The sequence below is a fragment of the Schistocerca serialis genome, chromosome 3 (genome assembly GCF_023864345.2).
Source record: "Schistocerca serialis cubense isolate TAMUIC-IGC-003099 chromosome 3, iqSchSeri2.2, whole genome shotgun sequence".
NCBI classification, from domain to species: Eukaryota; Metazoa; Arthropoda; class Insecta; order Orthoptera; family Acrididae; genus Schistocerca; species Schistocerca serialis.
Window position 1 is genome coordinate 169742208 of NC_064640.1, and position 72089 is coordinate 169814296.

Sequence of the window (72089 nt, forward strand, 5' to 3'; positions counted from 1 at the left end):
TTGGTCCCGTTCTTGCAGGATCTTTTTCCGGCCGCAGCGATGTCGGAGATCTGATGTTTTACCGGATTTCTGATATTCACGGCACACTCGTGAAATGGTCATACGGGAAAATCCCTACTTCATCGCTACCTCGCAGATGCTGTGTCCCATCTCTCGTGCGGCGACTATAAGATCACGTTCAGACTCACTTAAATCTTGATAACCCGCCATTATAGCAGCAGTAATCGATCGAACAACTGCGCCAGACATTTGTTGTCTTATGTACGCGTTGCCGATCGCATCGCCGTATTCTGCCTGTTTACATATCTCTGTATTTGAATACGCAAGCCTATACCATTTCCTTTAGCGGTTCAGTGTATCTTGTCTGGAGTATTCCAAACAAACACAGCTTCCTACGTTTTGTTGACAACAGTGCCTTCCTTGAACTTGCTAAAAACATCATTTATCCGCTTCCCACCTTCGCGCCATAAAAAAAGGTCGTGCTGGAGTCCTTACGCGACGGGAGGTCGTATGTATGTTGCATGTGGGGCGGCCGGAGTCAAATGGTTCAAATGGCTCTGAGCACTATGCGACTTAACTTCTGAGGTCATCAGTCGCCTAGAACTTAGAACTAATTAAACCTAACTAACCTAAGGACATCACACACATCCATGCCCGAGGCGGGATTCGAACCTGCAACCGGAGCGGTCGCTCAGCTCCACACTGTAGCGCCTAGAACCGCACGGCCACTACGGCCGGCTAGGAGGCCGGAGTCAGTTGTGGCATCTCAGAGAAATGTCTGGTCTGGCTACGTGACCTTGCTGTTCGCCTGAATGCTGGCAGCATCTCGAACATGCTTCCAAAGTGGTTTCGTACTTGCATAAACCGTGCAATTCCAAATAAACGTGTAAATCATGTTAATTAAGTACCACCGTCACTGGTACTTGCATGCATTTCATTACTGGATGTTGATTACTTCATCTATTTCGATGTGTCTTTATATTCTGATTTTATTAGTTACAGATCAGTTTTGGAAAAAATGGTCCCGTAGAAAAGGGTTGACAAAAACAGGGAAACGCTGAGAGAAATTCGTGCTTGGACATTAATGCGAAAGCTATCCAAGCCGTCTGGTCGCGTTCTTCTATTAGACCACGAATGGCACCTGTGCAATGTTCTCAGTGTGTTGCAAGTGTCGGTCATGATAAAAACAGTGTTCTGTGTAGTTGTGAGACCATTATGTCGGAGCTAACTAAATACGAATGTTGCTAGTTGTTAGTGGCGGGTGCTTCCTTAATCCAGATGGCAGAGTTGTTTGGTGTTTATAGAGGCACCAAATCGCAGACTTATACCGCATACAGGAAAAGTTTCTGCTGACAGAAACACGGTTACTGAAAAGGATTGTGACGAAAATTAAGCCGACAACACCCTGCAAAATTGACTGCTACAGAACTAAATATCACACTTCAAAAACATGTCAGCATCAAAACAACACGAAGGGAGCTCCAGAATCTGGGAATTTCAGGGTGAGCTGTAATTCCAAAACTACTCTTCGGTGATGCGACTGCCTCTAAAGTAAAACGTGGCGCTGAAACTATAAAACCCTGACTGTGGAGCAATGAAAGAAAGTCGTTGGGTTGGATGAGTCTTGTTGCACACTGTTTCCAACTTCTGGCTGAGTTTCCGTCCCAAGAGTGAAACGTGGCGGGGGTTCGGTAATGATTTTGACAGACATAACGTGGTATTCCATAAGCCCCATGGTTGGTACTCTGCAAGGTCACATTAATGCCAACAATTATATGGCTATTTTTGCTGATGAGGTTCGTCCCATGGTATAATCATTGTTCTCCAGTGATGATGCTGTGTTTCAAGACTGGAGGGTCCCATGTTTACACAGTGCATATACTCCACGTCTGGTTTTGCACGCGCAGGGGTGAATTGTATCTTCCCTGGCCACCACAGTTAGCAGATCACAATACTGTTGAGCCTTTGAGGTCTATCATCGTTATCTGAAATTGCAACTATTTTGCAGGAATGGTATAATATTCCCTTGAAAATCATACAGGATCTGTATTTATCCATTCCGAGATGACTGGAAGCTAGTTTGAATGACAAAACCTTTCCCACAGTGTAATAGCCGTGGTAATGTGATTTGTATTTGGTGTTTCTATGTTTTTACTTTGGAAATTTGTGGTAAGGTTCTATAGGACCAAACTGCTGAGGTCATCGGTCCCTAGGCTTACACACCAATTAATGTAACTTAAACTAACTTACACTAAGGACAACACATACACCCATGCCCGAGGGAGGACTCGAACCTCTGACGGGGGGAGCCACGCGAACCATGGCAAGGCGCCTCAGACCGCGTGGCTACCCCACGCGGCTCTATGTTTTTGTCCACTCCTAACTTTTTTTTTTTTTTTTTTTTTTGAGTCATCAGTCTTCAGACTGGTTTGATGCGGCCCACCACGAATTTTTCTCCTGTGCCAACCACTTCATCTCAGAGTAGCATAGCAAAAATCGTGCCAGAGCACAGGAACCCCGGAGTAGAATTTTACAAAACTTTCCCACCAGTTGTCAGGAAAGTTTTCGTGGAGATAGAGTGGGGGGGGGGGGGGGGGAGGGGGAGAAATAACGTTACGGACACTTATTCTCTGAAAAGGTATCCTGAAGAATCGTACTCGTTTACAGAAGAAAAAAAAAAAGAATGACGTATGTCTCAGGCCTATAATGTTGTTACGGGCACAATCGAAAATCATAGCAGAAGATTAAAACAAACCCTTCTAGATATTCAAGTGCCAGAAAAGTCACGTAGTATACCAAAGAAAAGCATTATAGGTGTAATTTGTTCATGGCTTTTTTCCCATGGCAGCAACAGGCAGAAACATTACGGCTACTGAACGTCGATTTTTAGAGAAATCTTTCGATAAAGTCTGCCATCAGTACCTAAGGACTGTATTACAGCGTTCTAGATTTCCACAAGTGACAATAGATTTACTGCTACCAGATCAATACTAAATGGGTTCAAAAGTGCAAATAAACGGATATATTATGGAATCAATTTCAAAAATGGCTCTAAGCACTATGGGACTTAACATCTCAGCTCATCAGCACCCTAGACTTAGAACTACTTAAACCTAACTAACTTAAGGCCATCACACACATCCATGCCCGAGGCAGGATTCGAACCTGCGACCGTAGAAGCAGCGCGGTTCCAGACTGAAGCGCCTAGAACAGCTCGGTCACAGCGGACGGCAGCAATTTCAATCCAATGTTCGGTCAAACAGAGTAGTTGTTACATCGGAGTTTGGCAATTGTGCAGCAAGGCGGACAATACTTCGTATAGATTTTCTGTCGATAATATTACGAAACATCTATTTGAATATGCTTCAAGAGAGTAACTACATTGTATCTTAACGTGCATATTGCTATTCCACAGTCCTTACGAAATCGATACAGTGTATCGAATAGACTTAGGAAGGCCCCTACGGACATTAGTCGATTTGTTCTTCATCTTCAAGGACATTGTCTTCTTCCTTACGTTTTTTCTCCACCCCTGAAAATAGTGGCCAATGTCAGGCGTCATACAATGGTTGATCGATTTTCCTTTCTCTCGCTGTAAATCGTCGTAATCCTGAATTTTATAAAATGGAATGTCACTTCAGACGTCTAAGACAATGCATGGTTTCACACAGATATACCATATCTGCCAAACACCTTACTTGAGTGTGACTACATACACCTATTCGACATCACTAGAACCCTTAAGACCTATTATCCAGTGACTTGCGCTCCTCCTTCCTCACACGGGCTTCGGTCCAGCTACGGCCCTGCACTGCCACACTGATAGAGATGCCGACTGCTTCCTCTATCGACGCTGACTGCCTGCTACACAGGTGAAGTACGTAAGGCAAGGGAAATCACGACATGGAAAGGGATAGGAAGGGAGTGGAACATAAAGGAAGGCAGGGCGTTGTGAAGCACACTTACAAGGGGAGGCCGTCAATTGTGAAATTCAGATTCGATTCATACTGTGCATAATAAAAGCTCATGGCCAGAGGTGTAATGTGGCAAAGCACCAAGATGCACTTCTCAGCCGTTGTCGAGAAAATCGACAGTTAAAAGAAACCGTTGCGGTGAAATACTCTCTAGGATTAATAATTTTCTGCAGCGTCGTGGCGCAGCGGTAAGCGCTCGGGTTCGTAATCCGAAGGTCACCGGATCGAATCTCGCGCTATGCAACTTTTATTTGTTTTTTTTGTAATTCAAATGTGTACACACACACACACACACACACATATATATATATATATATATATATATATATATATATATATATATATATAAACAGGTGCGTCATTCCCTGTTGGTATCCTACATTGAACTAATGTAGATAGGAGAAGCGATCAATCACTAAATGCCTATAGAACTGCATTGCGTGACAAAATTAAGCATTTGAAAGGAGAAGAAAGGGAGCAGATGGAAGAATTATTGTGGGAGTTTAACGATTTGTTTTTCCCACAGGGACGGTTACCAGCAACTCCATTAGTTCAATATAGGATACCAACAGGGAATGACGCACCTGTTTTTATATATATATATATATATATATATATATATATATATATATATATATATATATATATATCCAATCCATCGTCCACCACCAATTGTCTTCTCCGATTTTTGCCGATATGATACGATACGCGTGGTATGCATCAAACCTGACGAACGATAGAACAATTTTTCAGAATGTCAATCGGGTGTGTGTCCCAACAGATAATTTAAAAAGCAATTGTTCTTGTAAAAACGCATCGTTTATCAGATGTGCTCGATGTCATGCTGTTTTCTGCTTTCCATGTTTCTATGATAACTATCACTCTGGTTCGTGCGATACTCCAGCTACTTCTGGTCGCTAATTGTTAATTATGTGCGATTGTATACCGAACTTTTCAATAAATTGTATCCACTTGAATACTATTTGTGATATTGTGTTTTATTTCAAGTTTTATTTTTCCACGACGAACGACTTTCAACAACTTATTATATGCATAATTGTTGCAACTGATTGCCGGGAATTATATATACACTCCTGGAAATGGAAAAAAGAACACATTGACACCGGTGTGTCAGACCCACCATACTTGCTCCAGACACTGCGAGAGGGCTGTACAAGCAATGATCACACGCACGGCACAGCGGACACACCAGGAACCGCGGTGTTGGCCGTCGAATGGCGCTAGCTGCGCAGCATTAGTGCACCGCCGCCGTCAGTGTCAGCCAGTTTGCCGTGGCATACGGAGCTCCATCGCAGTCTTTAACACTGGTAGCATGCCGCGACAGCGTGGACGTGAACCGTATGTGCAGTTGACGGACTTTGAGCGAGGGCGTATAGTGGGAATGCGGGAGGCCGGGTGGACGTACCGCCGAATTGCTCAACACGTGGGGCGTGAGGTCTCCACAGTACATCGATGTTGTCGCCAGTGGTCGGCGGAAGGTGCACGTGCCCGTCGACCTGGGACTGGACCGCAGCGACGCACGGATGCACCCCAAGACCGTAGGATCCTTCGCAGTGCCGTAGGGGGCCGCACCGCCACTTCCCAGCAAATTAGGGACACTGTTGCTCCTGGGGTATCGGCGAGGACCATTCGCAACCGTCTCCATGAAGCTGGGCTACGGTCCCGCACACCGTTAGGCCGTCTTCCGCTCACGCCCCAACATCGTGCAGCCCGCCTCCAGTGGTGTCGCGACAGGCGTGAATGGAGGGACGAATGGAGACGTGTCGTCTTCAGCGATGAGAGTCGCTTCTGCCTTGGTGCCAATGATAGTCCTATGCGTGTTTGGCGCCTTGCAGGTGAGCGCCACAATCAGGACTGCATACGACCGAGGCACACAGGGCCAACACCCGGCATCATGGTGTGGGGAGCGATCTCCTACACTGGCCGTACACCACTGGTGATCGTCGAGGGGACACTGAATAGTGCACGGTACATCCAAACCGTCATCGAACCCATCGTTCTACCATTCCTAGACCGGCAAGGGAACTTGCTGTTCCAACAGGACAATGCACGTCCGCATGTATCCCGTGCCACCCAACGTGCTCTAGAAGGCGTAAGTCAACTACCCTGGCCAGCAAGATCTCCGGATCTGTCCCCCATTGAGCATGTTTGGGACTGGACGAAGCGTCGTCTCACGCGGTCTGCACGTCCAGTACGAACGCTGGTCCAACTGAGGCGCCAGGTGGAAATGGCATGGCAAGCCGTTCCACAGGACTACATCCAGCATCTCTACGATCGTCTCCATGGGAGAATAGCAGCCTGCATTGCTGCGAAAGGTGGATATACACTGTACTAGTGCCGACATTGTGCATGCTCTGTTGCCTGTGTCTATGTGCCTGTGGTTCTGTCAGTGTGATCATGTGATGTATCTGACCCCAGGAATGTGTCAATAAAGTTTCCCCTTCCTGGGACAATGAATTCACGGTGTTCTTATTTCAATTTCCAGGAGTGTATATATATATATATATATATATATATATATATATATTACAAAAACAAATAATAAAAAAACTTGCATGGCGCGAGATTCGATCCGCCGGCCTTTTTTTTTTTTTTTTTTTTTTTTTTTTGAAAGATTCGGCCGATTTTGAAAAAAAAAAGCACACGAGCAGTATCCGAACACGGTTCCCGCAGTATTATTTTTTACGACCACTATTTTTTTTTTTTTGTAGACGCTACCCTTTTTTTTCCAAAAGAAAACAAAGACTCCAATTCTACTGGTTTCTCCGTCCAGTAAACAAAAATGAGTCTCCTTCGTCTTGTTGGCGAAGAAGCAATCTTTTGGAACAAAAAAAAGTTTCTCAAAGCCAATTAAATTTCTTTTTCCTTTAAGAACAAATTATGAGGAATAAATAAGGAAAAGCTTTTTAAATCGTCGTGCGACTTGTAGTTAAAGTCCAGTTCTTACAGGAGCTCCTGAAGTGTATCCGCCTACAGCATGCCAGCTGTGTCTTCTCATGGCGTAAGCGTGGGTTCTGGGTAGCAGATCTATTCAGTTCGGTTCGGTTTATACAGTTTTCAGCTTCTCAGGGCTTGGACGTTCCAGCTACTAGGTGGGTCATCGAAAGTGCTCCGTAAGAAATTGGAAAAATATTGTTTGTAGCGTGGGTTGCAGGACGCAGTGTCGTTCGTTGAGATAAGTCCAATATCCTAGCGTAGACTTGTCGCCAGAAGTAAAAAGATAGCGGATCGTGTGGCCACAGATCCAATTCACAGAGTTAGTTTTGGCGGAGGGGTAGAAAGTCTTATCGGGGTACAAAAGCATGTGGACGTCGATCTGAGCCGGTGTCTGGCGAGTAAGAAACGCCAAAATTCGCCGCGCAAGTGTCCAGACGTCTAGCGCTGTGCCACAGTGGAACCGGTGGACATCCGTGTCATCCACTCCACAGTAGGTGCAGAGGGATGAATCGGCGAGATGGATGCGGTGCAGACGATCTCAGTTAACTTGTTTGCCATTCACGGTGATGTACCACGCTGATTGAACGTCTGGTTCGAGAAAACGCGCATGGATCGCCTTCCATATGTGTCGCCACACGTACTGTGGATACTTACGTTCGATGGGGTTGGACGGGCGGCACTGTTGTAACAATTCGGAGACTGTTTTCGTGAGGTACAAACGTGTAAGTGGTAAGGACCGGTAGATATAACTGAACTCCAGGAAAAATCGTTGGATGTAATAAAAGGGGTTTCGAATGGTCGATACCAGTACTGGGGCGGACAAGGAGGCCGGTGCAAAGTTGTGAAGCAGGAGGCTAGTAAGGCTCTGCGGGCAACGATGCCAAAGTTTTAGTTGGGAGCTGACGTATAGTGCCTTGACACGAGTCGGCACGTGGATGAGTCCCACCCCGCCACGATCTCGCGGCAGTGCAAGGGATTCATACTGCACCTTGAATAGCATCCCCGAGCTGACGAAGGAGCCGAAAGCCATCAACAGTCGTCGCGCCAGGAGATTTGGGACTGGTAGTACTTGAGCCACGTGTGGTATACGGGAAGCATGATACATGTTCACGTATTGCGCGCGTTGGATAACGTCGAGAGCTCGTAGCCGGTAATCTGCGAGATTTGCTCTGATTGTCTGTAGCAAGCGTCTACCATTGATAATCGCTGAGCGGCGCAGGTCTGCTGTGAAATCAAGTCCAAGACACCGTATGGTGGCGGCGACACTAAGGGGGGCAGCGCATCTCTCCGGCAAGCCCTCACCAATGAGCAGGACCTTGGATTTTGACACGTTGAGGCAGCTTCCCGACGCTTCTCCGTAAGTCGCCACCCATATCAGTGCTGCTCGTACTTCATCTTCACTGCGCAGATATAGTACTATGTCGTCTGCGTAGGCTGTACAACAAAAACGGTGGCCGTGCACAGCCATGCCTTCCAAACGTTGGCGCACGCCCTGGAGCAGGGGTTCCAAGGCGAAAGCATACAAAATCGTGGAAAGAGGGCATTCTTGTCGTACAGATCGTGCGATGACCAGGGACGGTGTAAGACGACCATTGTACATGATTTTAGAGGTTGCATTACTCAACAGGCGCATAACCACTGTGACAATACCGCCAGGAAAACCCATATGCTGAAGAACTGTCCGTAAATAGAAGTGGTCAACACGGTCGAAAGCCTGGCTAAAGTCCAGTGAAGCCAAGGCGCCAGGGAGACGCTGATGATGCGCTAATGCTATCATGTCTCTGTAACGGCAAAGGGCCGTACGGATGTTGGTGTCGCCTCGTAGGGAAGTCTGGTCGCAGGATGTGACGTAACGTGCGACCTTCTTGAGTCGCGATGCCAGTAGCCGGGTGAATATTTTCATGTCGCTGTTGAGCAAAGTAATTGGTCGATAGTCCTGGACCCTCGATAACCCGCGCGGTTTATGTACGGGGATAATAATTCCTTCTAGAAAGGCGCTCGGGACCACTGTCATCGGTGACATCAGCTCTTGTGCGATTGCCGTCCACGTGGAAGCCAACAAATAGTAAAAACTTTTGTAAAATTCGATGGGTATACCGTCAGGTCCAGGAGATCTGTTATCGGAACCCGCCTTGATAGCGTCAACCACTTCATCTGTGGTTACGTCGTCTTGGAGGTCATGCACTGCATCCTCCGGAAGCGTGTTCGTAGTAAGCTGAGCGACTTCTGTGACCAGTGCTGCAGAATGCGGTACGGCTGCGTAGAGCCCGGCAAAATGAGCATGGAGAGCACGACCGATGCTTTGTTGGGTGTCGTGCCGGCGCCCTTCCACATCAGTGAGGACTTGGATCAGAGCTCGTCGTCGTCGTTGTCTTTCCTGAAGGAGGTGGTACATCGACGGACGTTCTTGAGGGATTCGATTAGAAGCTCGAGAACGGACTACAGTGCCTTCCAAGTTACGCCGTATGATCAAGGAGATCTGCGCCTTCGTGCGATGGACCATCGACTGCCGGGCTGGCGAGAAAGGCATCGTCGTACAGTCACGTAGAATGGTGTAGTAGAAGTGCAGGGTATTAGTTTGCCACGCCTTTAATTCCTTCCCATAACTCATCAAAGTCTTCCTGAGGGTCGGCTTTGCACAGGAGAGCCACCATGATAAGGTGGAGTTATAGGCTTCTCGACGATGGTGGCAGCGTGCCCACGCTTCTTCGACCATACGGCGACAGTCTGAGGAGGTCAGGTGAGCGACATTGAGTTTCCACAGACCACGACTATGCCACACTTGCTGTCGGGCGAGAGTGACGTCACAGATGTACGCATCATGGTCTGAAAAGGTCAAGGGCCAGACTTCCGCATGACGTGTGCCATCAGCAATGGAGCGGGTAACGTAGATGCGATCTATGCGGCTTGACGAGTGAGAGGTGTAGAATGCATAGCCCGGTTGAATTCCGTGGAGCTTCTTCCATGTGTCAACAAGTCGGAGACGGTCGATGACCACTGAGAGAGATGCACAAGGGGAATGTCGCGGGAGTTGGTCCGCGGGCTCTTGTGTCGAGTTAAAATCCCCACCGAGTACCATATCGTCCTGCGGACCGGTGAAGAGGGGTGTGACGCTTTCGGCAAAAAAAGTTTGTCGGTCATGACGGCGGCCAGTGCCGGACGGAGCGTAGATATTAATAATAGGCACGCCGAACAGTGTGAGGGCCATACCTCGCGCAGTGGGGAGGTAGATGACGTCCTCTGCAGGGAGTCCGTCGCGTAGCAGGATGGCAACGCCGCTACCGGTATCGGATGCGGGGGAAACATGGGCGTTGTATCCGGTGGGAACTAGGAAGTCAGCCACAAACACCTCTTGTAAGAGTGCTATATCCACATCCGCAGAGTAAATAGTGTCTCTGAACATGGCCAGTTTATGGGGGGCACGAATTATGGCCAGATTCATCGTGGCGATACGATATTGCTGTGTACGGCCACCCTCAGTATTTGCAGAACGTGCGTTAGATGTAGCCGGCAGGTGGAGACCCGCCGGTGGTCCCGCCGTGGTGATAATTACTGGCGGGGCGCCAGCCCCAGTGTCGCCGAGGTGGACTCCTGTGCAGACACGCTGGCAGTCTGTTCCACTTCTTCTTCAACGTCATCGCCCCAGGAAGCTGACGACGTGGACATGTGACGGTCACGTACTTCCGGAACGGGTGTTGTGGATTCTGCAACATGAGTGGCAGGGGGACCGCCTTCATCATTCGTTGACAACGGCGAGGACACGTCCCTGGCTGGGGGAGTGGGCGTCACAGCAGGGGCGCCTATTGCTGCCACCCCGCTTGACTGGACTCAATGTGGGAGATCACCGTCAGACATCAGGTCGACATCTCGTGGGGCCGTCTGAGAAAGGGCGTCATCGGAAGGCGTTCGTCGTCGTTTCCTGTGTTTGCGAGGCGACCGCTGTTTTCTGATGTGGCCTTCTGAATCAGAATGTGGTCGCCCGTCGTCTGACGCCGAAACCGTCTGGACAAAGGCAGACGTCGGCACGACACCGAGGTCGACGTCCATGGTTCCAACAGGAACATCGGTTTCGGTCTGCAAACCGGACGGTCCTGAAGCGAGCACTGGAGGCGACGCCGTGCTTGTGTCCTCGACGCGTTGTGCTGCGGCGGGTGGCGTTGACGATGCTGCTGGCGCAATCGAGATTGGTACGACGGGGTCCTGTGCAACCTTGGCGTAGGTGATGGGTAAGGACGTGACCGTCGAAGCCTGGGTCTCTTCACGTAACGGTGTCTGTATTAAACGGCGGTGTAAGCATTCGGAACGTACATGTCCCTCCTGGCCACATCCTGCGCACGTTCGTGGCTGTCCATCATACATGACGATGGCCCTCACACCGCCAATCAGCAGGTACGATGGGACATGTTTCGTCAGCTCACTTTTTATTTGCCGGACGCCATTTAGTACGGGGTAGGTCGTAAATGTTTGCCACTTCTCCGCGACGTGACCCAAGACGGTGCCATATGGTTGGAAAGCGGCAATGACCACATCCTGAGGCACCTCGAACGGGAGCTCAAACACCCGCAATGTCCGGAGACCGAATCCAGCATGGGCGACCGTCACAGCACCCATATGTCCATCAGAGTGTTTAAATTTCAGTCCGGTGGCATGACGGTGAATTATGTCATTGCAAATTTCCTCCGTCGACATCTTGATGTAGACAACACTTCCAGTGATGGAAAAATGTATGCCGATTACGTCCTGGGGGTTCAAACGTAGATCCTCACGTAGGAACTGTTCGACTTCGAAAGCTCTGGGTCGCGGATGTTCGGCCTGAAACGTTACTTTGATCGTTGCACGGCGGTACGAGTGCGCCATGGTGTACGTTAGTACTGGACTCGATAGACACAAACACCGCGACGCGGAAGTAAACACCGCCGAGAGCGGAGCGTCACACGGCGCGCGGAGCAGCTCCGCACGCTAGCACGGCTGAGAGCCGACTTGACCTTTGGATTACTAACCCGAGCGCTTACCGCTGCGCCACGACGCTGCGGAAAATTATTAATCGCAGAGAGTTAGGTTAGGTTAGTGTTGTTTTAACGTCCCGTCGACAACGAGGTCATTAGAGACGGAGCGCAAGCTCGGGTTAGGGAAGGATGGGGAAGGAAATCGGCCGTGCCCTTTCAAAGGAACCATCCCGGCATTTGCCTGAAACGATTTAGGGAAATCACGGAAAACCGAAATCAGGATGGCTGGAGACGGGATTGAACCGTCGTCCTCCCGAATGCGAGTCCAGTGTGCTAACCACTGCGCCACCTCACTCGGTAAATCGCAGAGAGTATTTCACCGAAACGGTTTCTTTTAACTGCCGATTTTTCTCGACAACGGCTGAGAAGTGCATCTTGGTGTTTTGGCACATTACACCTCTGGCCATGAGCTTTTATTATGCGCAGTATGAATCGAATCTGAATTTCACAATTGGCGGCCTCCCCTTGTTAGTCTGTTTCCTCTGCTGAGACCTGTCGACCTGAGACCTGCCAGTAGGTACACTGCTGCCAAAATAGTTCTCAGCTCGATGCATCCTGAGAGAGACTCCTGAGAGTGACTCCTGAGGTGACAAAAGTCATTGGATACCTCTCAATATCGTGCCGGACTTCCCTATGCCCGGCGTAGTACAGAAACTCGACATGGCAAGTAGTTGGAGGTCTCCTGCGGAAATACTGAGTCATGCTGGCTCTATAGCCGTCCATTATTGGGAAAGTGTTGCCGGTGTAGAATGGTGTGCATGAACTGACCTCTTCATTATGTCCCATAAATGTTCGACGTGACCCGCATCGGGCGATCTGGGTGGCGAAATCATTGTCTCGAATTGTCCAGAATGTTACTAAAGCCAATTGTGGCCCTGTGAAATGACATCGTTGTTTGGGACTTGAAGTGCATGAATGGTCTCCGAGTAGCCGAATATAACAATGTCCAGTCAGTCATCGGTTTAGTTGGACCAGAAGGCCCAGGCCATCCCTTGTAAACACAGCCCACACATTATGGAGCCACCACCAGCTGTCACACTGCCTTGTTGTCAACTTGGATCCGTGGCTTCGTGATATCTACACCACACTCGAACATTACCATCTGCTCTTAACAACTGAAATCGGGAGTCATCTGACCAGGCCACGGTTTTACAGTCGTCTAGAGTCCAACCGATAAGGTCACGAGCCCAGGAGAGGCGTTGCAGGCGATGTCGTGCTGTTAGCAAAGGCACTCGTGTGGGCCGTTTGCTGCGATGGACCATTAACGCCAAATTTCGCTGCGGTGTCCTAACAGATACGTTTATCCTACGTCCCAAACTGATTACTTCGTTGGTAATATTCTTCTCGGGTGTGCAGCCGGATAATAACGTCATCTTGACACAATATTTCAGCGGTCCACCTGGCCGCCATCTTCAAGTGAGAGTGCTGGTACACGATCTCGCCGGAACTGACTTCTCAGCGTAAGCGGCGGCCCCTATATAGGCCGCAGAAGGCCCACACAGCGTGCGCGAGAAGGTACCGCAACTGCCCTCTAGCGAAAGTAAGCATACAGCACCCCAGTGGTGGAAACAAGCGAAATCGCTATCAGAAATCGCTATCAAAAATTAAACATTATTCCGACGATCGAAACACAGACCGTTGTTTTTTAATGTCTGGTAACACCGGGTTCTAAGTCTTACTTAAAAGGTAACCCTTGTCTCTATTAATAAGAGTTTCAGATAATCGAATTTCTATGGATTCTTTTAAAACATAGTCCCAATAGCGAGATGCAGGGGCAACCATCTGTGCCTCGTCACACAGCATTCTATGTCCCTCGGTGAGAGAGTGCTCCGCCACTGTACATTTCTCAGGCTGAAACAACCATGTGTGCCACTGGTGGTCAACACATCGGTCCTGAATGGTCCGAATTGTCTGACCAATATAAGCCTTCCCACAGTGGCAAGGTATCTTGTACACACCAGGCTTCCTCAAACCCAAGTCTACCTTAACGGAGTCAAGAAGCGCTCTGATCTTTGCTGGCGCACGAAAAATACTTTTGATATGATATATTTTTAGAATTCTTCCTATTTTCGAGGAAATGCTCCCAGCAAACGGTAGAAAAGCCACCGATTTGCAGGTATCTTCTGGTGGTTCAGGCGAAGGTACAAACTGGAAAGCACGACGGATCTGCTTATCTGTATAGCTATTCTGCTTGAACACAACCTTGAGATGGTCCAATTCTTGTGTCAAGCTTTCTCTGTCTGAAATGGTATAAGCTCTTCTCGCCAAATTACGCAGGACCCCCGTACGTTGGAACGATGGATGACAGCTAGAAGCATGCAGGTAACGGTCCGTGTACGTAGGTTTTCGATAAACACTGTGTCCCAGTGTCCCATCATCCTTTCTGTACACCAGAACATCCAGAAATGGAAGCGCTCCATCACTTTCCACATCCATGGTAAACTTGGTGCTAGGATCCAGGGAATTAAAAGTGATCTAGGAGGCGGTCAAGAGTTTCTCTCCCATGAGGCCACACCATATACGTATCGTAGACGTACCTCCAGAAACAGGTTGATTTTAAAGACGCCGTCTTCAGCGCCATGTCCTCAAAACCCTCCATAAATAGATTTGCGACTATTGGGGACAATGGGCTCCCCATAGCCACTCCGTCAGTCTGTTCAAAATATTTGTCGTTGAATAAAAAATACGTCGACGTTTATTTCTCACAGTGTTGCTTGTCAAGAAGCTCTGACAACTGATATCCTCGGCACACTCTTGACACTTTGGATCTCGGAATATAGAATTCCTTGACGATTACCAAAGTGGAATGTCCTATGCATCTAGCTCCAACTACAATTTCGAGTTCACTTTACTACGTCTTTTGTGTAGAAAAAAGGATTAACCACGTCTGATTCAGTTAATCATATGTTTTCATTCCATCCAAGACTAGTTTCATTTACGATTTGGCTTTACTGAAGCGGAAACTAAAACTAGGGGGAGGCTGGAAGTACCGACCGGCTTAAAGTGTTGGCCTCTACTGTGATTTCCTTCTCCTCCTACAAATCACAGAATTGTACAGTAAGAAAAAGCAGCTTGTTTATCCATGTGCGCTGGAGTCCGATATCTCCTTCCTCTCCTCAGCGCTCTGAGTGGCTAATGGTGTTGTTGCTCTTAGCGCACGGATCATATTTTGAGACCTGTGGGACCCGTCTTTAAGGTAAGTGATTTATTTCGTTGCTGTATTTCTGTTCTCTATGTTATATAAGGAATGACATCTAATAAACGTTTCACGATAATTTCTATAAAAGAACGTACAGTATTACTAGATCCAACTGCGTGTTTGTCGTGCGGTACCGGCCACCCTGTTGCCTTTCAGTATCTGGCACAGGTAATTTCAATTTTTTAATTACATTTTCTTATTATTATTTCTTTTCAGACTGAAATGGCGGGAAATGAGAAAAATGTGAGAGAAAAATGGAATGGAGAAAGCATGAAAACGGCTTTGAGCAAGGGTATACCTACCAAAATTATCGCGAGGAGGCCAGCTGAAGTGTTTTTAACAATGAGAAAGGAAAAAGATCGGCGCCGAAGAGAAGAAATTAAAAACAGAAATAATTACGTCTGAAAGAGAGTTGAAGAAAGATGAACTTAATCCTCGTGTTCCAAAATAAAATAAACACACAAACGATGGCCATGGAAAGCAACTTACAAAGCGGCGAAGATAACTGGAAATTACTGGATATAATGTATCTACAGAAGAGTCTGAAAGGTGCATTATGTGCCTGGAGTCATCGGAAGAAGACTAGGTGCTCTGCACCAAGTAAGAGGCTGGTCATATGTTGGATTTATGGGTGAGGAGAATATTTTGTATTTTATCTGCGATCTCTGTAAAACAATGAGCTAAACATTGGTGAACTGTGCTGAAATAGTGACACTAAATTTCCATGCTTGTATGTCCTATTACTATGCACTAAGTGGCAGCACAGTTTATAATAACCAACAGATATTATCGCAGAAAAGACAATGACCGAAACAGCAAGACACTTTCTACAAGCCGTGCCATAGTAGTACTTTTTCTTTTTCGATGTAATTAAGTACTATAAATAAAAAATGAAAAATCATTACACTGAGTCTTGTCGGCAAAATGTCTAAATACAGTGAAATGGTGCCAGTAATTTGATCGAGACCGCACAGACGGGAGTGATGCTGATCGGGAAGTCCAGTTTTTGCACCACGCGATTTTCATCTTTTCGGCAACTGGAAGATCATCTGGGAGGGGGGGGAGGAGGAGGGGGGAGATTTTTCAGTCCAGTGATTAGGATATTCGCACACGTTTCTCGAATGGCTCCGTAGCTAATGAGAGGATTTCTATTGTCGACGAAATGAACGTTTTGTAGAACGTTACCGCCATTGCGTACGGAGCATTATTGACTATGTTGAACAATAGGGTCATGTATCTGTAGCACTTTGAAGTTCAATGTAGCATTGAATAAAAGTTACTTTTTGTAGTTCCCTCGTACAAGTTCGCGAATCACCAGCCTGAAACCGGAAATGAAGGCGTGGTTGAGTGAGTGGAACGAAATTACGAAAACTATAAGAGTTCGTGATGTATTTCTTGGATCGGAGGAAGGCCACAATTAAAACACTTTAACCGTAGTAGGAGAATGCTACATCTCGTTAGTGGTCATTGTCCCGACTCGTAATATTTGTTTAACATTGAGAAACTGTGCTAAGAAATATTTTTACTGTGGACAGATCGGGACTCAAGAGCAACGGTATATATGACTTTCCGAGAGACCCACAACTGTAATCATTAGTGTAAACAACTGCACGCAGGATTTCGATAATGGAGCTCTGTAACTCTATTACTTGATCTCTTGCCAGAGATATACGTCACTTTCTGTTTAAATATCATCAAGGTACCGAGAAGATTATAGTGTTGTCAGTTAGGTTACAATACACAACAAGGTACGGGGAAAGCTCTCAGTCTTCCTGAGAGATGCACGAAACCTTCGACGTGTGTAGAATAGACTGAAAATAACAGTCAATGGAAACGGTTTAGTTTCTTATCTCTATTTCTTGTTGTTCTTATACCTACTTCATTTTATTTTATTTTATTGTACTCATTATGTTGTATTAAACATTTTGTTCCGCTGCAGATAGCTTTATAAATGTAATTTGAAAAATAATAGACTGAAACATTGGGCCGATTCTATATTAAGAGACTGGCAGTAGAGATTCAAGAGAACACACCTCGATGAAGTAGCAGTAAATATATTTGAAACAGTGTACTTACGTGACTTAGCAGAACCATGTCTGTCGCTCTGACACGAAACGCATTTCCTGCGAAATATGTATGTTACCACGAATTTGACTTATTTAGAGGAGGAATGTGACATTTTATCTAAGTTTTTACAGCGAATTATAAACTGATGCACCGAAAAAAACTATCGCTGCTTCTTATTAGTATTCTGAAAACCGCGATCTCAAAGAACAATCACAGTTTTAGGTAATTGTTTTCCGCAGTCGAATCTCAAACGCAGTTACATTTACCACCACGCCTTGACCAGCCAGATCTTTCTTCATAAATAACTGCAGGCCTGTTTCTGAATCAAACAGGGAGCTAGTCAGTATTCATCGAGGATAAGCTGCACCGTGGTCGGAAATCAGGAACGGACAGAGAGACAGAGGTGAACAAAGCAGGTCGAATATGCTCCATAAAAACGAGGTAGCTGAGCTCCTATGAATTATACTGCACTTATGACGTCGCTTACTACGTCAGTAGGCTGCGCGCCGGCGCCCCATTGACGTTACAGATTTCATGCACGGAGTCAAGTTAATACTATGAATGCTGTATAGGCATATTACGGAACGTGACACAACAGGAAACCGATGTGATGGAGCAATGGGCCACCGATGGGCACTGTCACTTAAAAAAACAACAAAATAAATTGCAAATAATACAATTATAATAAAAAAAGGACTGAAATTAGGGCTTAATTTCCCGTTAAAGACAAAGTCATCAGAGAGAGAGTGCAAACTCTGGTTGGAGAAGGGTATGGAAGGAAACTCGATCGTGTCTTCTAGAAAGAAACCAAATCGGCATTCGCTTTAATCGATGTGGAGAAGCCATGTATAACACCCCGTATTCCTTCGTCGTTCTCTACACTGCTCCTAGTATTTTACTGCCTGTCGTAATAATTAGAAGGTAATGGGATACTAATACTTCTCGTTCTTTTATATACGGGCGTAACGTTCATTCGGGACAATGATGCGGTAAGTAAGAGCTTGGTCAAAAGCTACAATTAAGATAACGAACTTCGCGTTTATTGTCACGTCAGTACCGAAGTAAGAAAATTCAAGCCTCTATATTCAAACTTGTATGTCTCACTGAAATTCTAAGCGTTTCCCGAATCACAGCAGCGCTCTCCCTTTTAATTACTTATAATAAATCGGATAGCATTTCGAACTAAAGATTGTCGATGCGCGTATACTCTCAATGACTTCTCTCTTCGATAGACTGTTAACGATATCTACAGTAGACAACGACATCCAGTATAGGCATCTCAAACAACATTTGCCTTCCCTCGTCTCATTGCCGACGAGCAAATACAAGATAAACTTAACTTTGGATGGAGGCGGGGTGCTCATATAAGTTTCACCGTGAATGACGAAATAATACTGAGATTTCATGACAAATGGATCTGGCACTCCTCTTGCTGATCATTACTAATTTTAAGTTACGACTTTATACTGAACTGACTGGTCTGCCCGTGTGGCGGGGCAGGATTCGAGAGTTCGGTTTATTGCAGCTGAACAGACAACCTAGTGAAATTTTAAGTCAACAATGAAAGACAAAAAGCGTATAATAAATACAGCGTGCGAGGATATAGGACCCTCGCAGATTGTGACCCAAATCTGGTAGACCAGACGGATAATTCAACCTCGCACCTCGTAAACCCAGGTCCACTGTCTTAAACACTGTGCCAACTCACTCTATTTGAAATAAATATTGATTTTGTTTCGCAAATTAATTAAAACACACAAGGTGTTCAGTTAAGCGAGAGAGTGGTTTAACACTAATGATAAATTTAGTAAATGACAAGAATTCACTAAGGCAGACCCTATAGAAAGTTTCTACATCTACACTTACACAGACTGTTGAGCCAAAACATTATGACTACCTGCTTAATAGCGGGAAGGTAGGAGACGACATTCTGGAGGAAGTAAGGCTGTGAGGACTGGTCGTGAGTCGTGCTTGAGTAGCTCAATTGGACGCAGTATGCCTTAAGGCGGTGGCGCGGCACGGACCTGCAGTCCCGGCCGCAGGCGCGCGTGGACGAGGAAGTGTTTACACCGCCGGTACTCGCGCGTGCTGTTGTCTGACTCGATCGCCATGGCACACAATTTTCGAAAGACTACGCTCCAATTTACGTTCGACAACGAATTTGCCAGACCCAAAGCTTTCGAAATAGAGCGTTTTTTGAGGGAAGAAGTTCGTTTACCTGCTGCAGACATAATTGGAATACACCTGTCCATTGTAAGCAGTACAATGTACGTAAAGATGACCGATGAAGCTGCGTGTGAAAGAACTCTCTCCGCAGCTCAAAGAGGATTTAAATTTCGACACTCTGATGGCCATATCAGCGATGTAACAGTAGCTCCTTCAGGATTGGGTGTGAGGGTCATTCGGATCTTTGAATTGCCGTTTGAGGTGCCAGAATCGATGGTTACTGAATCGCTGCGACCATATGGAACGGTACTTAGTCATACGCCTGAACGCTGGGCAAGTTTTAGTACCTATCCTGTGCTAAACGGCGTGCGGCAGGTGCGGATCGTCCTTACTAAACATATCCCGTCTTATTTATACATTGGCGGATGTCGAGCTATTGTGATCTACGATGGCCAGCCACGCACCTGTTCTGGCTGTGGTGGAGATGGACATATCCGCTCGGAGTGCATACAACGCCGCGTCGTGCAACTTCCACATGGAGAAGCGTCACAGCGAGAAGTTCCCACGCAACTGCCGATGGCGTACGTGTCGGTGGCCCGCCGGGAGGTGTTGCCAAGTTCGGAGCGTGACAAGGACGTGTTTATGCAAGAGCAGACCGAGTTACGGGAACATGGAGGTGACTCGGAGAATGTCCCTACACCCACGTCACGTCAGTTGAGGGAGGAACCTTCCGAAAACTCACATGTAGCACGCGGCGTGGAAGTAGAGGTCGAGACAGTGGCGCCGGCAACGGACCAACGAATGATCGACGAACACGGTGAGGCAGCAGAGGGCAGGGCACGCAAACAGCGATCGCCAAAGCGTCGCAAAAAGCGCCGCCATAGTTCGGGTGACACGTCCCCCCCTAGCCTAGGGGACACGGAAGGTATCCTAGCCGAAGAACTGTCTGACACAGAACACGTGCCTTTAGAGGACGCTGATAGGATTCCGTCAGATGGTGACCGGATGTCCTGCCTTTCAGATGGTCCCTCTTCCTTGACACCGACTGACCGAGCGCTGCCGACGAAGCAGTCAGGGACACCGATGTCCCGGCAGCCACGTCGAAATACATCAGAGGACGTTTCTCGGATGGATGACCACTGTGACTGGGCGGAACCAGTCGAAGACATACAGGAATTGCCACCCCCAAATGATGACCACTCACCTACAGGATGCACACCACGGAACGACAACAAAGGAGGGCAGCCCGTTGGCGGGCACCCCTCTGAGCACGAATAGTGGACTAAAGCCTTTGGAGTTCTCAATGACATGACACGAGCATGACAACGACAACGAACCAAGCATATAAGGTGGGCACAGTGAACAATAACACCGCACGTTCGCTTGAAAAGATGCAACTTCTCCGGGACATGATTTACGCCACAGACGTTGATATTCTGCTGATGCAGGAAACCTGCAATGCTGCTTTTCCCGACGTGCATGGATACAACACTTACCTAGCGCCGACTCCAGATGGAGGACATGGCTCAGCGATACTAGTCCGGGAAGGGATTCCGATGTGTGACCTCGATTACCTTCCTTCGGCTCGGGGTTTGGCTATGACCGTGAACGGCATTCGTATCGTCAACATCTATGCACCCTCCGGATCTGACAGTCGACGGGCGCGTGCACGATTCTACTTGGAGGAGATTGCCCCCCTATTCCATGGGAGGTATGAGCACATCTTGGTAGGGGGGGATTTTAACTGTGTACTCACACCGAAGGATCAAACTCCTAATTTCAGCTCCTGCCACGCATTAAACACGATCTGCCGGGACATGGCCCTTATGGACACGTGGGAAAAGATCCATGGGCAGCAAGAGGGCTACACGTATTTTACTAGCCACTCGGCGAGCAGGCTGGATCGGATTTATGTTTCTGACGGATTAAGAGATCATGTGTTGGCTGCTGAACGTTGGCCCACCGCTTTTGCGGATCACCTTGCATATTTATGAACGTTAACCCTCCCACGGCAGCGGGTCTGGCGGAGTCGTAGTTCCAGGAAACTTAATTCATCCTTATTGGTGGATCTCGAATGTCGCCAACGGATCGAAGACACATGGCAGACTTGCACTCGCCGTCTGCCGCTGCACCGTACGGTTCTTTCGTGGTGGCTGCAGTGTGCAAAACCGGCGATACGAAGAGCTCTCATAACATATGGCAAGGAAAAAGCGAAATGGCTCCGAGATACACTTGATTATTACTACATGGTGCTCCGCGACCTGTCCTCCAGGGCCCCATCGCCCGAGCGTCAAGCGGAAGTCCATCGCATTCAGGCCTGCATTTTATCGATCACGAGACGTCTACTGGAGGGATTTCGATCCGTGCTCGGTGCTTGGACAACGTCGATGGAGAGCGTATTGGCATGCATCATGTGTCCAAGGGACATGCGCGTAATCGCCGATCCCTAATCACAGTCCTCCATGATGACGATGGTCGGCCCTTGACGTCACAACAGGACATTGCTGCTGAGTTTCTGGCGTATTACCGCCTCCTTTTCACTGGGATGCCGACGGACAATCGGACAGGAGAAGAAATTTTGCGACAGATGCAAACGGAGGTGGATGGTCCGGATGCAGGGGCGCTATTGTAACCCCTAATGGAAGATGACATCCTGGACGCACTCGCGAAGGGTGCGGTGCATAAATCCCCTGGGCCAGATGAATTGACACTCGAATTTTACCACGCATTTGCGGATTTAATGATGTCGCAGTTGGTATTGATGTATAATGAGTTATTGAGCCCTGACACGGACGTTCCGTCGCAGTTCACGGCGGGACTGCTTATACCAATACCGAAATCGACAGCGAGTGTCAGCGCCCATCAATTTAGACCGCTCACGACGCTCAATACTGACTATAAGATCTTTGCGCGAATGTTGGCGGCAAGGCTCAAGACTGTAATATCCAAGACAATACCACCAGACCAGGCTTGTCTAGAGGTTCGGAGCAACATACATTCTATCCCCGGCGAATACCGTGACGTAATTTCCCTGACGGAAGCTTGTCGCATGCGAGCGGCGTTCGTATCGGATTTTGATCGTGCCTTTGACAGGATCAACCATGATTTCCTTGACTCGACCATGCGACGCATGGCGATACCACAGGATTTTATTACCGTCCTCATGCGCCTCTTTCGCGGCGCTTCTTCGACGGTGAGAGTCAATGGCAGGGAGGTAGGAACGATTCCTGTTTGCAGCTCAGTTAGGCAAGGATGTCCCTTGTCGATGATACTGTTTACAATAGCGCTCGAACCATTGATGCAGACTCTTAGACGGACTCTAACAGGCGTCCGACTCCGTGCGAGCTCCTTCACGTGTCGTGCATATGCCGACGACTTGGTGATACTCGTCCGGTTCGGAGAACGAACGTCTCCTCCAGCACTTCCGCCTGCACATACGCAACAATTCACTCCGAACGCACGACCTGCTCCAAAGGGTGGACTATACTAATGCTCACCTGGCCTCGCGACTGCCGCACCTGGCACAGGTACTGCCAATGCCACATGGTATTGCTGACAGATTAATGGCGGCCTTTGGATACTATGTCAGCCAAGGACTTTTGTTTAAGATCAAATACGAGACTTTAACTCTCCCACACCATTATGGAGGACTTAACCTCACGGATGTGCGGAACAAGGCTCTAGCTCTATACCTGCGAGCGACGCTACGCACTTGGAACCAACGGCAACACGCCATCACGTCGGTCGCCCTCTTTTTCTCACGTCGCGCGATTTTTTGTTGAGTTTAGTTATGTTCAGTTACAGATACCTTCTACAAGAATCCCCACTACCCGGGAGATATATCGATACTTGCGGCGTCATCATGGCAGCAATGTTGTCGAACTTAAATACCCAACACGAAACTGGCGACAGATTTGGCGAGCTGTCCATACACCTCTCCTCACCACAGCAGCGCGATCGTCATGGTATACACTAATCAACCGCAAGACAGTCAACCGCCAACGATTGTACGACATTCGCATGGTAGATTCCCCGCTCTGCCTTATATGTGGCATGCAGGACACCGACGAACATTCTCTGCAGTGCGGTGAGGCAAATGATGTTTGGCGGCTGACGCAACGCATCATGGCCCTCCTCCGACACACCGACGAATCAACGATCACGACGGACGCTTTATTTTTCCCTGACGCTGTATTTTTCCCCTCACAAAAAAACTTCGGCAATCCGATGGATTGGAGGACACGCATCGCACTACGTGCTCTCGCGGACCCTGATATCGGGCATGGACTATTGGCATTATCTACTAGAAGAACACGAAATCATCCGACGCCACTCTAAATATAAAACGCATTTTGCGAACTTTCTAGGCCACATGTTTCATAACCCCCCGAAGCGGTGGGGAGTCCCAGGTTTACGTTGTTTCGAGGGATAGGATGTACTCCCAGTGAAGTGACGAGGATGTCACTTCAGCCCTATATGTCTTTCCGTTCTTTTTTATATATATTTTTCTTTTGGGACATTAAAATTAAATGAATAAATAAAATATTATTGTTATTAACAAAAAAAATTACAATGTACAATGTTTCCTTCCTGGAGATGGGGACACCGTGGCCAGGCTTCCAAGTACGACCCCTGCCCACTCTGCCCCCTGACTGTCATTAACTAAAAAAAAAAAAAAAAAAAAAAAAAAAAAAAAAAAAAAAAAAAGTGGTCAGCGCGACCGAATGTCAGTCCTAAGGGCCCGGGCTCGAAAAAAAAAAAATTGGTAGAGCACTTGCCCGTGAAAGGCAAAGGTCCCGAGTTCAAGTCTCGGTCCGACACACAGTTTTAATCTGCCAGGAAGTTTCGTATCAGCGCACACTCCGCTGCAGAGTGAAAATTTTATTCTGCTTAATAGCCTGTTTGTCCGTCTTTAGAACGAAATACATCACTGATTCTGCGTATCAGGGATCCACACTTTGCTGGTAGGTTTATGGAAGTATGTGGCATTAGATGTCTACGCACAAGTCGTATAATTCACGTGTATAACAAGCCACTGACTTGCGTAAACGGTGATGGCGTCCTAAAGCGACCCAGATAGATACTACAGGATTTACATCAGGCCGAATTGGGTCGCCGAGACATCAACGTGAGTTCACCAAAATGCTCCTCAAACCACTGTGGCATGGTTCTTGTTCCGAGACAGGGGCAATGATACTGCTGTAACATGACATCGCCCTAGGGAAAGACATCAAGTATGAAGGAATGGAGGTGGTTCGCAGCTGTCGGCGAGTCTTCGATTACTAACGCAGGTCCCATGCAAGCGCATAATACTGCTTCTACCAGCCTGCGTCAGTGGTGCGCTGTACATTTCGAGCCACCGTTCGCCTGACAGTATTTGTGGAGACGACCATCGACCCAGTGTAACAACAATGTGATTTACCCGAAGAACCTACATGTTTCCATTGATCGACGGTCGAATCCCGATGGTCTCGTGCCCACTGCGACCGTAATTGACGATGCCGTTACGTAACATGTGAACAAGTAGGAGTGTTCTGCTGTGGAGATCCATGTTCAACGACGTACGATGCTCCGAAACACGTGTGTGCACCAGCATTGTGCACTTTCGGCAGAGATGCCACAGATCACCATCTATCCTACTTTAAAGAGCAGACAAGGCTCCGAACCCCACGTTCTGTGAAGAGTCGTGGGCGTCTAACCATTTAGCGCCGAGTATTAAGTTTAACTGTCCTTCTAATTCCTTCCGAAGATTCTCACGATAGTAGCATGTCAGCATTCGACCAACGTCGCCGTTTTTAAGACACTCCTTCACAGGCTCTGCATAATTATAATGTGCCCTTTGTCAGAATTGCTTATATCAATGGATTTTCCCATTTGCAGCCCACATATTTACTAGTGTGATCCCTCTTCAGTGTCTGTTCCGCTTACATACAGTACTTTTCTTACCGCGTCACGTGCCTGCAACACCACTAGGTGGCATCCAGCATGGAGGTGAGCAGTGGTCATAATGTTTTTGCTGATCACTATACGTACTCGAAAGCCACCATACTGTTACCTAGTACCAATAGTAGACATTTCCTTTTCCGTTCCACTCGCAGATAGAGCGAGGGAAAAACGTCTATCTACAATCCTCAGTTCGAGCCCTACTTTCTCTCATCTAATCTTCGTGAAACTTACCGAAACGTTAGCTGGCGGCAGTAGAATCTTCCTGCAGTCAGCTTCAAATGTAGGTTCACTAAATTTTCTCAGTTGTTTTTGAAAACGTTATTGGAAAAATCGTATGTCTGATAATATCATTTGAAATAGCAATCACACTTGATAGCAAACTTTTACTAAAAAATTGAATCACATGTGAATGGTAACCCGTTTCGATACCACAGTGAAGCGCCAAAGAAACTGGTATAGCCATGCAAGTAGTAGAACAAACTTCGTTGCAGTGCATTTTGTTAGTGCGGGTTGCTTACATCAGGGGCAAGTATGCACTCAGGGGCAAACCTGTCGTTCTCCTTTGATTGACAGGTACTTAACCTAGTGTTCTCCTTCGATTGACAGGTACTCAACCTATTGTTCTGTTAAAAGGATCCTTCCTTTTGATTGACAGACACTTAACCTAATGTTCTCCTTTGATTGACGGGTACTTAAGCTATTGTTCTGCTGAAAGCATCGTGTGTGTGTCAAATCTTGTGGGACTTAGCTTCTAAGGTCATCAGTCCCTAAGCTTACACACTACTTAACCTAAATTATCCTAAGGACAAACACACACAACCATGCCCGAGGGATGACTCGAACATCCACCGGGACCAGCCGCACAGTCCATGACTGCAGCGCCTTAGACCACTCGGCTAATCCCGCGTGGCGCTAAAAGGATCCTTCCTTATGATTGACAGGCACTTGCCCTATTGTTCCCCCACCCTCCCCCACCCTCTCCCCCCACTCCCCCTCCCATCCCACAGGAAACCTCCCCCGTCACTGCTACAGGTACACTTTCAAGTCTGAGTTATTGGAATAGCCCCTCCCACTCTTATCAATTTGATTGAATACTTAATTAACTTGATCAATTAATTAACCTCTCCCCCTCATAAAAGTAAATTCGAGGGTATATTGTTTATTTAATTAAAATTCAGTTTGTGGGGTTGGATTTCTCTTGCTCATCATTGTCTGCTGTTTGGGAACATGTAGGTCTTGTAAGAAGTAATTACATGGGGCAAACATGTTGCATAACCTAATGTTCGGCACTGTACTCTGGGTGTCTTAGCTTAATTTTCAGCCTTTGTTGACACTTAACATAAGTGGTTTTCCAAGTCACCCCCATTTCCTTAAACTGTTGTACCGCATTTAGCACCAAATTAAGTAATTAGTTATCTCCTCCCACCATTTTTGACAATTGCAAGTTAACTAATGCCAGAGTCCAATTGAATTCCGAGTTCTATCCATGTGACAATTTACTGCTACATTTTAATGAAAATGTATACACTCTAGCATTTGATATGTAAGTGAGGTTCTTCCTTCTTACTATGAGGGTGCTGAAGAGGAATGTTGTCTACCTCACCCCACGCAAATTCAAGGAGCAGCAACTAATCAAATGGTTCAAATGGTTCTGATCACTATGGGACTTAACATCTGAGGTCATCAGTCCCCTAGAACCTAGAACTACTTAAACCTAACTAACCTAAGGACATCACACACATCCATGCCCGAGGCAGGATTCGAATCTGCGACCGTAGCGGTCGGGCGGTTCCAGATTGAAGCGCCTAGAACCACTCGGCCACACCAGCCGGCAACTAATCATCAAAATAGACTGCACAAAACAGAAGTTAGGACTGATACATATACGAACCCAATTTGAATCTTCAGTAAATTTCCCAGAATGCACTGCAGCATATGCTCTAGTTCTACGTTACCATATGATTAACTATCGGCCACTTACTGATGTTATGCAGCGGACTGTAAAATGAACAGGTGTTGTGCCATAACCAGAGCATTTCACTACAGCAACTCAAAGTGTAAACATCGTTGCAGACGTTCAAGGTTTGTATGATAATGAAAGCAGCTGGGTGATATTTAGAGATATTGTATTCATAGCAGTCGCAGAAGATTCAAGTGTAATAGAGACAGTCCCAGCATTAATTACATCACCGAGGTCTTTCAAGGATGTGAAGTGTGCTAAACACGGAGGAGTGTAAAGTTGTTAGCACATTCCTTCCATGGAATTCACTGGGACAATCCTCGTATGCCTGATAAAGATATGGTGACAGCGTTTCGATTATCTGATTATACGGATACACAAATACCATCATATAGATCTAAGGGAAGGAGAAGATCACATGGATGCACCGAATCTTCAAATATGCAGCTACTCAGGTCCTCAAATTCTATGAGTGTGCTGCTCTCCATCTACTCAAGAAGAAGAAATTGTGTCAAAATAATGCTGTGCCAGCTTATGAAAATGTAAAATTACTTTTATGTTGGACGAGAAATAAATGAATTTTTACTTTACATTCTGTGCACTTTTTTTACTGATCTCACTCTGCTCACACTGTGATAGTTATGCAGTATGTAACTTTGTACACATACTATGTCTGTGGTTCTCTTCTAGCGCAAATAACATAATTGCAGATATGACTGCTATATGACTCTGCAAACAGACACAGTCACTTGCTACCAGCTCCAATAATCCAATACATGCTGCACAATAGGCGAAATCCCATGCAACCAATACTCATATTTTGTTATTCTCCATCTTAAATATCACCTCCTTAAAAGCACTCATGCTGAAAAATAATGTCATATGTGTGTGTTGCAACCCTTTATACATACAATGCAAGGGGGGATACGTTTTCTGTAAATAAAATAACAAAGACCTGTGGTAGCGAAACTCATTTATTCAATTCTCACAGATATATAGGTACAATTTGGTTCTTGAGATAGTATTTGATTCTTCAGATACAATTTGGTTCTTGAGATTCAGTTTGGATCTTCTTCATATAATATTTTTCAATGCAGAGATACTCTTTTATGTAAATATTATTACTAATACTAATAACTATGACTCAAAAACCTCCCACAGTCCACCCAACACTAGCACTGGTAGAGAATTTACGATTTTCGGGGCACACAAACACTAGCAGAAATTATTCACAATTTTTTTCGATGAGTAGCACTGACTGCAAATATTTACAATTTTTTCGATGGACTGGGTGTTAAATATATCTACATTAAAAAACTAATCAGACTTGGATCACTAGCAGCAGGTGAATCTTAAAAACTATTTGATTTACACGATGTTCAGGGACTGTTTGTATGTGAATGCCTTCTTAAGGACTATTCACATGGCGTGCATATATTTTACATAATTTTTGGTCTAATTTCACTAGAACTCCATATATGGTGTGCATGTACAGGGTGTTTCAAAAATGACCAGTATATTTGAAACGGCAATAAAAACTAAACGAGCAGCGATAGAAATACACCGTTTGTTGCAATATGCTTGGGACAACAGTACATTTCCAGGCGGACAAACTTTCGAAATTACAGTAGTTACAATTTTCAACAACAGATGGCGCTGCAAGTGATGTGAAAGATATAGAAGACAACGCAGTCTGTGGGTGCGCCATTCTGTACGTCGTCTTTCTGCTGTAAGCGTGTGCTCTTCACAACGTGCAAGTGTGCTGTGGACAACATGGTTTATTCCTTAGAACAGAGGATTTTTCTGGTGTTGGAATTCCACCGCCTAGAACACAGTGTTGTTGCAACAAGACGAAGTTTTCAACGGAGGTTTAATGTAACCAAAGGACCGAAAAGCGATGCAATAAAGGATCTGTTTGAAAAATTTCAACGGACTGGGAACGTGACGGATGAACGTGCTGGAAAGGTAGGGCGACCGCGTACGGCAACCACAGAGGGCAACGCGCAGCTAGTGCAGCAGGTGATCCAACAGCCGCCTCGGGTTTCCGTTCGCCGTGTTGCAGCTGCGGTCCAAATGACGCCAACGTCCACGTATCGTCTCATGCGCCAGAGTTTACACCTCTATCCATACAAAATTCAACACAGTGTTGTTGCAACAAGACGAAGTTTTCAACGGAGGTTTAATGTAACCAAAGGACCGAAAAGCGATGCAATAAAGGATCTGTTTGAAAAATTTCAACGGACTGGGAACGTGACGGATGAACGTGCTGGAAAGGTAGGGCGACCGCGTACGGCAACCACAGAGGGCAACGCGCAGCTAGTGCAGCAGGTAATCCAACAGCCGCCTCGGGTTTCCGTTCGCCGTGTTGCAGCTGCAGTCCAAATGACGCCAACGTCCACGTATCGTCTCATGCGCCAGAGTTTACACCTCTATCCATACAAAATTCAAACGCGGCAACCCCTCAGCGCCGCTACCATTGCTGCACGAGAGACATTCGCTAACGATATAGTGCACAGGATTGATGACGGCGATATGCATGTGGGCAGCATTTGGTTTACTGACGAAGCTTATTTTTACCTGGACGGCTTCGTCAATAAACAGAACTGGCGCATATGGGGAACCGAAAAGCCCCATGTTGCAGTCCCATCGTCCCTGCATCCTCAAAAAGTACTGGTCTGGGCCGCTATTTCTTCCAAAGGAATCATTGGCCCATTTTTCAGATCCTAAACGATTACTGCATCACGCTATCTGGACATTCTTCGTGAATTTGTGGCGGTACAAACTGCCTTAGACGACACTGCGAACACCTCGTGGTTTATGCAAGATGGTGCCCGGCCACATCGCACGGCCGACGTCTTTAATTTCCTGAATGAATATTTCGATGATCGTGTGATTGCTTTGGGCTATCCGAAACATACAGGAGGCGGCGTGGATTGGCCTCCCTATTCGCCAGACATGAACCCCTGTGACTTCTTTCTGTAGGGACACTTGAAAGACCAGGTGCACCGCCAGAATCCAGAAACAATTGAACAGCTCAAAAATGGTTCAAATGGCTCTGAGCACTATGGGACTTAACATCTGTGGTCATCAGTCCCCTAGAACTTAGAACTACTTAAACCTAACTAACCTAAGGACATCACAAACATCCATGCCCGAGGCAGGATTCGAACCTGCGACCGTAGCAGTCGCGCGGGTCCGGACTGCGCGCCTAGAACCGCTAGACCACCGCGGCCGGCAATTGAACAGCTGAAGCAGTACATCTCATCTGCATGTGAAGCCATTCCGCCAGACACGTTGTCAAAGGTTTCGGGTAATTTCATTCAGAGACTACGCCATATTATTGCTACTCATGGTGGATATGTGGAAAATATCGTACTATAGAGTTTCCCAGACCGCAGCGCCATCTGTTGTTGACAATTGTAACTACTGTAATTTCGAAAGTTTGTCTGCCTGAAAATGTACTGTTGTCCCAAGCATATTGCAACAAACAGTGTATTTCTATCGCTGCTCGTTTAGTTTGTATTGCCGTTTCAAATATACCGGTCATTTTTGAAACACCCTGTATTTACAAGTGCACAACTACGTCAGTACCCATGGCGTCCATATATTTTACACGATTTTTGGGCTATTTGCATTATTACGGCACACATGGTGTGCAGAAGTGCACATACTGCATAACTACGTCATCACCGTTGTATGCATATACAGGGCTGAGTCACCTTAAACTTGCACGGAAAATATTACAGAAATGGAAAGTGCTATTGTCGTGCGAATGTTACAGATTAGATAGGTAATAAGGGGCTCGTATTGTTAGCCAATAAACAGATTCTAACAATATTTATAAAGTGTATTTGTGTGCAGACATATACTTTTTAAATGGAACAGTGGCTATTGACATTAACAAACTAAAAGTACGGTAAATTAGAATGTCAGTGGTGTTTGTTGTAGGAATATAGTGCGAGTCATTTACGATATGTCGCACTGAGAAAAGTTTCCACACCGACACTTGTTTGTGCTATTCAACCTGTGTAGTCACTAGTTCCGATGTCGTTACGTTTGCTTACAGTGTGCCTGTGTGTTCCTTGGGTGCGTTGCAACTTGCTAGTCAGTTAGTGTGTGACAGTCCTCTCAGTAGGTCTTAAATGGATGGTGGGATTTTACAGCGCAGAAAAAGCCAACATGCTCATGCCGTATAGGAAGAATGTAGGAAGAATGCAGTTCGTTCTTGTGCAAAATATTCCAATAGACGTAACCATCTCGACCCTCTTCAATCAGTTACATGAAAGTAGTAGTGTAGCCCCTAGACAACGTAACAGAAGGAAACAAGTGACGACAGAAGAGGGGGAGATTCGTGTTCTTGCTTCTGTTGCAGTCGATCCACACAATTACACAAGAAGGTAGTGTCCTACATATTCTCCATCGACATAGGTTCCATCTCTATCACATCTCTCTCCATCAAGAGCTGTATGAAAACAATTATGAGAATGGTAGTAACTTTTGTATATGGGCATCAAGACAGGATACTCCAGATATATCATGTACTTTGTTTAGTGATGAAGCTACATTTACCAATCACAGCCAGGTAAACTGCCAAAACATACACATTCGTCGATTGACAGTCCCCACTGGCTTCGTCAGCTGCTTCCACAGATGCTAGAAGACGTTCCTCTGCAGATAAGGAGGAACCTGCGGTACCAAAATGATGACTGTCCAGCCCATACTGCACGAATTACTACGGCATGTCTTCACGAATTGTTTCCAAATCGTTGGACTGACGCAGAAGACCTGTACCTTGGCTGGCTTGTCCTCCAGATCTGACGCTTGTAGACTCTTTTCTGTGGAGAAAACTGAAAGACCCTGTCTACGAGGCAATACCAACTACACCCAATGATGTGCAACGACTTCTTATTGTAGTGTTCTCGGACATCTCCGCTGAAATACTAGCACCTGAGCAGCAGCCGTTCCGTATCAGACTGGAAGCGTGTACTGCCACTGCCGGTGGTGTATGCACTTGTAGTTTTCTATATTGGATGCCGGCCGTTGTGGCCGAGCGGTTCTAGGCGCTTCAGTCCGGAACCACGCGACTGCTACGGTCGCAGGTTCGAATCCTGTCTCGGGCGTGGATGTGTGTGATGTCCTTAGGTTAGTTAGTTTTAAGTAGTTCTAATTCTAGGGGACTGATGACCTCAGATGTTAAGTCCCATAGTGCTCAGAGCCATATTTTTTATTGCATGCTACCACTTGAAGTTTTCAAAATACGCTATCTCATAAAAGACTCACACTACAATCCTGCAACAAACACCACTGACATTTAATTTATCCTACTGTCAACCTGTGTATGTCAACAGGCATCGTTGCAATTAAAGAAGTGCTGTTGTTGTGTTCTTCAGTTCAGAGACTGGTTTGATGCAGCTCTCCATGCCATTCTATTCTGTGCAAACTTTTTCGTCTCCAAGTACCTACTGCAACCTACATCCTTCTGAACTGCTCAGTGTATTCATGTCTTGATCCCGCTATATGATTTTTACCCTCCACGCTGCCCTCCAATACTAAATTGGTGATCCCTTGATGCCTCAGAACATGTCCTACCAACCGATCCCTTCTTCTAGTCAAGTTGTGCCACAAATTCCTCTTCTCCCCAATTCTACTCAGTACCTCCTCATTAGATACACGATCTACCCATCTAATCTTCAGCATTCTTCTGTAACACCACATTTCGAAAGCTTCTATTCTCTTCTTGTCTAAACTATTTGTCGACCATGTTTCACTTCCATACTGGGCTACACTCCACACAAATACTTTCAGAAAAGACTTCCTGACACTTAAATTTACGCTCGATGTTAACAAATTTCTCTCCTTCAGAAACGCTTTCCTTGTCATTGCCAGTCTACATTTTACATCCTATCTACTTCGACCATCATCAGTTATTTTGCTGCCCAAATAGCAAAACTCATTTCCGAATCTAATTCCCTCAGCATCACCTGATTTAATTCGACTGCATTCCATTATCCTCGTTTTGCTTTTGTTGATGTCCATCTTACATCCTCCTTTCAACACACTGTCCATTCCGTTCAATTGCTCTTCCAGGTCCTTTGGTGCCTCTGACAGAATTACAATGTCATCGGCAAACCTCAAAGTTTTATTTCGTCTCCATGGATTTTAATTCCTACTCCAAATTTTTCCTCTGTTTCCTTTACAGCTTTCTGAAGATACAGATTGAATAACATCGGGGATAGGCTACAACCCTGTCTCACTCCCTTCTAAACCACTGCTTTCCTTTCATGCCCCTCGCCTCTTATAACTGCCATCTGGTTTCTGTAAAAATTGTAAATAGCCTTTTGCTCCCTGTATTTCCCCCCTGCCATCTTCAGAATTCGAAACAGAGTATTCTAGTGAACACTGTCAAAAGCTTTCTCTAGTCTACAAATGCTAGAAACGTAAGTTTGCCTTTCCTTAATCTATCTTCTAAGATAAGTCGTAGGGTCAGTACTGCTTCACGTGTTCTATGGAATCCAAACTGATCTTCTCCGAGGTTGGCTGCTAACAGTTTTTCCATTCGTCTATAAAGAATTCGTGTTAGTATTTTGCAGCTGTGACTTATTAATCTGATAGTTCGGTAATTCTTACACCTGTCAGCACTTGCTTTCTTTGAAATTAGAATTATTATATTCTTGAATGTTTGTGTATGTTTGCACAAAAATACCCTTTCTAGGTATTATTAGAATCTCTTTATTGGCTAACAATATGAGCCCCCACTGTCAATCCGTACTGTGAAAACCACACATCTGTAGTACTTTTCATTTCCACAATATTTTAGGTGCAAATTTTAGGTGATTCACCTGTATATGTACACTAAAAAATATATACAGTATTACAAACAGGTCACACCATTCCAAATACATACACTGTTCACAACCACTATTCACACGCACTTTCATTCTCTCTCATTCACACCACTCTCATCAAGTGAATAGTGTGAGTATGGCCGAGTTTCAGTCCCTTCCTCACAAATGATCTGCTTATCATCACTAGGCGATAGACTAATTTTAGACTGCAGCACAGTGTACTCATTGTGCCCTCATGATTGAATACACCGCTGTACAGGCACTGCAAGTAATCTTCAGTCGTGAGGGCTCTTGATGCTGCAAGACGCACAGCTTTTGCCCGCCTGTGGCTGGTATCTCCCAATGTGCGATACACATAAATTTTGGATCTAGACCCACTCAACAACAATTCCCCTTGTCTGTCATAAGGCCAGTAACCTTCTTGTTCTGTGGAATAATACTGTATGTCATTCATCTGGAGAATGAAATACATTTTTCAACGCTGTCAGGCAGGACGCTGATCTGATCCTTCTCCTACGGAAATCAGCCAAGTGCTCAGTGATAAAGTGAGCATCATACCCGCTCAAATTGTAGAAAAGACGACTATCTGTCATGGTAATTTATACTTCAGGATACATGTGTTATGGGTGGCACTGCGGAGTTTCCCTGTTAGATGGCCATGGTCCTTACGAGGAGTTTCTACTTCCCATTCGAACGGCTGCCCATAGGTATGACAGTCAACTGCCTTCATGTACAAATCATCATTCTCCTTTGACTTGGTCATGGGAATGTTGGTGCTGTAAAGCTTATCAATCTCCTATGAAAGTTTTTCGAGCTCAATGGACAACCAAATTTCAGTATTATCCCCGACATATGGTTTGTGATGGCTAAGACCCGAATCATACGAACATACAGCCTGACAGCCTGGTACGCTGTGCATATGGTATATATTTTTCTGTGAAGGTGGTATGTGAGGCTGTATGGTCACCATCAAAGCGTGTCACAGGAGCAAGAAGGCGCTGAAAGTCATCATACACTACAAAAAGGGCGACGCTCCTGATGGTGGGCTTTCTTAAACTTTCGGATTATGTTTTCCTCAGTGAGCATTACAACATGTACCACTTTTCTGGCAACGCAATCCACAATATGCCTTACCAATAAGTCTCTTGTGGAAAAGGCATTAAAACACTTAAGTCAAATATGGTTTTTACACACATGCTTACTCAGCTTGGATGAAAGGAGTCAGGACATATCTTTCACCCACAAATACGTAGTTATTATTATTATCCCCATTGGTGAATAGCAGCATGTTCACGTGCAGCTTACACTGACCGGTAAACTCAGAGAAATGAATTGGTCTAACAAATTTGTTCATAACTTCAGCATCTTTATCTGGTTTGTTCTCTCTCAGACCATAAACATGAACAGATATCCCAGTATTCTTTGCCTCGAATTTAGCAATGTCCTGGGCTTAAACGGGAAACTCAATACCTTGACAGTTATAACACCCAGGAATATTACTAACTACACTACATCGAGATGGACACTGCAGATCTTTCTTATTATTTCTTTGAAAACCCATGATTGGCTATGGAAAACAATAGTTGTCTTTTCAATTTTGGACACGAATGCATAACTGCTCGTCCGCTATATCCCTAGGGATCTATATACAGCTAGCTCCCACGTTTATCAGATCAAAGACGTGTATGGATGTCGTGGTGTAGTACTCGTTCGAGTGCTTTACCTGAGCCTCTAACTCCCATCTTGGAAAACTTGGCCTGTATAGCACTCATTTCTTTTGGTATGACACCTGGTAGAGGGAGGAAACGAATTGATTCCACGTCAGTGGAAGCAGTGGCCACAGCAAAGCAGGAGGAGACGGGTGGTGGTGTGCATACTTGTAGTGCATCGAGAATTGCCCAAACATTCGACATATCTGTGAGCACGGTGCGTAAAATCCTACGAAACATCCTTCTTTGCTATCCTTTCAATATCACCCATGAGCACGAGTTGCTTCCTGTTGACCTGCCAGCAAGAGAAACCTAGCTTCAGAATTTCTTGCTCGCATGGAAGTGGACAATGATTGGCTGAGGAATATTTTGTGGACAGACGAAGCCCACTTCCATATGACAGGATATGTCGATACACAGAATTGTCGAATAAGGGCAACGGAAGATCCACACGCAAATCAACCACTACCACTTCATCCTAAAAAGGTCACTGCCTGGTCCGGGTTTATGGCATCATTTATCATAGGGCCCTATTTTTTTCTAAGAGACATTTCCTTCCGGTCCTGTTATTTGTGCCGTCACTGGCAAGCGCTATGAATGTCTTTTGCGCAACCACGTCATTCAAGCTCTCCAATAGCATGGGTGTGTGGATGGGATCATTTTTATGTAAGATGGAGCACCTCTGCACATTGCAAATCTAGTTAAGCAGTTGCTGAAGTGCCATTTCAGAAATTCTAGAATTATCAGCCACCATTTCCCTACAGTCTGGCCTTCCCGACCACCTGTTCTTAATCCGTGTGATTTCTGGCTGTGGGGCTATCTGAAAGATGTTGTGTTCAATGTTCCGATTGCAAGCTTAGCTGCACTGAAGGCATGCATTGCGCAACACATTCTGAACGTGACCCCGGAAACACTTCGATCAGTTGTGGAACATACTCTTTCTCGATTTCAACTAGTTGCAGAAAACGATGGACAGTATACTGAACATGTATTGCGCCGGTCACACGGAAATTAATAACCCGATTTGATGCTTTTTGGCCTCAGAACACTTACAAACCGATGTGAGTGATGCTTTTTATGTGGTATTTGACCTCAGGACAATTAAAAACCGATTTTTTCCATCCGATGTGATATGACCTTGCCGTGGTGGATGGGCTTACGTAACTAACAGTATCTCACCTGTCCACCCACGCACATTGAGTAGTACAGTTTGTTTAACGTCAAAAGTACACCTTAAGCATTGTTGTATGATTCATTTGTCATTTGTAGTCGACCACTGTTAAATTATGATGCTTACAGCGCCATCTTTGCTACATTTTGTAACTATTTATTTTTCTTCTGCCTTAAGTTTTTCCCATTCTCTGATAATATTCCGTTGTAATTTGACGTCATTTTGACCAGTGGTGTTATTTCTACGGCAGTTTGAAAGCTTAACTTTAATTATAATCACCCTGTACAACACCACATTTTTTAAGGAGAATATGTACTTACACGGCGGAATCACCGCTGAAGGCTGCTCCGAGGGTTGAATAGTCTCGCCTCCGACTCATTGGCTTGCTGCTGACTTCTTTCACACCCCAGCTGCTGGTCAAGCTCCGCAAACATATATACTGCACCAACAAAAACCGGAAACTTTTTCTAACGAAAATGTGCTATGAAATTTGAACATATGGCTTGAAATTTGACGAGATTTTTCCAATACACGAAATCTGAACGCACAAACACGTGCTACAAAACTTTTTTTAACGAAAATATACCACGAAATCTGAACATACTGAGATAATAAATTCGTTTTAACGAAAATGTACTACAAAATCTGAGGACATTGATCCGATAAACTCATACTACGAAATTTGTTTTAAAAAAATATAACACAAAATATGATCACACAAACATTTACTATGAAACATTTTTTACCGAAAATATGTCTGTGAAATCTGAACAGTCAGAGCAATGTGGTAACGAAAATATGCTTCGAAATCTGAATACACTGATCTGGAGAAGATTTTCTACTAAATTCGTTTTAACGAAATGTGAAGACTCAGAGCAACGAACACACAAACACTTGTTCTGAAAATATGCACTTACTTGGTAATTCCTCCAAGTACCGCCTCGGACGTTTCCCGCAGTCACTGATGTTGATGATGCTGCTTGAAGACGCTGAACACTTGATGACGTTGTTAGATGATGACAACTCGACAGAAGAAACGCAAGGTTGCACCAGTGGCGTCAAGTGAACATAGTCACAGACTATAGCAAAATGATGATGATGTGGAGGAGGTAGGGTTTATACAGACTCAAGCTGCACCCACTAATTTAGTGGGGACCAATAGGAACGCTTATACAGGGGAAAAAGCATGGCCAGCAATTTCAGACACGTCAGGTATTGTTCACATCCTTCAGGACCACGCAAGTGGTGACAGAAAGCCGTTTTTCGCACAAATAGTTTATTCAAAATGGTTGCTATGTTTTCCCCACCCCCTTATGATGTCCAGGGCAACGGCCTTGCCGCAGTGGATACACCGGTTCCCGTGGGATCCCCGAAGTTAAGCGCTGTCGGGCGTGGTTGGCACTTGGATGGGTGACTATCCAGGCCGCCATGCGCTGTTGCCATTTTTCGGGGTGAACTCAGCCTCGTGATGCCAATTGAGGATCTACTCGACCGAATAGTAGCGGCTTCGGTCAAGAATACCATCCTAACGACCGGGAGAGCGGTGTGCTGACCCCACGTCCCTCCTATCCGCATCCTCCACTGAGGATGACCCGGCGGTCGGATGGTCCAGGTAGGCCACTCGTGGCGTGAATATGGAGTGCTTTTTTATGACATCCCCTAGAAATGGCCAGAAATTTTGGCGGGAAAAGGTCAATTGGGCTATCTCCACTAACCTAACTTCTTCTTCCCCCCTCCCCCACCCCCTGGAAATGGAGGGAAATGGTCAGGTCTCTGTCTAGCTGCAAGAGAGGAAGGCTAGGTTAATGTACTTTACTCATTCTTTTTTTTTTGGCGGGAAACGGTAATTCTGAGTTGGAGAGGAAGGCAGGCTATTTAATTAACCTATTTATTTATTTGTAGCTCAATTGAGCTACCTCCAATAACAGAGGGTACTGTCGGCTTCCGACACCCCCACTCCTATGATGTCACCCACACCCTACCACCCCATCCTAGAAGTGGAGAGAAACGGTCAGTCTCTGTCCATCTGCTAGAGAGGATGGTTAGGTTAGTGCACTTTTTTTTATTTTTGGTAGGAAACTGAAGTAAAGATGGCTCCCAATCACACACCAATATACATAGTGCTACACAGAAAGTGTCTAAAATCACAATACGACTGAAAATTGACGATGTCACAGAACTAGTGTTATCCTGCTGGAAAAAAATTAACAATACAACTCGCAACTGGCAGCAGGAAGACTCAAAATAAACAGTAACTCTACATAGGACGCTTCCTTCACCTACAAGTCGAAATAAACCTCTCTGCTCCACTTGTGAATTGGTGGGAAAAAGACTCAATTCAAAAAACCTAAACTGCTATGCACATAGAAATTATGGAAAAACGAGATCTGCAGTGATGTTAAAAAAAAATCAGACTACACATACTGACACTGATAATAATATCATGCTTCTCAAAGAGTTCCACCACTTCGTCTGTAAATTACAGCCATATGCTGTGAGATATAAAAAACAACACAAAAAAGGTTTGTAAATCACCGATTGCTAGCGCAGTGGAAGTTAAAAGCTACTACACGCAACGCTCATAATTGCATATTTAATGCACAGCATGGCACAGCGCGAGCTCCCAGGCTGTGGGGGTGCTGGTGCAGCTCACTCGACGCCCTGCGTGCGGCTGAAGCCTGAAGGTTGACTGCCGCAATAGTTGACAGCTGCTGGCAGAACTATTGCATGAGACTCCAAGCGGCTTCTGCGTGACACGACATCGGGATTCCTGGCATGATTTCACGACAGTGATGTGGTCCATTCTGTGGGACCCAAACACAAATATGCAGCTTCTGAAATTTTCCCGACGTATTTCTTATTCTACACTCCTGGAAATTGAAATAAGAACACCGTGAATTCATTGTCCCAGGAAGGGGAAACTTTATTGACACATTCCTGGGGTCAGATACATCACATGATCACACTGACAGAACCACAGGCACATAGACACAGGCAACAGAGCATGCACAATGTCGGCACTAGTACAGTGTATATCCACCTTTCGCAGCAATGCAGGCTGCTATTCTCCCATGGAGACGATCGTAGAGATGCTGGATGTAGTCCTGTGGAACGGCTTGCCATGCCATTTCCACCTGGCGCCTCAGTTGGACCAGCGTTCGTGCTGGACGTGCAGACCGCGTGAGACGACGCTTCATCCAGTCCCAAACATGCTCAATGGGGGACAGATTCGGAGATCTTGCTGGCCAGGGTAGTTGACTTACACCTTCTAGAGCACGTTGGGTGGCACGGGATACATGCGGACGTGCATTGTCCTGTTGGAACAGCAAGTTCCCTTGCCGGTCTAGGAATGGTAGAACGATGGGTTCGATGACGGTTTGGATGTACCGTGCACTATTCAGTGTCCCCTCGACGATCACCAGTGGTGTACGGCCAGTGTAGGAGATCGCTCCCCACACCATGATGCCGGGTGTTGGCCCTGTGTGCCTCGGTCGTATGCAGTCCTGATTGTGGCGCTCACCTGCACGGCGCCAAACACGCATACGACTATCATTGGCACCAAGGCAGAAGCGACTCTCATCGCTGAAGACGACACGTCTCCATTCGTCCCTCCATTCACGCCTGTCGCGACACCACTGGAGGCGGGCTGCACGATGTTGGGGCGTGAGCGGAAGACGGCCTAACGGTGTGCGGGACCGTAGCCCAGCTTCATGGAGACGGTTGCGAATGGTCCTCGCCGATACCCCAGGAGCAACAGTGTCCCTAATTTGCTGGGAAGTGGCGGTGCGGTCCCCTACGGCACTGCGTAGGATCCTACGGTCTTGGCGTGCATCCGTGCGTCGCTGCGGTCCGGTCCCAGGTCGACGGGCACGTGCACTTTCCGCCGACCACTGGCGACAACATCGATGTACTGTGGAGACCTCACGCCCCACGTGTTGAGCAATTCGGCGGTACGTCCACCCGGCCTCCCGCATGCCCACTATACGCCCTTGCTCAAAGTCCGTCAACTGCACATACGGTTCACGTCCACGCTGTCGCGGCATGCTACCAGTGTTAAAGATTGCGATGGAGCTCCGTATGCCACGGCAAACTGGCTGACACTGACGGCGGCGGTGCACAAATGCTGCGCAGCTAGCGCCATTCGACGGCCAACACCGCGGTTCCTGGTGTGTCCGCTGTGCCGTGCGTGTGATCATTGCTTGTACAGCCCTCTCGCAGTGTCCGGAGCAAGTATGGTGAGTCTGACACACCGGTGTCAATGTGATCTTTTTTCCATTTCCAGGAGTGTAATAATTTCCGGGTATGCAGCCGGATCCGGTTGCATACCCGGAATTATTAGAAGATCAAACATGCACTCTGCTTCATGTTTATAGATGGACGAGAGCAAACAGAAGGTGTTGCCGTTCTAGAAACAACAGCATACTTTTGCAACACCTTTATGTGTATGGTATCATCCAGCAGCCCTCTCTGTTAGTAAACAACGGACTGTGTTGATTATTTTCAGAGCCAAAGTGAGATACAGCTCTCCAACCTCGCCATTTTCAAAGCATTCAACAGAAGCCTGTGATAATATGGCTATGTCCAGAGCATTCTACCGTTGAGCTTTCCCAGCTGAGAGTGAGAGGAACTACCTGTCGAAACAAAACAGTTTTTCGCAAACAAAAGTCTAGAATATCTCATGAACGCTGAGGGAAATTCGAACAATAGGAGGGTAAGAAAATTGCAGCGAAATGCAGGAAGATCTGCAGCGGATAGGCACTTGGTGCAGGGAGTGGCAACAGATTCTTAACATAGACAAATGTAAAGCGAATGCATAGAAAGAAGGATCCTTTATTGCATGATTATATGATAGCGGAACAAACACTGGTAGCAGTTATTTCTGTAAAATATCTGGGAGTATGCGTGCGGAACGATTTGAAGTGGAATGATCATATAAAATTAATTGTTGGTAAGGAGGGTGTCATGTTAAGATTCATTGGGAGAATCCTTAGAAAATGTAGTCCATCAGCAAAGGAGGTGGCTTACAAAACACTCGTTCGACCTATACTGGAGTATTGCTCATCAGTGTGGGATCCGTACCAGATCGGGTTGACGGAGGAGATAGAGAAGATCCAAAGAAGAGCGGCGCGTTTCGTCACAGGGTTATTTGGTAAGCGTGATAGCGTTACGGAGATGTTTAGCAAACTCAAGTGGCAGACTCTGCGAGAGAGGCGCTCTGCATCGCGGTGTAGCTTGCTGTCCAGGTTTCGCGAAGGTGCATTTCCGGATGAGGTATCGAATATATTGCTTTCCCCTACTTATACCTCCCGAGGAGATCACGAATGTAAAATCAGAGAGATTCGAGCGCGTACGGAGGCTTTCCGGCAGTAGTTCTTCCCGCTAACCATACGCGACTGGAACAGGAAAGGGAGCTAATGACAGTGGCACGTAAAGTGCCCTCCGCCACACACCGTTGGGTGGCTTGCGGAGTATAAATGTAGATGTAGATATAGATGTAGAAGAATCTTCCGGACATGCCCTGACTTATTTACCAATCCCCAGTAACTGGCTGCCGCCGCCCGTAGCTTCAAGGCTCTGAGCACTATGGGACTTAACATCGATGGTCATCAGTCCCCTAGAACTTAAAACTACTTAAACCTAACTAACCTAAGGACAGCACACAACACCCAGCCATCACGACCGTAGCTTCAGCCACCAGTCCCAGCTTCCGGGCCGTGCACTGCACCTCCTGGGTGCCACAAGTCTCAGTGCCAGCACACGTTGCATCTTTAGGCCACGTGTTTTAAATGAAAATGGAATTTCCGGTACAGTCCTACAGATGAGAAAACTGTGAAAGAAAATAGCACACAGTCCTACTTGGGAGAGAAAAAAAGAAACACCCCTGTGATGTCCTACTTGGGAGAGAAAAAAGGAACACCCCTGTGATAATAATAATCACGAAACAGTACTCACTATCCAGGAGAAGCTTCGAATATTGCGCCCCACCGTCATGCACGCTCTTTATGAAATGGAATTGGACTACTGTGCACTGTGTGAGCTGTCGTCGTCAGCGCTGTCCGCTGCTGAATGGGGTCTTTGTAACGGACCATGAGTCCAGTACAAAGACCTGCTCCATGGTGAGAGAGAGACGTGTCACTCTGACAAGCAAGTGTGACGGCACAGATCACACCATCTACAGTCGAACAAGGGATTTTAACGCCATAAAACGATCGTATTTGTTTCACCAATAGCGAATTAATTTACCAATATCAGCTGCAATATCCGATTTTACACGTCCAAAAAAAGATGGCATTTGTGACACTTTTATGCCGAAATCTTCGAGTAGCATATGAAAATTCTAAGAATTTCATGTATTTTCGCGTGTTTTGCCGGAATATGATACTATTTACGCCACTGTATTCGATATAAACCACATAGCAGTGTGCTAGCGATCGCCTGCACAGTGTAATTCAGAAGATAAAACTAAACTGGCCATGAAGGCCCAACGGTACCGACCTCAGCCCATAGGCGTGACAGGATGCGGATGTGGAGGGGCATGTGGTCACCACACCGCTCTCCCGACCATATGACAGTTTCCGAGACCGGAGTCGCTATTTCTCAATCAAGCAGCTCCTCAATTCGCCTCACAAGGGCTGAGTGCAGCCCGTTTACCAACAGCGCTCGGCAGAACGGATGGTCACCCATCCAAGTGCTAGCCCAGCCCGACAGCGCTTAACTACGGTGATCTGACGGGAACCGGTGTTACCGCTGCGGCAACACCGTTGCAAATTCAGAAGATAAAGAGTGGAAATTAATCTCTAGGGAGCCAACAGTTTAGCATGCAACATGCTGCAAACCACTCAGTAACTAGAAACTTATCTCGTCTTTGAAGATCTTTACGTGAGAACTCTAAAATAGAGGAAACTGGTAGTTCCACTCGTATTTTTAACGAATACCAATATAGGTGATATAATAGATTCCAAATCATTCTTGTTGTTGTGGTCTTCAGTCCTGAGACTGGTTTGATGCAGCTCTCCATGCTACTCTATCCTGTGCAAGCTTCTTCATCTCCCAGTAACTACTGCAACCTACATCCTTCTGAATCTGCTTAGTGTATTCATCTCTCGGTCTCCCTCTACGATTTTTACCCTCCACGCTGCCCTCCAATACTAAATTGTGCAAAGTCATCTAAGTTTTAATATGCATAATCGTATGTGTTTTTCATGTCTAGAGAACCATCAAATGTCTCTTCCACCAGTGTTTCACTATTTTGATGCAAACAACACATCACAATCGATGTTCTTTCTACCAAATACGGGCGGGGAATGTGCAGAAAGCCAATGTACCTCACACTTAAATGAGAGGCCTTGGGCCGCGCGGGATTAACCGAAAGGGTCTTACATGCGGAGAGTGACTACTTTCCGGCGACTAAATCACAGTCGATCATATGGGTCAAAGGTTGGGCGATCGCGTACCTCTATGGGGATGCCGCCAAGTCGCGACTTGACTTTTGGTATTTCTTGCAGCAAGCCCGCAGTGAGGTTCATAGATGGTCACACTATCGGAAAACCTTTGCCAACTATCTTCAGGCAGTCTTCCTCGACCCATTAAGCAGTTGGGATGTGCCGGGTGCAGTCGGTGTGCACATTTGACAGCTGATAATGAACCTCACGCTTCTCTCACCACTCAATATGTGATGCACATACTATACCATGAAATGATCTACATGTTCCTTTTAACAGAATGATCTTTATTGAAAATAAATAAATAAAAACAAACAAATAAATAAAATCTCCGTTCCTTTAAATAAAAAAAAAGCGGTGTAACGCGCTGTAAGAAAAAAAAGCTGTCTAAGGCGCTGCAGTCATGGACTGTGCAGCTGGTCCCGGCGGAGGTTCGAGTCCTGCCTGGGGCATGGGTGTGTGTGTTTGTCCATAGGATAATTTAGGTTACGTAGTGTGTAAGCTTAGGGACTGATGACCTTAGCAGTTAGGTCCCATAAGATTTCACACACATTTGAACATTTTTGAGAGGCCTTGGAACTCTAGACCTGTAACAGGTTGTCTCAAATAGGTACAAAACTAGCTAGTCAAAAGCAAGGCAAGTCCTGTTTCAACCAATAAGATAATTTGATAATGAATGAAATATCGGAAATACCTCTTCTTGACAGCTGTAGCTCTGGGAATATCAATTTCCCACTTAAATCTATATCCTCCTTATGACTGGACATAATTTTTTCCATGTAAAATCTTTTATACTCCTACGTCTGGATATGTATTGAAAACGCAATTTTCCACGCCAAATCTATACCTCCCGTATGACAGGACATAGTCTGTTCACTTCCCACCCACATCATTTTCTTTCCACATGTCAGAACACAGACCACAGTAACTTTGCACTCCAACAGACACGCATTTCAGACAAGCAATGCAGTTATCGTTAATATGTGTATAATGTCCGAAAAAATTATGGTATGTCTACACTCACACCTGCTAAGTGTCTCGATTCTTCTCTGTTCTAGGAAATTATTTGACATTTAGGTCTTCCAGCTAATCAAATTCGAGAACAGACTGCAAGCATTCTATCAGTGCTTCTGGAAGGCGCTGCATCCCGCCAAGGCTCTCTCAAGCAAGTTTTGTAAAGCACAGGTGTCCGCAGTATGTGATAACCAACAGTGCTCCCACGGACAAAAGGGTTGGAGGGACATCACCGATATGAGCTGGTGTATCACAGTCATAGTACGACAAAGAACATGTGAGGATCTGCTTATGGGAGCCAGTGAGAAGACGTTTTGCAAATCCGTGATGTTACAGATGTATGGCATGCCCCGTGTGTACACTTTAGCAGATCCAGCTGAACTCTTGAATTTGCATATCATGCAGGTGTTTGCTAAATGAATCTATCGTCCATTACTGTCAGATATAAACGCCAATGCGTCCAAATCCCCACTCCCCATGTCAACTCCATCCTCTCCTTATGGCGAGACATACGTAACTCTGCACAGGAATAGTAGTCTGATAATTTCCCATACATGATGCGTCACCCTCCGGCAGCCCGGTACCTCATGCCGCCCCAGGCTGTGCATTAAATACACTATTATGAGTATCGTGTGTAGTAGGTTTTAACCTCTACTGTGCTGGCACTCGGTAATTTACAAAGCTCTTTTGTTTTTGTTTTTTATATCCCACAGCATACGGCTGTAATTTACTGATAACGTGGTATTCCTCTTCGCGCAGCATGATGTTATTATCTGCAGCAGGTACGTTTAGCATGATTTTTTTTAACATCACTGCAGTTCTCGATTTTCCATAATTTCTGTGTGTATCCCAGTTTAGCGGGTTGTTTCAGATGTCGTTTTCGACTGAGCCTTTTCCCCACCAGCTCGCAGCTGGAGCAGATGGATTTATTTCAATTTGTAGGTGAAGGGAGCGTCCTATGTAGAGTTACTATTTATTTTGAGTCCGCCTGCTACTAGTTTCGAGTGGTATTGCGAATTTTTTTCCAGCATGATAACACCAGTTCTGAGACATCGTCAGTTTTGAGTCATACTGCGATTTTAGGCAATCGTTGTGTAGCAATATGCATATAGATGTGTAATTAGTAGCCATGTTTGTTCTGGCTTACGCCTTTGGCAGCACACTGATCGGCTGTAGGAAACATTGTATAGCAGGCCGTGAACTAAGCGCACCTATGACAAGAGAAGACACACTCCCAGACTACGCGCCGATAACGCCCCCTGGCAGCGTTCATATAGGCCGCCATCACTTACCGAACTGTCTCAATATCAGTACCTCAGTACTTCGCATCGGGTCTCAGTTCGCATTGCAACTCTATACGTCCCAGGGTGCTCCAGTCTTCCACAGTGATAATCGTCGCCTCGCACTTCAGCTACTTGTGAGGGAACGTGAGTCGTTGTATACAGCTGTGATACAGACACAGATAAGAGTCAAGAAATAGTACATGTTATTTGATCGCTGTTAATCACAGAACTTCAGATTGGACATTATTGAAGAACTCAATTGGTTCCTGTAATGAAGTGTATTTTAACCACGTGTACATTCTGTGTTGTAGTGAGAGGAAACCGGCCACCCCCCTATCGCACCACCCTCTCCTTATCCAGCCAGGAATCAAAAAACATTACAAGAGGGCCCAGCCACAACAGGTGGCAACGAGTCTGATCGACAAGCATTGTTTGCTTTCATGTGTTCCAGCTTGCTGCAGGGGAGCTGTCGTTACAGTGATTCTATTTGCTCATTTGTTCTTGTTGTTGCATGTATTCCAGGTGAGAGGCTGCAGAACAAATGTTTCTCTTTTCAGACGCTTTGCACATTTCTTCCCTATTTGTCTTTTCCTATTTTGCTGTAATAATTTGTTAGTGTTAGAATGGCTACCCTGCACCCCCCCCCCTTCCCCTGCCTCAGCGCCTCAGCTACAGACTATCCTGCTCTGGAACTAAATCAGATTTTTCAGTTTCAGAACCAACAAATCGCCACATTGCTGTCTACTGTACAGCAATTGCTTGCTGCACAAGCTGCGTTGGCTGCCCAACCAACCAACTGATCCAACAAGTGCCACCAAACAACATTCCATTATTTCGGCACTTCAGTGAAAAAGAAGAGCAATGGCTTGAATATCTCACCCACTTCCAGGTCCACTGTCAAGTCCATCAAATTTAAGGTACTCTGAAATTGCATTATTTTCGGTCTATTGCATTTTTTTCGGTCTATAGAACGAAAATTGAATCTCCAATCTACTCCCCCCAGGGGCCCACAGTCCTTCTGTGGTACATGTGTGATGCGAATGGGGCCCCAAGCTATTGCAGTCGCCTTCCTATTTCCAGACTGCATTGCTGTCCCTGTTCCTCTCCTTCCCTGTCCTTGCCCCTTGCTCCCTGCCGCCTCATTTCCCTCTTGGTGGACTTGTTTATATCGACCTGGCTATCCTCCCGGCTTTTTTTTTTTTTTTTTTTGGTATGTGCTATTTTTTAGTTTGCTGTTTCCATCTTTTTGGCGTTTTTGGTCCCCTTGGGGTTTGACCTCGATTTCCAACATTTCCTGTTCAGTGTGAGCCATTTGGGGATGAACTCCCAACCTAGTTTCCATGGTGCAGGCTCCTCTCCCCCACCCCTCCCTTTTCCCCTTGTACCCTGATTCGCTTCCTCCTAGGTCACCAGCACGGTAGCCAGTCCATGTGGAGGGGCTGTTAAGTACCCACTTGACTGAGCCCACTGACAACACAGGAATCACACTGCTAGTACCTGAGCTGTTAACACCTCATGTATGCCAAGGAGTCAATGCTCATCACTTTGGGGCATCAGAACTCCCAGCAATGGCCACCGTGCCAGACGGCCCTTGCTGTGGCCGGGTGGTGCCCACGGGGCAAGCCCCTGGTCGGAGTGGGTGGTACTAGGACAGACGTCTTGCACATCAAGCGACGAAAGCTTCAACATCCTGGCCATTCTGTGGCCTTCTCTAAGAGTGATAGAAGACACGACACTCCTTCTTCTGATCCTTCGGCCTTCCCCTCCCTGGCCACCACCTGGGAGGAGGGTCAAGCTCGCAGACTTGGGTTAAAACCTTTCCCTTGGTACCTGGTTTGCACCAGGACAGATGGCGAAAGTTTTGCCATGACAAAGCCTTTGTTTTTCGTGGAGATGATTGAAGATGATTGAAGATAAGTATGGCGAAGTGGAATCCGTGAGTTAAATGCAGTCCAGTTCTTTACTCATTAAGAAATCTTCTGCTACCCAATCTGCAGCCCTGCATGCGTGTGACCATCTCGGTGACATCCCAGTCTCTGTCGCACCCCACCAATCTTTGAACTCGGTGCAGGGCATCATTTTCCACTGGGATCTTCTTCTTCTTCTTCTTCTTCTTCTTCAAACTGACGAGGAGCTCCGTGCAAACCTCTAGCGGCGAGGAGTTTGATTTATCCACTGTGTACAGCAAGGCCCTAAACACAATAGCACTGATACAGGAGGGAGGGAGGAGAAATAAGTGCAGAGTGAGAGCCATACCATCATTACAAGCTATCGATCGCCACTTAAGAACGGCTTTGTGTACGCTGGTGTACCGTCCCCTCCTCCTCTGTGGAAAAGCGTGTATATTCAAAACCCAAGTACTGACTATATTATGTGCTGAGTCTGCTCTGTCCTCAAACATGTTTTGATTATTTGTCAGACATCAGTTTCCTTTTTAAGTACTGCTTATTACCTCCCTCTGCAAACACCTCCTAAGCCTTACAGTACAATTTATAGTGAATAATTTTGTCTCCTTAGATATATAAATAGTAATATGAAGCGCCTTGTTTGCATTAATGATTGCCTTTCTTAATCCATCCTTATTTATGGACATGCAATTTTTTAATCTGAAATTTAGGTGAAAATTCATTTATACATACATTTAATTTAGTATTAAAATTGTCACTACTGTATGCAGGAGACCATCATAAGCTAGACTTTATGGTTGAAGATTTTTTTGTGCACGTCTAATTATTAACTGGTTCTGAGTTGTAAAAACACTGAACAATTAAGATCTTTCTTAGCTCTTTTGGTTGAAAAATTTATGTTAAAAGCCCCCCCCCCCCTCAAGATTGTTTGTCCCTTTTTTTAGTATTAGTTTTAGTAGGTATGTTTACCACAAAAGTACTAAACTGATATGCAAGTGATTCATTAATTGCCAGGTGTTACCATCAACTTTCATCTCTCCTGCATAGACCTAAAATTGTTAGTGCGCAATCATTTGTTAATTTTTTTTTACATCTATACATGTTTGCATGGATTAATTACACAGCTGGTCTACTATAATGGGCAACATGAGTGTGTGTCCATGTAGCATTTTGTGATTTATCATGAAAAGTGCAGCAAATGACCATTACCTACATACACCGCTGTGTTGCTGAAGGACCCACTGAATAAGTTTCTGTTGTGCTCTTCAGCAAGAGGATGGCCAGCTCTGCTTTAATATTGGTCGTATTTTTAAATGAAATTTTTCATTATATAAGGTGAGTCAAATTGGACTTTACAACTTTGGAATGATATAGAAATTTATTGAGACAATCTATAAAACTGGTAGATGTGTCATTTTGTAACAAACAAGTGTCATTTTTTTTATGTGACTACCATTTGTGATGTGGCAAACATCCCACCAGTAATAAAGTTCTCCCCATTCTTATTGTAGCAAATCAGGTGTAACTTGTGCAATGCAGAGTAACTTCGATTTTTCAGGTCGACTAAATTGTTTGGTTGGGGAGGAACATACACAAAGTCTCTAATGAAAGTATTCAGTGATTTTCAAGTCTGGATAACTAGGTGACTATGAGGTTGGCCCTTCACAGCCTGTCCACTGACCTGGGAAGCAATTATCAAGGAAATCCTGAACTTTCATGAGGAGGCAAGGTGGTGCCCTGTCTTGCTGGTAGTAAACAATCCCCTCTTCATCTATCTGTGGAATTAAAAATTTTTCGAGCATATCCCGACACATAATGCCAGTGACAGTTTTCCCCAAGAAGAAGGAAGGGTCGCAAACTTTCAAATTGCTAACGGCAAAAAACACATTAACTTTGGGGCTGTCACCGAAGTGTACCATGGTTGCATGTGAATTTTTGCTGCCCCCTGCCGTGCCGTTGTGGGTAATTTCCATGCCAGTTATATGAAATGTTGACTCATTGCTGAAGATTATTGTATTCAGGAATCTCCCATAATCTTCTATGTGATGCAATGCTTCCACACAGAATTCCTCACAAGCAAGCTTATCTGCATCACTAATATGTTGTACCATTTTGAACCTTTCGCATTAATTTTTGTGGACTGTGGGCAGAGCTCTCCCTAATCCGTTCAATATAATTATTGCGTCACAGTGATCAAGCCATCTCAATAAAGTTCTTGTGCCAAGACTAAATTGCAGGCCTGCTTGGAGGTCCTTTAGCAAATTCGGTATGAAATTTATGCTGACCAGTTGTTGCAGAGTTCATTTTGTGAAGCCAAAACACACAGAGAGCACATTCCACACCAATGAAAGTAGCCATTTTAACTGTGCACTATGCTGTTGCTCCTGGTGGTAGAATGGGGTACTGATGAGCTACGTGAATCAAATGTGAGATTGTCTGCTATAAAACAACACATCTTCCAATCCTGTATGTTGTCTCAATAAATTTCTATAACATTCCAAAGTTTTGAAGTCCATTTTGACTCACCCTGTAATAACTTATGAATGGAATGTTGCATTAAAGTTGTCAGTCCATTAACTCTTTCTTGTTCCTTTCACACACTAACTGCCTTTTAGCCACCAGTGGCCACAGCAGAACTGAATGCCTGCCAGCATGTGGCCGCTGGAGGCCACAGCAGAGCTTTCCACCTAACATGGTGTTTCTGGCCAAGGGTGAAACAGCCATCGCTGAACTAATGGCAGTCAACGTGTTAAACACCATAACTAAATTTCAGTTTATAGCCAGTTGCAAATGCATGTACATTATTTGAAAAATGTATTATATCTTCAATTTGAGAAATTTTCAGCAGTAGTTACCTTGTCAGTACAGAGAGATAAGTGATGACTCGAAGTCAAACTTGGGTAGAATGGGAGCATGTCACTTCACATTTCGGTATACAAAACACACTTGTTCTATTGCATCAAACACATAGGGGAGGCTTATTACATGGATGGAGCCCTTTCTGTTTCAGTACTGCTAGAGAAAAATTTATAAAATATTGCTTCTCAGACCAACAACCCAAAAATGCATCAGAGTACTTCCCACAAGTGAATTGGTAAAGCTGCTATGAGAAATATTTTAGCAGCTTGTGTAAAATGATTTCCATTTCGGTCTTTTCAGGTAATGAGATGTGAAGGTAAATAGGCCCACATATGTAGATTTTTCTTCATTTGATGTCCTGACTTTAGTAGTGAAGGAAAACAGGAGTGCAAGATTTAATAAATAAGTAAATAAATAAAAAGTACCACAATCAAAATACTAAAGACTCATTTTTAATCCTTTCTGCATTTTTGCCACCAAGTTACAAAGGAAAACATTAGTGGCCAGTGATTAAACTGAAATACTCGTGGAACCTACAGTTCATAATGTAATATATCTCATAACATACTAGACAATTCATGTGATTTGCTATAAAAACTGGCCAACAGCATATGAAAGATTGTGAAGTAACTAAATTTTAGATCTATTATTGCCACAGATGTAACATTGATATGCAGGATTATTTATTTACAGTTTTAAATATATCCATTATAGAGTTGCAAGAAACTCATAATCATGAATTATTCAATGTAATAGGGGCACCTTTCACTAGCCTGCCAACATTTTTAATGACATTCAGTATCAGCAGCCTCAAATTCATTCTCCCCTGAAAATCCCATACTGAATTATTACATACCTGGTGCCCACCAGAGGAGACTGGAAAGGTGAGGGGAGGCTTCAGAAATACCAAAGGAAAGAGTAAATGACAAGCTCAGGAAAGAGATACTAGGTACAGCAACACCTCTGAAGTAGACTCCTTGCTAAGTGTATATACCATCATTTCTTAAGTTCTCCTAATCCTCTTGTGAAGTAAACAAATCTAAAAGCTCTAAGTTTGTTAGGTTGCTTACAATGGTCAGGCACCACCATCAGAAACTACTTTACTTTCATATCTGGATTCTAGTGGGTAATTTGCAAGACATTGAGAAAACTGATTATTATTATTGATAGCACATTGTTTTATTATCTATAACTAGGAATGCATTAAGCTTACTTCTCTAAATATATTGACATATATGATAATATCACATTTTACAAACACCATAAGTACTAGTCAATTTGAACAACAGAATATGTATGAGAGTATACAATGACAGACATGTTATATTCACCTCATATGATGCATTATCAAAGGAAACAATAATTACATAAATGATTTCATTTGTTCCACTAGGGCATACTAACATCATATTTGAAAGACAGCATGTGTATTCAGACTGCACAACTATTCATGGTGAACCCTAAATGAACAATGCATATAAAACTGTTTTGAGTAAATACATCTTTCTATATGAAAGACCTTTTCTCAGATACTGTTTTCCAACATCAACAACTTATACCCATGCATACAGAGCTATGAATTGTGCCCTGTCTGACAGCAAATCATGAATCCAGTTGCATAACAGATGATATTCCATAAGCACACAATTTGATTACAAGCTGCTTATGAGGTACAGTGTCAGAAGCCTCCTGGAAACCAAGAAATACAGGATCAATCAGAAATCCATTATTGATAAAACTCAACACTTCATGTGAATAAAGAGGTAGTTGTATTTCACACGAATGATGTTTTCTAAATCTGCGTTGACTATGTGTTGATAGGCCATTCCCTTCAAAATAATTCACAATGTTTGAAGACAATATATGTTGCAAAATTGTGCTGCATATTGACATTAATGATATGAGCTTGTCATTTAGTAGATTACTCATGTTCCCCTTCTTGAATATTGGTCAGACGTGTGCAACTTTCCAGTCTTTAGGTACATATCTGTCGTCAAATGAGTAGTTGTATATGATTAACTATGGAGCTACTGCATCAGAATACTCTGAAAGAAACCTAATTGGTATACGACCTCGACTGGAAGACATGCTTTTATTAAGGGATTTAAGCTGCTTCACTATGCCAAGAATATCTACTTTCAAGTTACTCATGTTGGCAGTTGTTCTTAATTCAAATTCTGGAATATTTGTATCATTGACTTTGGTGAAGGAATTTTGGAAGGTTTTGTTTAGTAACTCTGTTTTAGAACAGTCAGTAGACTTGGAGAGTATGTGCATAAGCTATGCTGTCATACCCTGAAGATGATGATCTAGTGCCAGTATCATCAACAAAAATTCAGAAAGTGGCCTTTCTCTCAGTTTAATTTCAACCTGTGACACTTCTATAGCAACCTCAGGTCTTGCTTTAGGAATACCAGTAAGTTGTAACACAATGCAAAGGTATCAAATTATGTGTAGTGAAGTGCTTAGATAACGTGTTCCTACAACTATAATTCAGAACCAAATATTGACTTTTGTCTACCAGTGATAATTTGCTCAGTGAACGGAAAATCTGGAAAATGCTAACACATTTGTCTGAAACTGTAGTGAGAACTCTCCCAATTGAGTCCATTACATTTTTCCTTGAACTCATATTATTTACCTATGAGTATAGAAAGCAAATTGAAATTAACTTTTAAAACAAATTGCCTGTGAGTGGTATGTATTGATGTAAACAAATGTTATCGCTTAATATACACCAATGCTCCACAACCAGGTAATGTGCCATGGTAACCTTACTTTAAAGGTAGGCCCTACCACATGTGTGCATGCGTTGTGTGGGGATTACACTTTCCACAAGAGGAGGTGGTACAGAGAAGTGACAAGAATATTGCCTCTCTGCTGCTGGGAGAAGACAAATTGACATAGCCAAGCATCCATGAAGTATGTCGATATATTGATTGGAGAGTAGAAATAGAGCTGATGTGAAAGTGGTGGGGGTGTCATCTGCTGTGCATCTGTAGCTGCCGGATGTTAGAATGTTTTGTTTTGAAGAATTCTGTGAATATGTCTACTGACCATGTTATAGACTCAGCAGTAGATGTGTCTGAGGAATTGATGAGACTATCATTGCAGGATCTGACTCTATAATTATAGTACATTAATTTTCAAATATATGTGCACAGTAAAATTTATTTGTACATACATATTCTTGCATCTGGATCTTTCATGTTGTGTGTAAGCAATGGAAAAGCCCCAAGTACTGTTTACAAAAGACATGCAGATTCAGATCACCTTCTGTTTAACATTAAGGTATGTTAGGAGGTGAATGATTTTTTATTAAAATATCACTTGTGGGCAAAGTTATACAAAAATTCATGTCATTATATTCCTTTCCAGATGACATAGTTATCTCCTCCCACCAGCAGAGAGGCAATATTCTGGTCACTCTTCTGAACCATCTTCTCATGTGGAAAGTGTAAGCCCCACATGAGGCATGCGCTAATGTGGTGCTACCGTTGAAGTAAAGCTACTATGGCACATTCCCTGGTTGTGAAACATCAAGGTATGTTAAGTAATAACGTTTATTTGCATCAGTACATATCACTTACAGGCATTTTTTAAAAATAAATTTCAATTTGCTTTCTATACTTACAGGTAGACCATATCAATCCAAGGAAAAGTATAATGGACACAAATGAAAGAATGTTCAGATAATCTGTCAAATGTGACACAAATGAGAGAATGCTAGACTAATCTGTCAAATGTGTTAGTATTTCCCAGGCAACGAGCAAATAATCACTTGGGGGGACAAAAGTGATTATCTGGTTCTCAATTATATTCATAGGACCATACTCCCTAAGCACTTCACTATACATAATTTGATACCTTTGTATTTTGCTACAGGTTGCTGGTATTCCTAAAGCAAGAACTGTGGTTGCTACAGAAGTGTAACTGGTGTTGAAACGAAACTGAGAGAAAGGCCACTTTCTGTTTCGGACATCATCTTCATGGTATGATGACATAACTTGTGTTTATGTTCCCTTAGTCTACTAATCATTCTACATAATGTTTCTCTGTTGTTAGTGTTGTATGTCAGATTTATAATGTGTCTAGTTAACTCCATAAAATCTTATTCCTCTGATAACAAATTGCACTTCTGAGATTATCTGTACCTCAGTTTGTTGGCTCCTCACTTATGGTATCCTCTGAACTTCCTAATATAAGGCTGATATGTTCAAAGTCACTGCTGCTCAGACCAAACCAAAGTCTTTTCAAGACAAATTAAAGGGCCAGTTTTTGATACCCCCACTTTTGACAATAGATGAAAATGCCACAGAAACGGATATTTCCACCTTTCAAAGTATTAATATGCTGTTAACTTTTGTAAAATGAATCATAACTTATGTCTCTAGACATAGCACTTTCTACACAAAACAATCCCTCACCCATTACTCCTCTGAGCTTTTGGTAATTTTATATTGTGCCAAAGTATACCTTTTTATTATGTGAGTCAATAATTTGTGTGTGTTAATTGCATGAAATGAATTGTAATATTTTATTACCTACTGAATTATTCAGACAATGATTTTTAAACCTGTTTGGCAGGAAACCATCTACTAAAACTTTAACAACATACATTGTTTTATCTGCTGTGTGTGTATGGAAAAAATGTTCCACCATTTTATTCATTGATTCATCACGATAAGTTGCATTAATATTATTTTAGTTGGCCTCACATGCTGTCATGCATCTTGCAGAAACTGATAGCCAGTGCTTATCAAAATTAACAAGTGCACTGTTATTTCTTACAAATACATCAGGAGTTTTACTCTTTCTGTATTATCTATGAAATGTTCCTCAGATAGTCATTCAGCATTGTCACCACAGGCTCAGGTTTTACTTACTGTCTCCCGGTACAGCTGAATTTTCCTTTAAAGCCATCATTGCCATGCTTGCTAATGGTGTTAACACAGGTAAACCCTTGGCAAGAGGAAGTGTTCCTTTAATTGCTCATATCTTGGACTCAGAGAATAGAGCTTCATGAACTGAAACTGGATTTTCTACCTCAACAAAAATTATCTCAACTGCAAAACAGCATACATTAGCTTCACTACTAAGAAAAATAATGGATGTCATTCCTTGTTGTTTTATTAAGTTACATCAAGGAAACATACCCTATCATATTACTCTATAAGTTCCATTTGCCCCTTGTGCTGCTAACAAAAGGGCATTGGCTACACTTCTTCACTGTCATCTGAAAAAGAATGTCTCATCCCTTGATTCCTATCACACTCATTAATTTGATTCCACAACACAACTTGCTCAATAATGGACTTCACCAACTCAGAGCCTGATGCATAAGGCAGTAAATTAGAATCTTGTCTGTTTGTCACCTGGAAGCCATTGTCAGTGTCCAGGTTGCCTGTGGCTGCTTTTGCCCATCTTTGAGGCCTTATTCTTGGAGTGCAGCCCCAACCCCTTGAACATTGAGGCTGTTGGTTCCTAGTTGGACACCTGTTCAGTAGACACTGCTGGGTGCTTCCTAGAAGACGTACCTGCCTCAGGGTTTCCCCTGGTGGTCTCAGCCACATCCATATCTGTCCCCTACCCAGGCTGGTTTAATTCCTTCAGGAAGGCCAGACTCTGTGACCACGGCTGTGGCCACAGCAGCCTCAGCAACATTAGTGCGGCTAAAAGCTGTACCACTCATGTGAGAGACAGGTGTCTCATCCTTGACACGTCACTCTCACTGGTGGTGCAGGAGCAGGTACCACCAGGAAACAGCCAGGGTATGTCAGTGGCCTCCCCTCCACAAGTACAGTGATTGCAGCGGAATTTGGGAGCAAGCCACGCCCACCACACTTGCTAAGTTATGAAGTCTGTTGTTGGCGTGCGTGACTAAAGCCGCATTCACTGATATAGTGCTCCTCCCATTCAAATCCATAATTTTCACTCAGACAGACCTTGAAAATTGTTTACTGATAAACTTTAGTGATGTTCTGTTTGCTGCAAGTACGTCTATTTCTGTATTGCATCTTGGTTACTCACTGCATTTGTGACGTTCGCCTGCTTTATTTCTTTGTTGATAGTCCTCAGTGTTGATGTACTGCATTGTTATACTGGCTGAAAAATGGGATGGGAGGGAGGGAGGGGGGGGGGGGAAGAGTTAAACAGTGACTACTGTAAACGATGTAGCCAACAGGTGCACAGCTGCATTTCACAGTTCTTTATCTTAACTGTTCACAACCCCATAATATTACATAGTTATATGGACAGATCACTATTGGTAAATGTTAAGCCTCATTAATAGTTTGCAAGCAAACATCAGCACACTGCTACAATAGTTTGCTGTTGAACATCTACAAGCAGTAAATACCTAACCACACAGTTAACAGTTCTTGCAGAATAATAAGGTATGTGTGACACTATTTCTTAAATAAATTGAACAGGCACTGTCATTGTTTTAACACACAGCCTATTTGCGTTACTCTAATTCCACTGTTAAGTTTATGCATTGTTGTTACTTGAAACACTACATAATTTTCCTCTCGTAATCAGGTGTGGACTGACTGACTGACTGACTGTCTCGGGACCAAAAATTGGGCCTTTATATATCTTCACAATAATGGGCACTGAAACTATACATTGTTCGATATTTAAGTTACAGACATTGCAATTAAAACATACCTCATTCAGTTAACTGAATACATAAAAAAAAATTCCTTCTTTTTAACAGTTTCCTCTACCACATAGGTTAAGCCAAATTATTTGTTTAAATAATGAAATTAACAGATATAGTTACACAAACAATACTTTTGACAAATGTGGTAATTATTTTGGAACTAACTAAAAGCTGGCTTTGTTAACATGTTTTCTGCTAGAGCCAAATAAATACTTAAAGAATCCTAGTAGTTCTTCATCCAATTGTTTGTAATTAGTACAGAATTTGTTTTTTTATAAGTCAACAATGGAATCTAAGTCGCAAAACAATTACTGATTTCCCTTATAACAAAAGATATTAGCTACAAATACTCAAAATAAATTATGAAATTGATTACATACACAAAACTAAGCAGAAAAGTAGATCTGGTGCTACATTTCTTAAGACTGAGGGCCAACCTTTCTCTTTTATGAAACTGCAGATTATACTCATGCATGTTAATGGTAATTAGGCAAAAATGAAAATAAAATGTATTTAAGGAAGATGATGGCAGAACAAAAGAGGAAGTAAAGTGATCCCAGCTTGCTTTGTCACATTACCCCTTCATTGGATTGACCAGGTAGATATTGCAAATAGCTAACTGGGCAATTCCATGGCCACTAGTGACCCCAGAAAGTGGGTTTAACATTCTGCACACAAAATAATATTACATAAGAAATCTCCTTATCAAAAGCTACAGTATCTGTGTTTTTCAAATTTCTACTTACATGAACTGGCCATATGAAAATCCCCATACAAAATATTTACATATAGTGTATTGTACATTGGCTCAAAGTATCCACAAATTATATTTTTATCAAAAATAGACAACTTCGTCATAAGTGATGTCCTTCTTGGATAAACAAAGATTACATTCTAAGATACATTTCACTTTATACAAGTCCTGTCTTGCTTCAAAGAATAAATGATCATGGGTTACAAGAAGTTAAATTACCCTATGCATTGCAGATCATTTTCAGACAGAAAATTTCACTTTTGCATGTATAGTATTTCACATAAACACTTCCTCACCAAATCGTCCATACCTTCAACAGGTCCAAGTGGCAGTTAGTATGGAAATGCACTGCTATCAGTTCCCTTGGAGGTGGTTCTCCTCTGCCATAGCACGTGAAAAAATTAGACGAAATACCCTACTTTAGTACACTCTCTTTTACTTCTAACAAAGTATAAGGAAAAAGTGTTTCATACTAATGGCAAATGATAGTCATTACTTCATAAATACACACATTACACAGTTCACATAACATCACAATAGTTAAATCGACTATAGTACATAAGGTGAGGACTAGTAAAAATTTAAAATAGAGTGCACATTACGCTACAAAACATTACACTGTCATAATTCTTTCTCAAACTGGTTAAACTTGAAAGATTTGGGTTTCTTTTCCACGTGCAAAATCACTAAAGTGCCAAGTCCTGGTTTGAAATTCACATCGTTTATGGACTCATATCACCTTAATGTCCAAAATATGTACATTACCTCTAGCAAAAACTCAAGATGTACAGAAGTATAGATTTACTCATCATTACATTATGAAGAAAGAATTGTCGCCATCACATAACTTAATTCCTACTCAAATCAAAATTAAGGAGATGGAAGTTGTACCAAAAGATTAGCCTACTTCTTCACTCAACTCTGAGTACTACTCTCATTCAACCAGAAAATTAAATCATCACAAAATGTTACCAAATAGTTGACCTGTCAGATTATTTGCATCACTCTAGCACCACAGTTATCAATCAATCAGCAAAATTATTTTTCTTCGTTCCAGTATTACCACTTTAAGCTCGTAATTCCTCAGAACACAAATATAAATTTTCAGATACCCTACAGATCTGATAATGCAGCACTGTATAACTGGTACCTTATTATAATATTGCTCTTTCTGTTAAGCTCTCATTCCCAGCTGAAGTGTCGTGAATTGCAGAATGTACACAATACCCAATGTTGCCTAGTTCAAAGATACTGTAGATCATCAATATAGTTACACCACTTTTGTTTGTATAGTGTTATCTTTTTCATTACTCGAGCATGTCTGTCATCTCCATTACTTTTATTTACATTTCTTGCCCCATTAGCTAGTGGAGCGTGTTCTCAAAAAAACGTCCCTACTGCAGAGACAGGCTCCCAAACTTTAAGACCCTAACATTAGTCATTATTTTATTATTTCATTATTGCTTCATTATCTAATAAATCAACACCTGCTGTGCTTATCCAATACAAAATGGATTCTACTGAAAACCATTCCACAGTAACAGATCCTTATGCTAAGGCAAACTAACTCTCGCTACTGATCCGACAAAATTATCACTTAGAAAAACTATTACTTCACTGTATTGCATGAAATTACTTGAGATTCTAGCCCAAAAGGCAATATACATACAAAGATACATACAAGTCCTGCTTATTCTTTCCACACTCATTACTTCAGGCAACTATGTTTAAAGTTTTATTTCCTTAATTTTAGAAGAGGCTGTATCGTGATACTCTTCTGTAGGTAGATAGTTATCTCCATATACTGATTGCACTGAATACAAGAAATTTTATTATACCACAATTAATATTAAGACCTAGTATTCAAGATGTCTTTTACTGCATATTGCCTCTGCTGCTGCACCACGTTATACTGATATCAATCAGCTAAATACTTCAGGTGTTATAGTTTTCAGATAACCTGCATCTTCTCCTTCACATATGCTAACACCTTTTATTTTCTGTTTACCTTACCTCTTTAAGAGAAATTCTTTAACCATGATACCACTTTCATCATATTTCATAAAACCAGAATAAACACATGATCTTGTAGATTTTTTACCAAGTACCACTGATATGTATATATTGGCTTTTCTTCCATCCTCTTATAATTTCATTACATATCACTAACACAACACAGTATATACAGATAACACTGGAGAAACTTTTTCTAAAATATTCCTATACTAAAGTATCCTGCTGTACAAAATCACATGGAAGTCGAAGATAGAATGTTTCTGATTCACTTATAAACTACAGATAGGATAGGAGAAGAGTTTGACTGTCTCAGGAAACACGAAAAATGAGACAGGCAGCTGGGGTAAGCATTATCACCCCATAATGAATCCAACGCAGAAGGTTGAACCCCCTACTTGCACGTAGGTCTTACTCCTGGTTCAATGCATACTTTATTCTCCTAACAAAATCAACACCACCCAAGCTTAGAAACGTTTTAAACTGTCATGGATTGATATTCAAACATCTAATTGGTGATACATAGGGTTTCAGGCCAATAATATTCTTTAATACAAAAATCCTAAGTCTTGGTGTAAGCCAATTCATAAGAGTTGTCATGGGTACTGTGTACTACTCTGAAAGGACCATGATACACATGCAAAAATTTCTTTGTCTCATCATTTACTTTGCTAGATTTTTCTTAGGTTTTGGTGAGGACAAGGTCACCTATTCTGAAATTAGTCAGATTCACTCCTTTGTCAAGCCTTCTCTTCGTTCCTGCTGCTTTCTTTTTCAACATCTCTTTAGCCATCTGATCTTTACATCCTATGCTACTTCATTTACCTGAGGGAAATCCAGTTCTTCTCTGATGATGTTGCTGGGTCTCTCATTGAACATAAGCTCACATGGGGCACATCCTGTCGAATCATTCCATAAGTTGTTGATAATAATTTCAAAAGGTTGAATATGACCCACCCAAGCAGTGAGTTTCTTACTACAATAAGCCCAGCACAGTCTATTAATCTACTTAATAATCCTTTCACTTATGTTACCTTGTGGAAAATAGGTAGAAAGCTTTGTGATTTTTTTTTTTTCTTGTTTATTGCCATACAATGTAGAAACCTCTCAGGAACAAATTGCAGACCATTGTCAGCCAGAAGTGATTTTGGTACCCCTACACTGAAAAGTAAACAGATGTGAACTTCTCAATTATAGTATAAGTATTTCCCTTCTTAATCGGATACAGTTTTACACATTTTGAGAATGTATGCAAAACAACAAAAATAAATTTACAACCTACTGTGGATGCAAGCAACATTCCTAGAAGGTCAGATTAGATTAGATTAGTACTTGTTCCATAGATCATGAATACGGCACTTCGTAATGATGTGGAACATGTCAGGTTAATAAAAGGTGTCTATACAAGATATTACATTACACAAAATATTACATGATGCTTATATATATTATTTTGGTGGGGGTTGGGAAACTACCCACTTACTATATCCAAATATTCGTCTGATGAGTAGAAGGAGTTGCCATTCAGAAATTCTTTTTGATGCTATTAGGTAAGTGAACAAAGACTTTTGTGGCAGCATAATTTACCCCCTTCTGAGCCAAAGCTAGATTTAACCTTGAGTAGTGAAGATCATCCTTTCTCCTAGTGTTGTAGCCATGTACACTGCTATTACTTTTGAATTCGTTTGGATTGTTAATAACAAATTTCATAAGTGAATATGTATATTTTGAGGCTACAGTGGAGATTCCTAGCTCTTTAAATAAGTGTTTGCAGGATGATCTTGGATGAACTCCAGCAATTATTCTGATTACACACTTTTGTGCAATGAACACTCTTTCACTCAATAATGAGTTACCCCAGAATACGATGCCATACGAAAGCAGAGAATGAAAATAGGCATGGTAAGCTAATTTACTCAGATGTATATCGCCAGAATTTGCAATGACCCTAATAGCATAAGCAGCTAAACTCAAACATTTCAGCAGATCCTCAGTGTGTTTTTTCCAGTTCAACCCCTCATCAATGCATACACCTAGAAATTTTGAATATTCTGCCTTAGCTACTGATTTCTGATCAAAGTCTATATTTATTAGTGGTGTCATTCCATTTACTGTGTGGAACTGTATATACTGTGTTTTGTCAAAGTTTAATTAGAGCCCGTTTGCAGAGAACCACTTAATGATTTTTTGAAAAACATTGTTTACAATTTCATCAGTTAATTCTTGTCTGTTGGGTGTGATAGCTATACTTGCATCATCGGCAAAAAGTACCAACTTTGCATGTTCGTGAATATAGAATGGCAAGTCATTAATATATATATATATATATATATATAATTTTAAGAACAGCAGAGGACACACAACCGAACCTTGCGGAACCCCATTCTTGATTGTTCCCCAGTTTGAGAAATCACCAGTTTTTGCTTGCTATGTGAACTGCTTATTTCAACTTTCTGCACTCTTCCAGTTAGGTATGATTTAAACCATTTGAGCACTGTCCTATTCACACCACAGTAATTGAGCTTATCTAGAATTATTCCTTGATTTACACAATCAAAAGCCTTTGAGAGGTCACAAAAAATCCCAATGGGTGACTTCTGGTTATTCAGAGCATTTAATATAACATTAGTGAAAGTATATATAGCATTTTCCGTTGAAAAACCTTTCTGGAAACCAAACTGACATTTTGTTAAAACTTTATTTTTACAAAGGTGTGAAGCTACTGTACAATACATTACTTTTTCAAGAATCTTGGATAAGGCAGTCAGAAGAGAGATTGGGTGGTAGTTGTTGACATCAGATGTATCTCCTTTTTTATGCAGTGGTTTAACAATGGCATACTTCAGTCTATCTGGGAAAATACCCTGCTTCAGAGAGCTGTTACGTATGTGGCTAAGAATCCCACTTATCTCTTGGAAACAAGCTTTTATTATCCTGCTGGAAATGCCATCAATTCCATGTGAGCTTTTATTCTTGAGAGAGTTTATTATCTTCCTAATTTCAGAAGGAGAGGTGGGTGCAATTTCAATTGTATCAAATTGTGTGGTTAAGGCCTCTTCCATTAATTGCCTTGCTTCTTCTAATGAACATTTAGATCCTATTATCTCTACAACATTTAAAAAATGATTATTCAAAATGTTTTCGACTTCTGGCTTGTTGTTTGTCAAGTTTCCATTCGCTTTGATGGTAATGCCGTCATCCTGTACTCTTGGTTACCCTGTCTCCCTTGCAGTAATATTCCAAATTGTTTTGATTTTGTTATCTGAGATATTAATCTCAGGCATGATACACATGCTTCTGAACTTTTTAATAACCTTTCTTAATGTAGCACAGTAGTTTTTATAATATTTGGCTGTTTCTAGGTCAATACTCTTTCCTGTTGTTAGATACAGTTCCCTTTTGTGGTTACAAGATATTATTATTCCTTTAGTAAGCCAAGGTTTTTTGCATGGTTTCTTATAATTAGATTTAACTACTTTCTTGGGGAAACAGTTTTCAAATTCTCTTACAAATGTATCATGAAATGAGTTGTATTTTAAATTAGCATCGGGTTCCTTGTACACCTCATCCCAATCTAACTGCTGAAGATTTTCCCTGAAATTTCTAATTGTTGAGTCATTAATTGAACACACAACTTTGGAGGATAGTTTTGAATTACTGAATGGAGCTATGTCATATACTGTAACTAGCTGAGCACCATGATCAAAAAGGCCATTCTCAACAGGACAAGACTTTATGTTTTTAAACTTATCTTGGTCTAAAAAGTGTTGTCTATCAATGTGCTGCTTTCCTTTACTACCCAAGTAGGAAAATCAATGACAGATGTCAAATTGAAAGAACCGAGCAAGACTTCCAGGTGACATTTGCAAAAGTTGCCAGTTGGTGACTATATGCAAAAAAGACAATAAATCAAATCAAATCATTCTTCCTATTACACTCTTTCAGTGAATTAACCTTGAAGTCCCCACAAATAATAATTTGCTTTCCCCTATCTGACAGATAGCACAACAAGGAATCCAAGTTTTTCAGGAATAAAAGAAAGTTTCCTGAAGTTGACCTGTATACTGTTACAATTATAAAAGAGCCCTCCTTCAGTTTAAGGTGACAGGCACATGCTTCTATATGTTGCTCTAGACAAAACTTTTTTGTACCTAAGCTTTTTACACAGTGATAACTTTTGACATATATGGCAACTCCTCCTCTCACCTTATTCTCTCTACTCATATGTGCTGCTAGTGTATAACCACTGATATTTACCTTTTCCATATCAGACACAATGTGATACTTAGACAGGCATAGTATATCTATTACATTATCAGATTTAATGTCATCTAAACAAACCAGGAGTTCATCTACTTTATTCTTCAGTCCCGGAATATTTTGATGAAAAATGGTAAAATTATTTTTTACTTTACTTTTGTGAGAATCTACTTTTTTTCTTTAATCCACAGATATTTTGGTTAAATATGGTAATATTATTATTTACTTTACTGTTGCGACAATTTTGTACGTTTTGGACCTTTTTAGCACCTGCCTGTCTGAACTTCTCATTGCACACTGATATTAGTCTAAAAAAAAGAGCTACTTCCATGAGTACTAGTGTCCCCCCCCCCCCCTTATGGATTTCAATAACAACCCTGCCAGTTTACCCTTCCCTTTCCTATTGAGGTGTAGGCCATGCCTTGTGAAATCCTCTTATTAATAGCCTCGACGGGACCCAATCCAATGCCTGACAGATTGGCCGCCCTATGCAACTGATCCAACTCCATATTTACCCCCCTTACAGAGTGGTTCATCTGGGGCTGATCATGCCTCACGAAAGCAGGCACCAGCCCAACATTGGTATGGGTTGTTGCAGAGGCTATTTTCACCAGGTCACACTCAATACTGTAGCCCTGATCCCTATCAATACTGTTTCCCACTCCACCCACTATCATCACATGATCCTGCTTTGGGAAACCCTTGCACAAGGAACCTATATCCTCTACCACCTGGCTAAGACATGCTCTTGGCTTGAAAAAGTCACCTGTCACCTAATTTTTCCTGCAAAATCTGGCCCACACCTGTTCCATGGCTGCAACCAAGCAACAGAACTTTCCTCTTACTTTCTACTTTTTTTGAAACAGTTGGTTTCCTAGTGAGATTCTGTTGCATCTTAACTACATCTACTTCTGTTGCTATAAGCTCTTTAGGTTCACTAGGAAGAACAGAATGAATTAACCCTTTTGATGGCACACCGGTTGTCTTTACTCTCTGACATTTATCATATCTTTCTAGTCTCTGCTTAACCCTTCTCCACAAGTTGTTAAACATTACTGTCTCCTGTATCTTAGCTACTATTTTCCTGGTCCCATAATGTCTATAGCTCTCATGCAAGTAGTCAATAAATTTATCAACATGTTGGTCAGGAAAGCATAACTTCCAATCCTGATCATTCAAATTTTTCCTCCTAAACAACAACCCTTTATGTATAGTATGGTACTACTTCACCTTTTGCATGTTGTCTGAATTGTAATACTGCTTGACCAAACTTAAATTTGGATCCTCATTCTGCTCCCTTTTCACTCGCTTGCAAATTTCACTAATAAGTTTCTCATCCTTCACTTACTGCAAATAAAACAACCACACTTGTTCTTCATGGTTCTCACTACTGTCAGTATCCTTCTTCCCTGCTGGCATACTAGATAATGCATCAGCTGCAATATTGTCTTTTCCTTTTATGTACCTTACCTCCAAATCAGATTGTTGCAAATACGAAGCCCACCTAGTTAACCTGGTGTGTTTCAGCCTGCACTTCTGGGGGTTACTCAAAGCCATATGACCTGCATACACAATGGTCTTGTGTCCAAGTAAATAGTACTCAAACTTTTGAAATCCAAAAATAATTGTCAAAGCCTCTAATTCTGGAATGTAATAGTTCTTTTCATGTGGCTGTAATGTTCTACTACCAAAAGAAATAGTTTTGTGTCCAACCCCCATCTCAGTAGGTACTAACTGGAAAATTTCTTCCCCCAAACCACAAAAACTTGCATCAGTACTCATACAGAAAGACAGTGAAAAATTTGGATGTCCTAACATCTTACTGTTTACGAATTCTTTTCTCAAATTCTGAAATGCCTCTTCATACTCCTCTGTCCAATTCCACACCACATTTTTTTTTTTTTTTTTCAACAAATTATTAAGGCAAGGATGGTTACATGACTGATCTGATACAAACTTTCGGTACAAGCCAAACATACTTTTAAGATCCTTCTTATTCTGGGGGGGCTGGGAAACCTGCAATAGCAGCAAGCCTTTCTGCATCAGGCTGTATACCTTCCTCATTAATCATGTGACCCAAAAATGAAATTTCCTTCTTTAAAAATTCAGATTTACTTTAAAAATTCAGATTTATTTAATTTTAGTTTCATACTTCCCCTACACATAGCTCTCAGTACTTCATTCAGAACCTTACAGTGCTTGAACCATTCTGCACTTGCTACTAGGATATCATCTACATAGACCATGATTTCATTGGTTATGTCTCACCTAGCACATTGTCAATAACTCATACACACACAGACAAGTTCAGACCAAATGGCACCACACAGTATTGGTAACACTTACCTTCATGTGAAAATGCTGTACATGTCCTAGACTCCTTGGCCAAACTGATATTTCAGTAGCCACAAGCCACATCTAAAGAAGTCAGAAACTTACATCCATGGAACTTTTGCAAGATTTCATCTGTGTTAGCTGGTCTGTCACTCTCCCCTACTACAATTTCATTTAACTTCATAGCATCCAGAACCAACCTGACACCACCATTCTTCTTCTTCACAACCACAAATGGGTTATTATATCTGCTGGTTGACATTTCAGTAATCCCCCATGAGACCATGTTTCAAATTTCTTTTCTCACTGCTTCTTTTTTTGGAAATGGAATAATATAAGGTTTTTGAAAAACAGTTCATGATCCTTAAACTTTGATTTGCACTAAAAATCTTTTAGCAAATTTACATGTCTGAAAATGCCTTGCCATTGCTCAGGAGAATACCTTTTAATTCCTCCCTTTAATTGTTTGTAATACCTTCAATATCCTCGACTCTATTGTTTCCAACCTAACTCTCTCCTCCTCTTCTTCCTCAATAACCTGACCAGTGATCAAAACTCTTAATGGCAAATCTAATTCAGTTTGCACGCACTGGTTGACATTTCAGTAATCCCCCATGAGACCATGTTTCAAATTTCTTTTCTCACTGCTTCTTTTTTTGGAAATGGAATAATATAAGGTTTTTGAAAAACCTACTTCTGTTGCACTTAAAACGTAACTTACCACTAGCAAAATCAATATTTACACACCATTTGCATAAGAAATTAGTCCCAAGTATTACATCAATGCTGAGATTTCAAATCACCAAAAAATTGCACTCCAACAGATGTTCTGCCAATTCCACAGTTAATGGTACCTCTTTTTTCACACTCTTTGATAGTTTACCAGTAGCACCAATAATTTTCATTCCAGAAGCATGCATCACTACTATACCCTTGGTGTTCTTAATAGATTCAAAAAATGACTGTGAAATGCCACTTAAATCACCACCACTGTCCAGTAAACACTTAACATGTATACCTTGTAGCCTTACTGTTATTACAGGTTGCCACACTTCCTTTTTACTTACCATGTGATCTTCTTCATGCAACAAATCCTCATTAATTCTTTCCTTGGAAAATCTAACATCCTGCTTACTGTAACAATTATCAGACATAGTCAAGTGACAGACAGCATGGTCCTCTTCCTCATTACCACTCTCATTAAACTCTAACTCTTCATTAGGCCTAATATTAGCCTCCTTTATTCTTTCTTTACTTAACACATTGCCATCATTATTGATGATAAATTCAAATATTTCATCCTCATCACTACTAGATTTGTCATTTCTATCATCATTACAACTACTGTCAGAATAAGACCCACTGACACTTGCATTGTCTTCAAATACTTGGCTAATTAGTTGATCCTTGTTCCACTATTAGACCAAAAAGCAAAACACTTGAATTCCTTATGGTCTCTTAAAAATTTACCATCCATTTTGACACTTTGGACATGCTGAGCAACAGCGACACACACTGTTTTTCATCATTTAATTTTATTGTAGTAACTTCCTCCTCCCTTTTCACAGAATAAACATTGCTACCCACACCATCATTCAACATCTCACTAGAATTGTAATTCACACTCGTCTTACTACTATCATTTACATTACCCTTACCTGTGATTACAGCACATTTATGTACACATGGCTCTTCATTACTACTTGCTCTAGTGTAAGCCAAAACTGGAGTATTATCTAATTTAAATAGTTTGATCCAGCATTACAATCATCTCTTCTATGTCTGTTACTTGAATTTCTCCTATCATTTCCGTGCCCATTCTGGCTATGCTCCACCCAACAATTCCTTGAATTTCTACTATAATTAGTCCTGTTCATCCTATTTATCTGAAATTCTCTCCCTGATTGATTATTGTCATCAAAATTCCTCCTACGATCTTCCACTGCAGGCTCCAGCCTCTCCACTTTATCGACATAATTAAAAAAATCACTATTATTTCCTCTAGGGGCAGGTACAAGCAATTCTCTAATTTTCTGAGGCAACTTAGTTTCTAAACCCAGAATTATTGATTGACTATGTATCTCTTTGTCCAAATATTTCAGTTTGTTTATCCAAAGCTGACATAAACCTTTCACAGCACCCTTCCTAGAGTCAAATCTCTCTCCTCCCCAAAATTCACTCAAAATTCTCTGCTGCTTCTCTTTGGACCAATATTCATCTAAAAATGCTTTCTTAAAGCTATGCCATGAAGTGCAACTATCAGCTTCCTGAGTTGCTCATCCATAAGCATCCCCCTTTCAAAAAACCACTCACAAATGACATTTTCTATTTTTTATTCCATGTTTCAGCCAAATCATTACATTCCCTCAGGAAATACAGTGAATGCACTACCCCATATGGTTCAAAATTATTAAATTTCTTACAACTAACAAATGAAGGACTGTCTGGGACGCTATGCACTTCATGCTTTAGATTTTTTAACTCCTCCACTTTTTTTTCCATTTCAGCCAATTCTCGATGCATTAGATTTTGTTCCTATTCCATTTTTTTCTCCACTTCAGCCAATTTTGAACCAGTTTTTCCTCTACCACTACTGCACACTTGGTTTCTCCCTCCATTTCTAAATCATTTTTAGTCTGATTGATTTGGTTCTCAAGTTGAACCCTAATTTCAGCTCAAAATTTCCTGGCTGCTTTGACTTCATCTTTACACTGTTTTTCAGAAGCCTCCGCCCTCCTGCTATAGTCATCACAAAGTTTCTTTCTCTCCTCTATACATTTACTGCTCATTAATGTTAATTTCTCATTAGTATTCTGCGTTACTTTCATCTTTTCATCACAATCTTTCACTACACATTCTTATTTCATTCTGAAAGATTAAAGCTGACTACCTTAATTTCCTTTTTAATTTCTTTCTTCAGTTCATCCTTTAAGCTAACCGTGTCAGTTTTAATGCTCTGTTTTATTTTCCATTCCGCTAATGACTTCTTTCATACTGTTTATCACCCTGCTAACGTCTTTTTTCATACTACAAATGCCTTCTTTCGTACTCATTTTACTCAAACTACTCATAATTTGCCTTAACACAATTTCCAACTTACCATCTGCCATAAACCTTTCCCCTTGCTGACTTTCGTGACTAGATTCCTCCCCCTTAGCCTTAATGATTTCACCCATTTCACTACTGTTTTCGTCCATTTTGCTCACATTACCACACAATATGGATGACAATTGTATCATCTCAGTTACAATTGGTCTTTTGTACCTATTATTCAACATTACATTCACATCTGATTTATAACCACTATTATCTACTGAATCAGTCCCCATTAAGTCTTTCTGTTCGTTTAAAAACTTAACCTCTACAGCTTTGTTATCAATCACACCACTCCCCTGTTGTCCATCTCCCCCCCCCCCCCCCCATCATACTGTCTTGTTTGTTAGGGGCATTTATTACATATAACTTAATATAAAAAGCTTTTGCTATGAATTACCTTATTTTTATTCACTCGTCTGCTGCTGCTGCTGCTGCTGCTGCTGCTGCTGCTGCTGTGGTTGTCGTCTTGATTTGTCATCTGAACAGCTGTTGCAAGCTGTAATTTTCTCAGTGAGGTAAGTTGTTTATCTGGCATTTCCAGCAGGATAATAAAAGCTTGTTCGCAAGAAATACGTGGCGACTGCTACGGTTGCAGGTTCGAATCCTGCCTCGGGCATGGATGTGTGTGATGTCCTTAGGTTAGTTAGGTTTAAGTAGTTCTAAGTTCTAGGGGACTGATGACCACAGATGTTAAGTCCCATAGTGCTCAGAGCCATTTGAGCAAGAAATAAGTGGGATTCTTAGCCACATATGTAATAGCTCTCTTTTTCCCAGATAGACTGAAGTATGCCATTGTTAAACCACTGCATAAAAAAGGGGATACATCTGATACCAACAACTACCACCCAATCTCTCTTCTGACTGCCTTATCCAAGATTCTTGAAAAAGTAATGTATTGTACAGTAGCTTCACACCTTTGTAAAAATAAAGTTTTAACAAAATGTCAGTTTGGTTTCCAGAAAGGTTTTTCAACGGAAAATGCTATATATACTTTCATTAATGTTATATTAAATGCTCTGAATAACCAGAAGTCACCCATTGGGATTTTTTGTGACCTCTCAAAGGCTTTTGACTGTGTAAATCAAGGAATAATTCTAGATAAGCTCAATTACTGTGGTGTGAATAGGACAGTACTCAAATGGTTTAAATCATACCTAACTGGAAGAGTGCACAAAGTTGAAATAAGCAGTTCACATAGCAAGCAAAAACTGGTGATTTCTCAAACTGGGGAACAATCAAGAATGAGGTTCCGCAAGGTTCGGTTATATAAATGACTTGCCATTCTATATTCACGAAGATGCAAAGTTGGTACTTTTTGCCGATGATGCAAGTATAGCTATCACACCCAACAGACAAGAATTAACTGATGAAATTGTAAACAATGTTTTTCAAAAAATCATTAAGTGGTTCTCTGCAAACGGGCTCTAATTAAACTTGGACAAAACACAGTATATACAGTTCC

The 72089-nt window shown here is 43.0% G+C and overlaps 2 pseudogenes; one reads left to right on the forward strand and one right to left on the reverse strand.

Annotated features, from left to right (window-relative positions):
• Positions 1-38325: 38325 nt before the first annotated feature.
• LOC126471786 (5S ribosomal RNA) lies at positions 38326-38443 on the forward strand (annotated as a pseudogene).
• A 5206-nt stretch (positions 38444-43649) lies between these two features.
• Positions 43650-43767, reverse strand: LOC126471720 (5S ribosomal RNA; annotated as a pseudogene).
• Between the last annotated feature and the right edge of the window lie 28322 nt (positions 43768-72089).